At 29.2% G+C, this 72,089-nt stretch overlaps 7 protein-coding genes across 8 annotated transcripts in view; 4 read left to right on the forward strand and 3 right to left on the reverse strand.

Moving 5' to 3' along the window:
• The first annotated feature begins 12,964 nt into the window (after window positions 1-12,964).
• On the forward strand, window positions 12,965-17,737 carry LOC113872254 (uridylate kinase). Of its 2 annotated transcripts, none has more exons than XM_027509666.1 (7): window positions 12,965-13,885; window positions 14,983-15,127; window positions 15,296-15,349; window positions 15,442-15,533; window positions 16,406-16,641; window positions 16,789-16,959; window positions 17,298-17,737. In XM_027509666.1, the coding sequence occupies exons 1-7, from the start codon at window positions 13,230-13,232 to the stop codon at window positions 17,393-17,395; spliced, it is 1,452 nt and encodes a 483-aa protein (XP_027365467.1). In that variant the 5' UTR covers window positions 12,965-13,229; the 3' UTR covers window positions 17,396-17,737. The 2 variants fall into 2 exon arrangements, with proteins under 2 accessions (XP_027365467.1, XP_027365468.1); XM_027509667.1 differs by having other exon boundaries at window positions 12,991-13,885; window positions 16,886-16,959; window positions 17,298-17,713.
• An 873-nt stretch (window positions 17,738-18,610) lies between these two features.
• Window positions 18,611-21,205, reverse strand: LOC113872253 (leucine-rich repeat receptor-like protein kinase PXC1). Its single transcript, XM_027509665.1, has 2 exons — window positions 19,835-21,205; window positions 18,611-19,287 (listed from the first exon to the last, which is right to left on the reverse strand). Exons 1-2 carry the CDS (start codon window positions 21,183-21,185, stop codon window positions 18,611-18,613), a joined length of 2,028 nt encoding a protein of 675 aa, XP_027365466.1. The 5' UTR covers window positions 21,186-21,205.
• An 11,939-nt stretch (window positions 21,206-33,144) lies between these two features.
• On the forward strand, window positions 33,145-33,531 carry LOC113870875 (auxin-responsive protein SAUR50-like). The gene has a single exon (XM_027507397.1). It carries the CDS (start codon window positions 33,145-33,147, stop codon window positions 33,529-33,531), a length of 387 nt encoding a protein of 128 aa, XP_027363198.1.
• Window positions 33,532-35,226: 1,695 nt separating this feature from the next.
• On the reverse strand, window positions 35,227-39,730 carry LOC113872255 (probable 3-deoxy-D-manno-octulosonic acid transferase, mitochondrial). Its single transcript, XM_027509668.1, has 11 exons — window positions 39,420-39,730; window positions 39,190-39,232; window positions 38,217-38,339; window positions 37,821-37,940; window positions 37,663-37,741; window positions 37,330-37,446; window positions 36,706-36,803; window positions 36,140-36,230; window positions 35,830-35,949; window positions 35,683-35,753; window positions 35,227-35,597 (listed from the first exon to the last, which is right to left on the reverse strand). The coding sequence occupies exons 1-11, from the start codon at window positions 39,722-39,724 to the stop codon at window positions 35,406-35,408; spliced, it is 1,359 nt and encodes a 452-aa protein (XP_027365469.1). The 5' UTR covers window positions 39,725-39,730; the 3' UTR covers window positions 35,227-35,405.
• A 1,381-nt stretch (window positions 39,731-41,111) lies between these two features.
• LOC113870876 lies at window positions 41,112-42,515 on the reverse strand. The gene has a single exon (XM_027507398.1). The coding sequence runs from the start codon at window positions 42,513-42,515 to the stop codon at window positions 41,112-41,114; it is 1,404 nt and encodes a 467-aa protein (XP_027363199.1).
• Window positions 42,516-56,748: 14,233 nt separating this feature from the next.
• LOC113870884 (AT-hook motif nuclear-localized protein 7-like) lies at window positions 56,749-60,435 on the forward strand. Its single transcript, XM_027507410.1, has 6 exons — window positions 56,749-57,172; window positions 57,755-57,822; window positions 57,967-58,098; window positions 59,076-59,237; window positions 59,692-60,018; window positions 60,285-60,435. Exons 1-5 carry the CDS (start codon window positions 56,749-56,751, stop codon window positions 60,013-60,015), a joined length of 1,110 nt encoding a protein of 369 aa, XP_027363211.1. The 3' UTR covers window positions 60,016-60,018; window positions 60,285-60,435.
• An 11,616-nt stretch (window positions 60,436-72,051) lies between these two features.
• The window catches only part of LOC113871257 (glucomannan 4-beta-mannosyltransferase 9-like), a 5,519-nt gene continuing 5,481 nt past the window's right edge, over window positions 72,052-72,089 (forward strand). Inside the window, exon 1 of the mRNA XM_027508232.1 lies at window positions 72,052-72,089. This exon is cut by the window's right edge and continues 268 nt beyond it. The gene's annotated coding sequence lies outside the window, so the exon portion shown is untranslated.

Below are 72,089 nucleotides of genomic sequence, written 5' to 3' on the forward strand. Positions count from 1 at the left end.
ATTTAAGAAATTTTTTATTGAAAGACTTGCCTTATCTTGAGAAGTCAATTATATTGTTTCTATGACCTCTACTTTAAATGTGTTTACATTATTTTAAAGTATGTTTGGAAGGAAAATTTTAGAGAGAAAAAGAGGAAAATACATATTTTTTATTTTAAATTTAAAATATTATATATCATTTATTATAATAAATATATAATTAATATATTAATTTATATTTATATTTTAAAAAGTATTAATTTTAAATATATTTATTTAAAATTAAAATTTTATCTTTTCCTCTTCTCTTTTCCAAACATCTCCTTAAAAGCAAGAAGTTGACGTTATTGCCATGTTGAAATTGGCATGTCAAACACTTAAAATTAAACATGCAATAAAAGACAAAGAAAAACAAGCATTAGTGACGGCATGATAAGAAAAGTAAGGGACGAAGCTATCTAACAGAAGAAAAGGATAAGTTATGAAAAAGATGCATGCATCGGCGGTGAGTTATTACCAAAGAGAAGGAAAAGCTTTAGTATTACGTTTTTGTGAGTAATGGATTTGAATAGTATGTCCAATAATTTAAGTAATTTTTGTTGGGTGATCGCAAGTTAAATATAAACTTAATTAGATAAAAAAAAGTCTACAATTCAAAGTATTTTGATCTATTTTTTATCCAATGATAAATTTAAGTATAATAAAAATCAGAACTTATTATTTACTTTTAGTTGATAGTCATGAATTTAGTTAATGTCTCACCGATTGAATTAATGATCCCTTGACCTAATGGTTGAACCGAGTAGATTAGCTAGTTGAGTTCAATAACTACTGTGGTAAATAATAATGAAGGATAATAGTGACATAGAATATCAAATATAATACTGAGGCTAACAAGTGGTGTGAACTTAGGGGTTAAGAAAGTGGGGCATGTATAGATTCTACAAGTAAGAATGAGAAAGGAATTAGATGAAACGAAAATGAGCAGGGAAAAGCAAAGTATGATGGCCAAAAAGGTTGCAAAATCCCGGCATAAACAATAAATGCCAGCAAAATGGTTTCTTCAAGTGAAAACCTGCGATTACACTGCATGGCACCCCTCAAACAAGGGTTTTGCCAAAAGTGAGCCACCAGTGTTTAAATGATGACACTTATTAGTGAGAGACAAAGACACCAAGTATATGCAGTTGTAGAAGCACCGATAGTTAATAAAAAAGTTTAGTCATTCATCTAAATGTGGCCCATTTCTAAGAGAGTAAGATCCGTGAACGCGTTCAACTTTTATATTTTTAATAATTTTGTCAATTAATCTAATCTTTTAGTTATTTTATATTGTTTAAATATTTATATATTATTTACTTCTATTTTGAAAATATATTACATATTAAAAAAATTAAATAATATAAATGTCTAAATTTAACGTTAATATTGATGTATCTGATTGATGTAAATAATTTGTTTTTAATGAATCAGGGTTGACATTTCTTGAAACATTCCCTCACATTCACGTTCTCAAGGATTTCACCAAGTTCATCGAACATGTCTTATATTTTACATTTCGTCAGTGCAATTTAAATCCATTTACAATTCTTGTATCTTAATCTGTTTAGAACTTCAATTTTTTTCCACTTTAAATCCCTGCTTCTTTTTTATTTTGTGTATCTTACTTTTCTTTAGATTTATCGATTCTTGCCATTTAGTTTCTTGTCCTTCTTAATATCAAAGCATTTCGTCTTTCTTGCAAATTTATTTTCCACCACTTTTTATGTTCCTTGCATTTTACTATTTTTACGCATTTAACCGCTTTCTGTTTAATTTTTTTCAAATTCATTTAATTCTTGTAATTTATGTTTGATACACTTTAATTTCTTATGAAACTTGTACATTTCTATCAACTTACATTTTCGTGTTTTAAACCTTATCATTAACTTATGTGTAGGAATGTGGTTCAAGAATAACACATCAAGCTAATAGATATATTGTATGAAGTAGCACCAATAAAACAGTACGTTGTGCAGGTAAAAATTGTGTACCACTTTATTAAAAAAAGGAAAAATTCCTTAAGAAGATAAAACTTGCATCAAATAATGGTCAACTTGTGAGAGGTAGCAAGTAACCCACTAGAAGAGCCTTGCTGCATGTGGCATTAAACACCACGTATAGGAAGGTTCAAAATATAGCAGGAAAAATCAAACCACGCAGAAGAGATAAGGAATGACCTGATCATCACCTAAGACATCTCTATCATGCAATTAATATAATATATAGTAAAAGGAAAGGGGGCATTGTCAAGAGTAAAAGAAGAAAGAAAGGGAAAAAAAAAGAGAAGAAAGACATGCTAAATAAACATCGAAATGTTGCAATGATTGCACGTGTTTTGAGGAACAAGAAACTATCTCTTTGCACCATTTAATTCTAGTTAGTGTGAGCAAGAAGAGTAAGTTGTTCCGAAACAGAACGAGAACCTCACTAAGTTTACGAACCCTATAACTTAGTTACGAAAGAAGAGAGCATAAGTGTGGTTTTGAAATAATTGGCGACTCCACTAGGAAGTGTGTTATGCTAAACATTGACGGAGCAACAACATTCACTAGTTTTAGCAACCAAAATCATGGTCAAGTTGATGTTTGTCCTACAGTTCACAAAAACTATTCATAGTGCAAATTAAAATTTGAAACCCTACATAACTATAATGATTACTGTTGAGGTATCAATGCAATGTGGAAGACTGGATCGAATTTAATTGGAAATAAAAAGAAGGAAGAGAATAATGGAGACAAGATTTTAACGTGGGAAAAACTCCAAATCGGAGAAAAAACTCACGGACGACGACGAGCAAAGTTATTCCACTATGTAAAATGGAGAGTACAATAAGTCCTCTAAAATTATGAGGACAAAGAGTAATAAATCTCTCTATTTTTCTCTCAATAAATATTCTCTCAAAATGGAATAAGAGTTACAAAATAACACTCACAATTTTCTCTCAGTAATTTTTTCACTGATCCATGAACGATGTGCACCTAAACCTCCATTGCTTCATTGCCTTTTATAGGCAAAATTTGCTACAGTGATTTGTTAATTTTTCAATGTTGTTACAGTAACTTACTATAACAAATTTTGACAATTCGATGCAATTTTGGATGGTGCTTACATGAATTAAATGCCTGCCAGTGCCAATTGAAAAACTGAGCCACAAATTAGCGGTGCCTACAAATTTTGACTAACACCATCCAATTTTGACTAACAATCTCCACCTTGGATCAGTTTTGATAAATTGCTCGACGTCGTTTAAACCCCGAAACGCGTTCAAGTGCTGGAAAGACCAACCAAGTCCAAGCAATGTTGGAACTTGGCCTTTGAAAGAGGCTTAGTAAGCATATCAGCTGGATTCTCAGATGTATGAATCTTCTGAACCACGACTTCACCCTTAGCAACAATTTCTCGGATAAAATGATGTCTCACATCAATATGTTTTGTCCTGTCATGGTAGCGGTTATTCTTGGTCAAGTAAATAGCACTCTGACTATACCAAAACATAGTAAGAACATCCTGTGTAAGACCAAGTTCATTAATCAGACCTTTAAGCCAAAGAGCCTCTTTCACACCCTCTGTTGCTGCAACATATTCAGCTTCAGTCGTAGACAATGATGGAAGAGATTGAAGCTGAGCTTTCCAACTAATAGCACAATTACAGAGAGTAAATATGTAACTAGAAAGAGATCTTCTTTTGTCAAGATCGTCACCATTATCCGAATCAACAAAACCTGTAACTTCAGTTGTTGCATGATTTCTACCAAATACCAAGCCAATATCAGAAGTACCTTTGAGATACCGAAAAATCCATTTTACAGCACTCCAATGATCCTTTCCAGGATTATGCGTATATCGACTCACCATGCTAACAGCATATGCTAAATCAGGTCTAGTGCATACCATAGCATACATAAGACTGCCAACAACACTAGCATAAGGAACGCGTGACATACGCTCCATGTCTTCCTTTGTCTCAGGGCAAAGGTCAAATGATAACTTGAAATATGCAGCAAGTGGAGTAGAAACAGATTTGCAATTAGACATATTAAACCTGTCAAGCACTTTCTCAACGTATTTTTGTTGAGATAGAAACAATTTACCAGCTTGACGATCCCTACAAATCTCCATACCAAGAATCTTCTTAGCTGCACTCAATTCTTTCATTTCAAACTCATTATTGAGTTGAGTTTTCAATTTCCTGATCAAAGACTTGTCACGATGCAATCAACATATCATCAACATATAGTAACAAGTATATGTAAGATTCATCAGGAAGTTTTTGAAAATAAATACAGTCATCGTGTTGACTTCTGCAATAACCTTGCCCAATCATAAAGGAATCAAACATTTTGTACCATTGTCTTGGAGCTTGTTTGAGTCCATATAAAGATTTCTTCAATCAGCAGACAAGATGCTCCTTACCAGGAACAATTCCTCCAGCTCTCCATGCAGAAAAGCTGTCTTAACATCAAGTTGCTCCAATTCCAAGGCAAATAAAGCAACAAAAGCAAGCAAAACACGTATGGAGGTATGACGAACAACAGGTGAGAAAATCTCATTAAAGTCAATACCTTCCTTTTGGCTGAAGCCTTTAACAACCAATCGTGCCTTGCATATAGGATCTTCAACTCCGGGAATGTCGTCTTTCTTCTTATAGACCCATTTGCATTTCAAAGGTCGTTTGCCTTTAGGAAGCTCTGTTAAACTCCAAGTACCATTCTTATGAAGACTTTCAATTTCTTCATTCATAGCCACTAGCCATTTTAAAGAATCAGCACAAGAAACAGTCTCAATATAACTGGTTGGTTCAAAGTCATCATTTATTTCTTGTGCAACAGATAATGCATATGCAATTAAATTATCATCACAAGCATAATTTGCATATCTAGCTGGCTTAGTAATCGTCCTTCTTGGTCTGTTTTGGGCAATGGAATACTCCTCTTCCTGCGGCTGAATTAGATAAGTGGTAATCTCATCAACATCATCATCACCACAAATATCAGTACTAGACTCATTGATAGAAGAAGATGGAACATCAACATTAGGAGTTGTAGATTTCAACTCCAACTCCACCTTCTCGCTAGTACCCTGCAGATTATTAGTACCAGTAGAAGAAATCACAGAAGATTATTTTCCAGAAGATAATAAAGCATCCTCGTTAAAAGTCACATCTCTATTAAGAATTAATTTTTGTAACTTAGGATTCCATAAACGATATCCTTTAGATTTATATGCATAACCAAGAAATATGCACTTAATAGATCTTGGAGCTAATTTGCCATCATTGACATGTGCATAAGCAGGACATCCAAAGATTCTCAAATTGGAATAATTAACAGGATTACCTGACCAAATTTTTTCTGAAATTTTGAAATTAAGTGATGAGTGTGGAGAACGATTAACCAAGTAATAAGCAGTTGATACTGCTTTGGCCCAAAATTCACGTCGATGCCATAACTCAGCATTTGAGAGCATACAATGAGCTCTCTCAAGTAGAGTCCTGTTCATTCGTTCTGCAACACCATTTTGCTGAGGTGTTCTTGGAATGGTTTTATGTTTAGCAATTCCATGATTTGCGCAGAACTCGATAAATTCACGGTCACAGAACTTCAATCCATTATCCATTCTGAGCTTCTTGACTTTTCTCCCTGTCTAGGTTTCAACAAGAGTTTTCCACTTTTTAAAAGTGGGGAAGGTCTCATTTTTATACCTGAGAAAATAAACCCAAACTTTGCGAGAAAAATCATCAATAATAGTTATCATATAACGGCGTCCTCCATAAGTGGGAACTTTAGAAGGCCCCCAGAGGTTAGAATGAATATAATCAAGAATACCCTTTGTACAGTGAGTTGCAGTAAAGAAACTTACTTTTTTTCTGTTTCCCAAAGACACAATGTTCACAAAACTCCAACTTACTGATACCTTGATTACCAAGAAGATCTTGCTTGCTCAAAAGATGCATGCCTTTTTCACTCATATGGCCCAGGCGCATGTGCCATAATTTGGTGACATCATTATCAAGCATAGAAAAAGATACAACTGCTGAACCTGTCACAACAGAACCTTGCAAGAAATATAAAGTATCAACTCAGTTACCTTTCAACAAAACAAGGGCACCTTTTGATACCTTTAGAACTCCACCTTCAGATGAATACTTGCACCCAAGAGATTGAAGGGTGCCAAGAGATATGAGATTCTGCTTTAATTCAGGAATAAAGAGAACATTAGTCAGAGTCCTAACAACACCATCATGAGCCTTGATCTGAATAGTACCTATTCCTTCAACTTTGCATTGGGTATCATTAGCCATCAAGACAATACCACCATTAACTGGTTCAAAAGTGGTAAGTAAATCTCTATAAGCACACATGTGGTATGTGCATGCAGAGTCAAGAAGCCACTTATTTTTGCTTCTCTTGTCAGAAGAGACAACAAATGTCATAACATCTCCATCAGAATCAGTCTCAATATTAGCAGCTTCAACATGTTGTTTACCTTTTCCTTTCTTTTGTTTATTTTCTTCTTTTTTCTTTAAAATAAAACAATCAGAAATGTCATGCCCATATTTTTTGCAATAACGACAGGTAGTATTAGATTTTTGTTCCCTAGATTTAGATCTACTCTTTTTGTGACTAGTACTCCCTTTTAGTTGAGTTCTACCTCTAACACTTAGACCCTCACCCTTATCTTCAGAATGGATTTCAAGATCAAATTTTTCTTTGGACAATAAATTAGATTTAACATCTTCAAAGGATAAGGTGCCATTATTACCATACAACATAATTTCTTTGAAGTGTTTGTAGGTAGAAGGTAAAAAGACAATCAACAAAATAACTTTATCTTCATCATCGATTTTAATATTGATATTTTGCAGATTCATAATAATAGAATTAAACTCATCAAGATGAGATTGAATGGGAGTACCTTCTATCATACGGAACGTATATAATCGCTCCTTGAGACGAAGCTTGTTAGCAAGGCTTTTAGTCATATACAAAGTTTCCAACTTTAACCACAATTCCGCAACAGTAGTTACGTCGGCCACTTCACGTAAAACCTCCTTGGACAAGCAAAGTTGGATTGCTGAAAGCGCCTTTTCATCCAACTCATCCCATTGCTCATCGGTCATGGAAGCTGGTTTTTTCAACTTTCTATCTAAAGCTTTCTTTAATCTGTTCTGAATGAGAACGACTCTCATTTGGACTTTTCAAATAGAAAAGCTAATCTTGCCATCAAACTTTTCAATGTCAAATTTTGTAACGGTAGACATTTCCAATTAAATAACAGCTCTGATACCACTTGTTGAGGTATCAATGCAATGCGGAAGACTGGATCGAATTTAATTAGAAATAAAGAGAAGGAAGAGAATAATGGAGACAAGATTTTAACGTGAAAAAAACTCTAAATTGGAGAAAAAACCCACGGACGACGACGAGCAAAGTTATTCCACTATGTAAAAGGGAGAGTACAAGAAGTCCTCTAAAATTATGAGGACAAAGAGTAATAAATCTCTCTATTTTTCTCTCAATAAATACTCTCTCAAAATGGAATAAGAGTTACAAAATAACACTCACAATTTTCTCTCAGTAATTTTTCACTGATCCATGAACGATGTGCACCTAAACCTCCATTGCTTCATTACCTTTTATAGGAAAAATTTGCTACAGTGATTTGTTGATTTTTCAATGTTGCTACAGTAACTTACTGTAACAAATTTTGACAATTCAATGCAATTTTGGACGGTGCTTACATGAATTAAATGCCTGCCAGTGTCAATTGAAAAACTGAGCCACAAATTAGCGATGCCTACAAATTGTGCCTACAAATTTTGACTAACACCATCCAATTTTGACTAACAATTACTACTAAAGGTACGTTCAAAACATATAATGCCGTTCTCAAGGAGTATACCAGCAATGTCAAAGTGGTTTGCAAGGTGAGTATAGTAGAGAGCAACGGAGTTTTGTTGGTTATACACATTTATACTCATGCTTGACTCTAGCAAGTGCGCTCCAGTTTGCCACCTTCAATACACCATCATTTAGGGAGTGTCTTTAGATGAATTAGCAACATGTAATCCAAGAGATATTATTGAATGTGTCCAAAGAAACACTGAATAATACATAGAAACTAGCAAAAGTCAATCAACCACCATAGTACAACTATATAGCAGTCTGCATACTATTCCAAATCTTAGGACAATAAATGTGGCTATCTTTCTCCTATTCTGAGAGTGGAAACGTGCAATTAAAAAAGAGAAAATTCAAAGAGGAAAAAAGAAGTAAAGAGCTAGTAGCAATGGGCTCTAGAGACCAAGGAAAACTAAGTTGCTTTGAATGCTTAAACAACATAGCGAACATTCATCTTTCTATCTTATCTTTTCTTCTTTTATCATTTATTCATTGTTGTCTCAAAGAATACCCTGGAGTCATTGTTCACTTCACTAAGCTTATGAATTCATGAATCTCATTTATCGTAATAGATTGTTGAACTATTTTGTAAAAATTAGTTCTAAAACAATGATGCACTTGAAAAGAACGTCTTTGATAAGACTCTCTTCAAGTGCAAGGGGACAATTGTTCGGAAGTGTGGTTCAAGAACAACACCCTGATTTAACAAATACATTGTATGAAGTAGCACCAATAAAATAGCATGCTCCGTTGGAAAAGACATGCATCACTTTATTGAAAAAGTAGAGGCAAAATTTCCTAAGACTGAACTTGCATCAAATAATGGCCAACTTGGAAGATAGCAAGCAGCCTGGTGGAAGAGCCTAGCTATATTTGGCATTCAACACCATGTATAGGAAGGTGCAAAATAAATAATATAATATAATAGAAAAAAAATCAAACCACACAAAAGAGATACAAAATGATCTCATCGCCTAAGTCTTTTCTATTAGGCAATTAATATAATATAATAGAAAGGGAAATGGGGTATTATGGAGAGTAAAAAAAGAAAGAAAAGGAAGGCATGCTAAAATAGACATCAAAATGTTTATATTGATTGCACATGTTTTGAGGAACAAGAAACTATCTTTTTGCAGCATTTAATCCTAATTCGTGTGAGCAAGAAGGGCAAGTTGTTCAGAAACAGAACGAGCACCTCACTAAATTTATGAATCATATAACTTAATTATGAAAGAAAAGAGCGGAAGAGAGAGGTTTCAAAACAAGTTTCCATACCATTTATTCAAGTTTCGGACAATTGGTTTCCTTTGAATCTATTTTTCTTGTTAAAAGTTTCACTTTTATTAGTTATATTTTCTCTGTCAACCCTTCTATCTATCATTTCTTTGTCCTGTTTTTCTTCTTGCATTTTCACTATATCACCGTACATCCTTAGGACTTCATTTTTTTATGTTGAGACATATCTAAAACTTAAGATTTTATTTCAGAGTTTAGAGTATTTTAAGTTTTTTTTTTTTGAAATTTGAAGTATTCTGTATTAACTCACTTTCTTTCTCTCTCTCCTTCCTTATCCTTCAAATACTTTCTTTTTTCTTTCCTCTAAACTCTCAATTAAAACCTAAAAAAAGATAATAAAAAAAAAAGTGAACTTCAATGCACATTATATTTTTATGCATGTGCTAAAGATGTCTTAATTATTAGAAACTAAATTCTTTATGACAATTATATTACTGAAATAAATAAAATATATTTCATTGTCTATAAATAAACAATTTAGCTATCTATTAATTGTATTGATTTTGTAAATATATATAATTAATTATATTACTAAATTATATAATTTAAAAAAAATATTGTGGGAGGAGGCTGAAACTCATCCTTGCTCCTTCTTGAATTTGTCCATACTTGACAACAAAAATGTAGAATGACAAAAAGAAAAGACCATAAACACCTATATTGCCATTTTCATTTCAGTTTCCAATGGTTTCATAACCACAACATAATTGCATCACGTTTAAATTTTAGTAAAGCTCTAATGGCTACAAAGTGTGTAGTTTATTGACCAATAACTCAAAATGTTGGATTGATGTGAGTCTTAAGTTCCATCATTTTCAACCAACTTGACTTGGGAAAATATTATACTTGAAGGAAGAGAGAAGGATATGAAAGTCAAAGTTCTCCAACAAGAATCAGTGTATAGGAGGATATACTCCTCGTTCAAACATGATCCAGCATTTTTGAGGATACAATTGTGGGTTGATTAAAAGAAATAAATTTTTGTTAAGGATAGAGTAATGATAAGTCTGTAATTAGGTCCTCTTTTATATACCATATATTTATATTTGACCTTTATTTTATTTAGATTTTACACTAATTTATATATTAATTGTGCAGTTTGGTATAAAGAGGTCGCAAGTGGATTTTAGGTGCATTTTGGGCCCAAATTGATGAAAGATTAGAGTTTCACAACAGTCAGCATGTCCAGACCCATTCAATAAGCACGGGAGTGCTTCGAGCCCATGCACCGCCGTGCTCATCTGCGGGAAGCCCAATTATGAAGAGTTTTTAAAGTTTTCAAATCCTATAAAAGGGAAGATCTTAGACATCGTAAAGGAACCGTTTTTATCTTGACTTTGACTCTAGAATACATTTGATCTCATCTCTCTTGCACAGGATCCTTGGCATATGCTTGGCGAGACTTGGAGTTTCAAGCGATTGTACTTGAAGATCAGGAACACATCTCATACTCTAGTTTGCTATTTCTTTTGATTATGGCTTTATTTATGATTGTTTTAATTCTTTTATTTAGCATGAGTAACTAAGTCCATAGCTAGTACTATGAAAACTATTGTTCATGAATTTATAAAATTTTAATGTTTGAATCTAAATTTGATTTCTGTTTTGTGATTAGTTTTTATCCTTTTGCGCTTCTTTCTTAATCCTAATTAATTATATCGTCAGGCGACCGTACATCGATTAATTAATAGATCTATAGGGTAAAACGAGACAAAAGATTAGGTGGACCAAACCAATCTTTCTCTTCTAATCGTTATTAAATTAACAAGTTCGTAGGCTCCTAAAACTTTCTTAAATTAATGTCTTGCATGACCATTAGGGATGTTAATTTAGAGAAAAGAATATTAATATTGTATGACCATTGGGTATTAATAGTATTTGTATGAATGATTGGTAATCACAAGGAAATCGAATTTAGAGTTAAACAGAAGAATAACATAAAGGATTGAATGAGAAAATCCATATGCCCTAGGTTCCTCTCCGATAAGTTTAATCAAGACATGCATTATATTCCTTACTCGTAATTTTATAATTGATTTTATAAATTCTTATTTTTAATTAATCTCGTATCTTTAAAGGTTAAACAATTGAATTAGGAAATTCTTAGTAATTGAAAATCAATCCTTGTGGGACGATATTTTAGAAACTTAATTTAAGAACCCTTTATTACTTTTTGATGAATACACTTGTCTTCCGAACAAGTAATTTATAAGATAGGAAAATATATATTTTCACTAAAATCTCTAAGTCATTAAATTGTATAGTTCAAAAGTGAAAATCTCAAAGTCATTAAATTGTATAGTTCAAAAGTTAACATGCACTTGGTTCTACAAACTAGCTCTTCAAAGAAAATTCCAAGAAAGTCATTGTGACATATATAAATAATTAAGATGAAGGTGGAATAATTAAAGCTAGAGTACACTTGGAAACAAAATATTATTTGAATGTTTTTTTTTTAAAAGCTCAAATATTTTTGCCTTTATGAAAATACGCATCCTTTAACTTGAACACGCAAACAAATTATGACATGCCCAATTGGTATGAAAAAATAACAATAAAAAGAAAAACAAAGTAAAAATAGATGAAACATCTTCCAGTTATATAAACTATAGTATATTACAAAAAGCAATCAACTTAAGAATTAACATTGTTCACGATCAAAGCTCTGCATGCAGCTGAAAATAGTATCTTACGGTGGACACTCTTATATTACAGTGACTATTTTGTATAGGAAGTTGGGGATGATTCGATTATAGAATTGAAAGAGGTATTCATAAAAGAAACATTCTAACTCTCAGACTTGGACGACGATATTTGTGGTAGAAAATTATTTAATATATATTATTTACGAAATTTTATTTAATTAAACTGTATATATGATAATTGAGGGTTAAACACATGATTTATACAAATTTTACTATCACTTATTAATTTGCATCATTATTGCTTATGACGCATGGTTTGATACGAAATCTTTGATAAAATAACCACGATTAATTTTATAAAGTTAGATCAATTGTCCTTCATGTTGTTGATGAGCAACCGTGCACTGCAGACTGCAGTTGTACAACAATCAGTTGTATAACGCTGGATCAACTTTTATCAAAATATACATCAATGACAAGGAGCGATAATGTTGATATCACACAATATTGTGTAATATAATTAAAGAAAAATATAAAATAATTTAAGTTAATGTTATTATTCATTTTTCATAATATTTAATATATTTAAATTAAAGAGAAACATTTTCCATTATTTTTTATTCGTTTTAACTTTCTTAAATAGAATATTTTATCATAAAAATAAAATATAATTTGTTACATCTATAATATGTTACATGTATTTTTTTTATTTTTTTTTATTGTCTCAAAATGTAAATAAAAATATTTAAAATTGTAAACGATAATGAAAGACGTAAAATAGTTCATAGAACTTATTTACTGTTTGTTTTTAGAAATATAATATTGGAGATGGAATTTATTTAAATTTTATAAAGTAAAAAATAATAATAAGACTAATAAAAAAAAGTATAAAATACTAACTTAAGTAGTTTCCTCTTAACAAATAAAAACAGTAACATTTAACATCACAAAAGCTTAGAAAAAATTTAAATAAATGTGTGAAATAGTTGAATCTTTAAGTAATGAAAAAGAATTAAAAAAATTACAAAGATAATATAATTTTATTATTTTAAAAAAAATTGATTGCTTCGTTTTAATACCAAACTCAAGAAACATTGGCCCAAACAAATATGTTGAAGTTAGATGAGCAATGCAATGGCCCGTCACTGGCGGGTCCAAGTCTCTCCCACCACCCACTTCAGGATTAGCGAAAGAGCGTATAATGCACTCGCTCTTGTCACTTAACGGGACCGTCACCACGCGTGACGGCAGATACCAGACCAACTCACGGAAGGCACGCTCCGTCAAACCCTCTCACACACACCTTCCCTCCACGCCCCACTCTCTTTCCCTAACGTCCCCGACGACGCCGTAACGCCATCACCTTATGGCCTCTTGCGACGACGACGACGATTTCTCACTTCTCCGTGACGACAACCACCCCCTCCACCACCAACCTTACGCGCCTCACCACCACTTCTCCCCCTCCGCCGTCGCCGTCGCCTCCGTCCCGCCGAAACCCGTCGCTAACGACGCCGAAGACTACGGAAATCCTTTCGACGACGACGGCGGGAGCGAGAAGAGGAAGGAGTGCGAGGAGATCGGCGACGGAACGACGTCGTACGGCTTCAACAAGAGATCGAAGGCGCCTCCGAGCAGTACCGCTGGCGCTGAGTACCGGAAGGACAGGGAAGAGTGGAGCGACACGGCGATTGTGTGCCTCCTCGAAGCTTACACGGAGAAGTTCACACAGCTGAATCGGGGGAACCTGAGGGGAAGGGATTGGGAAGATGTTGCGGCGGTGGTGAGCGAGCGATGCGAGAACCAATCGAAAAGCGTAGAGCAGTGTAAGAACAAGGTGGATAACCTGAAGAAGAGGTACAAATTAGAGAGACATAGGATGAGTAGTGGCTGCATTTCCACCAGTCCCTGGCCTTGGTTCAAGCAACTGGAACAAATCGTGGGAAATTCTTTGCCGGCGAAGTTCGCCGATGAGGATAAAGCGGTTGTTTCAGCCGGAACTTCACCCAGGCAATCGAAGAGGTATTAAACTCCGTAATTTTCAACATCCTTATGAAGTTTCATGGTTGTGTTGTTGAATTCAAGTGCTAGTGCTAGTACTCACTTGACATCTTGTTGATGTTTTTTAATCATTTTTGCGCTAATATATTTAGAGGATTTGTTCATTTGGTTTCTCACTTTTCCGATTTTGGCATATTCTTCTAAATGCTTAGTTTACTCAGATGCTTGAAGATTGGAATGTTGAGAAACTCGATAACATTACTTTGTAGTACAACTGCGAGCATGTTATGGTTAGTGGAGTGTTTGCTTTAACGTGATATATGCTTTTTTGTCATGTTATTCGTGGATAAGTTTGGAGTTCAAATTGGTTCTTGGAATAAGTAGGGGTCTACGGTTTTGACTGAATCTGAAAACTTATTTTCGTTGGAGGTATTGCTGCATTTTAATAGGTGTCATGCTGTCTTCACTGGCACACTTCTGGTTTACATATCAAGTGGGAACTTCATTTGGTTCTGGTGTTACTTTAATTATTAATTGTAGTGTGTTATTGTCTTGGTGCAGTGTCCATTGGTAAATTAATTCTTTTGTGTATTGTTATATTCCATTGTGCTTTGTATCAAGAGGATTTGTTCATTTTTGTTTCTGATCTGAGTACCTTGCTTATCTTTGTACTTAATTTATGTAGATGCTTACAACATGGAATGATGAAAAGCTCTACTACATTTTAGTACAGGTGTGCAGCATGTTATAGTTTGTAGAATCTTAGGGTTACATGACATAGGCTTTTTGTCATGTTATTTATGCATAAGTTTAGAATGTAGAACAGGATTGTGGAATAAATATGGGTTTAACTGATACTGAAAATTTTGAAGTTCTCCTTGGTGATGCTGCAAAAAAGCTAATGCTATCTTCATTGGCACATTTCTGGCTCACAAATTACATGAGAACTTAGGATGACAATTCCAATTTGTAATGCCAGGTGGTGTTACTATGATGAAGCAGCAAATTGATTGTGTTGTCACTATTTGGAGGGTTTTACAAATTGTTTTTCTTTTTCCTTTTCCTTGTTCTATAATGTTGATTTGTGAATGTTGAGCATTCCCCTGCTTTACATATAGATATGGAGTGGCAACACCCAGCAGTGGAGGTCAAGCAAATAACATGAAGTCCAAAGCATTGTCAAACCTTAGATGGCGGAGGGTAGTCCTCAAGATTAGTGGAGCGGCACTTACTGCATCTGATACCTGCAATATTGACCCTAAGGTTTGTGGTTTTGATGTATCCGAAAAGGAAAACAGTTGTGGTATGGTTATACATGTGGAGGAAGTTTGATAATATGAACTATTTAGTCTTTAACTAGTAGAGGTCTTATTATTATCTGGAATGTTGTGATGACACTTGTTCCATTTATTTGTTTAAATTAATTGTCAGGTGGCCATGTTAGTTTCAAGAGAAGTTGCCAAAGCTTCCCGCCTTGGTGTGGAGGTATCAGTTCTCCTGATTGTCCTCTGGAATATGTTATTCTGCTATCCTTTTCAGTTTAGCTGAAGCAGGCTTCTTTCCTTTTGATATTTCAGGTGGCAATTGTTGTTGGAGGTCGCAATTTCTTCTGTGGAGATGCATGGGTAACTGCAACAGGTTTAGAAAGATGTACTGCATACCAAGTTGGGTAAGGTTAATCACTAAAATTTCTAAGCAAGCTCTATTATGCCATCATAATTTTACAAGAGATCAATCATCCATTTCTTATTACAAAATGGATAATCCAAGGAAAACCAAAATATATTAAAGTCATGAAACGGGATAGAGAGTACCTTGGTGATAGTGCCAGAGAAGGCCACAGCTGAGGAGTGAACTTTGAATCCTATGGGATAGTGGGATACTGGTAGTGGAATTGTAGAGCATTTACCTTGTCTGGGTCATTGGAATGCAAAGAAGACAAAGATTCTCCACATTTTAAAAAAGTAAATTGGAAATCTGATATTTGAATGTCTGGGTGGGGCAGTAAAATGGGGTTGGGGTCACCCGGAGGATTACTTTGTCCTGTGTTTTTATCTATGTTTATTATCTCTTCTGACTGGATGTGCCTCTGCTTATGATTTACATAAACTTATTCTTCCCCTTCCTAGAGTTGCACTTCTGACCTTCTCATTTAATTGCATATTCAATTTTGGGAAGTTTTGATTTATGATGAATAAATTTATACTGAAATATGTATAACAGTTATTTCTTTTGTAACACTTTAAGCTACGAATTTGTGCTATTTTTTTCCCTTGATTTCTCTGTTTCTTTTTCTCCGAAAACATAAATTTCATTTGGTACTTCAACTTTGTAGGGTTCCTATTGTGCTCAGGCATGGCATGTATTTTCTTGATGCCCTGCACATGGGTAATATCGGGGCTGGTGCTTTCATGGCCTTAAAAGTCCATAAGATCATTTTAATCTTTCTGGTTAATACTACCTTCTAAAGTGAATTACTTTTGTTTTCACTTTACTTTAACATGTTAACCTGAATGAGTCATGGCTTCTTGAATATGCCAGTATGATGGCAACTGTGATGAATTCAATATTGCTCCAATCAACTCTAGAGAAGATGGGTGTCCAGACTCGCGTACAAACCTCAGTTGCCATGCAGGAGTTTGCTGAACCATACAATAGGCAGCGGGCCATCAGACATCTCGAGAAAGGAAGAGTTGTTATATTTGGTGGCATTGGTTTTGGCACTGGCAATCCACTTTTCTCCACTGACATAGCTGCAGCTCTTCGTGCTTCAGAGCGTATGCTGCTGTCCTTTTTTAAAAAATAAATTTCAAATACCTCTTTTCTGCACATCATCCATCATTTATACAGATAGGCAATGCATGTATCTTTGTTTATGATTTTAATTTTGCCAGCATCAGCATTCTTCTCCTTTTGCTTTGCAGTTAATGCTGAGGCAGTCCTCAAGGGTACTAACGTAGATGGTGTATATGACCGCAACTCACGAGATAACAATTTCACTTTTGAACATATATCCTTCAGGGAGCTGGGGTCAAGAGGCGTCACTGCTATGGATGTGTCAGCACTGACATTCTGTGAGGAAAATGCTATTCCTGGTTAGTAAGTTGTTGTATTTGGTCTTTTTCATGGGTGTGTTTCAGGTTTTAGTGCTTTAGGTTTTCATGCTTAGACAATACAAATCTACTGCCATTACGGTCTGTGCCTTACAGTAGGTCCCAAATAGGACCTATTGCATACTTAAATCGGTAGGCACTGTCTATGCAAGAAAATTCCTGGTGCTTTGTCCTGGTTTTCCTAGAGTCATAATATTTTGGCTTTTATGTTGAAGCTTGCGGATTTTGTAAACTGATCATAGTTATTGAAGTGACCGACAAAGTGAACATTTTATTACATATTTTATTTGATTAATTTCTTTTTCCATTTACTTGTACAGTGGTGGTTTTTAATCTACTGGAGCCTGGGAACATCTCAAAAGCTCTGTGTGGAGAACAAGTTGGCACTCTAATTGACCAAACTGGAGCAATAAGCTAACAGCTAATTCAACCAATTCAATTATTATTAGACAAACTGAAGCCATTAGGCTGAGTGGGATACCTACCCCACTGAGATGCTCGGTGAAGAAAATATCAAATCTGGACATATGCAGTTATGTGGCGAAGTTAGTGGACATTGTACTGCGGAGCTGAAATCACAATTTCCCTTTCACTATGTTTTTAGGTGGAGGTTGTACTTCTAATATCTTCTGTAAACAGAAAAAGAAAAGAATGCTTATGTATATTATTCCAGATGAATTGTAGCGTAGTATTGTATTAGCGTTAACCATCCTTGGTAAGTAAATGCAAACAGATACGGAATAAACTTCACTTATTATTGCAAGCGTACTACTTCATTTCCCCTTATTTCAAGAGATGAAAAATAAGGGGCTAGAAAAGCTCATGAAAAAAATGTTGTGGGTTATAAAATTTGAATCCACGCACTTACATAGCATGTCTTATAGCTCTAATATGTGAACTAATTTTAATTTCGAATGGAAGTAATTTTTTTGCGAAATAGTTCAAGGCTTTCTTGCCTTAAATATTATCTCTCATCTCGATATGGGATGTGTAATATTTTATCTTAGGGTTTAGAATTCCCAAATGTACTCATTATTTACATAAAGAAAAGAGGTACTCATTAGCTGTAACCCGTAAGCCATTTCTGGCATGCGCGCGGTAAATTCATTATGAACTCCATAGAAATAATAAGTCGCGTGCCGAACTTTTGAAAGCAATTTGGAGCACATTGATGCACCTACTAACAAGATTCCATGATTTCAGATTAAGTGTGTTAAGAAATTTAAGTAGTTAATCAATTTTCAATTATGAAGTGTTAAATAAAAAACAATAACTCATGATTGCGAATTCACAGTGCTTTATGACCATGCCATTGAATTGGATCAATTATGTCTCAAGACCGTCCACTGATGCAAACTTGAAAGTTAAAATGTTACATTATACAATTCAACTAGACAATGGTTTTCTAAGCTCAAGATCCTCATTCAGATTTGGGCTACATTCAACAATGAAATTCCACAAAATCTCACAAATTTTAAAAGAACACTTAAACACGATTGAAGAGCTACTAATATGCAGCGAGACAATGCAACTAGAAGAGAAGCTAGCGAAGACAGTTACTTCACTGGAACTAGAATATATATGACATAAAATAATCTTATTATTATATATCATTTAACAATAATCAATACTCCTAAGCTAGACCATCTTCAGTGGTGGGAATTGAAGGTGAAAGTGAATTGCGGGATTCGTCATAGTCCTCACCAAGAGGAGATTGCTCCACCCTAATATCCTCAATCATCTTCACAACTTGTGCCATAGTTGGCCTATTCTCTGGCTGTGCCGCCACACAAGCCAAGCCAACATGCAGCATTGACACAAGCTCTTCCTCAATGTTCTTGTAGCGCAAGAGTTCTTGGTCAAACACCTCTCCAGTCCACTCTTCCTTCACAACTGAGCGAACCCATTTGGGAAGATCAACGCTTTGTTCTTCTTCATCCATTCTTGGACGAGCTGGTGAAGGGTACTGTGATGAAGGAGCTTTTCCTGTGAGAACTTCCAACAGCAACACCCCAAAACTGTACACGTCAGCTTGCTGAGACAGCCTCTTCTGTTGTTCTTGTTCGGGTGCTTTGTACCCTCCCAATCTTGCAATGGCGTGAACGGGGTTCAAGAGAAGTGATAGTCCAAAGTCAGAGATGCAAGCAACGCCGTTCTTGTCAAGAAGCACGTTTGAAGATTTCACGTTCCCATGAGGCACTTTAGCTGAGCTGTACTCTGCATGGATCTTTGCAAGGCCTCTTGCTGCCCCCAATACCAAGCTTATTCTAGTAGTCCAATCCAATGGAATTCTTCCCGGACCGCGGTTCCCTATTCATATCCAACAAACCCAAAATTTAAAATAATAATAATAAAATTAAATTCAAAATAATAATACATATTTTTTGTTTTTTTTAAATTCTTTTTAAAAATGGAAACAAACATACTAGTCTCAAAAATATATCTCTCTCTACATAAATATAATATCTACATTTTTGTCTCACGCTTAACAATTTTTTATATTTAACTCATATAGAAAAAATACTATAATATCATTATAATGTCAATAAAAGGAGTAAATTAAATAGCAAAAATAAAATGAGTGAATTAATTTGTATATTTTTTCTACATAAAATCTAAAATATAATTTTTTATACATAATAATTAAATGAAAAAATAATGTAAAATGTAAGGAATAAATTTTTAATTTAACCTCAACTAAATCAGCAAAGTTTAAGATAGCTGTATAACTTGTTTCTATTTCAAAATTTGAATATTATTTAGAATAGTGTTCTGCGTAAAAAGATAACAAATTTAGAGAATGAGACATATCAAAAGTTAAATGAAAAGTAGCAAAATGGAGAGAAGAGAGACTAACCATGAAGAAGAGCATGCAAGCTTCCATTAGAGAGATAATCATAGACAAGAAGCTTTTCTTCCTTGGCATAGTAATAAGCCTTGAGTCTAACAATGTTAGGATGATTGAGCTTACCAATAACATCCATATACTGTTCAAACTCATGCCTAGCACAAGGGTTAGCATCCTTAAGCCTCTTCACAGCCACAGTGCACCCATCATCAAGCACAGCCCTATAAACAGTTCCCAAACTACCCTTTCCAAGCATCTCTGCAGAAGCACGCAACAAATCCTCCAACTCAAACTCACTCCTCCTATCGAAAAACACAAGCCTACTCCTATCACTCCCATCACTCTCTCCTCCACCACTTGCATACACCTTCTTCTCACTCCCATAACTCTTCCTCTTCCCACTCTCACTACTCTCCACTATAGAACTCGACCCTCTTCCTCTTGCACAACAATGAGCCACTATAAACGAAGTAACCACAAGCAATGCTACACAGTTTGCAACCACAATGGCCACAATTGCACCAGGACTTAACCCTTTATGTGGTTTTTTACTACCCGGTCTAGCAATCACGCTTGTTTCTGGGAATGAACTTGGGTTTGAAGGAACCGTTTGATTTGGTTCATTGTTGTTGTCGTTATCGTTATCAGAAGAAGAAGGAGGGGTTGTCGTGAAGGAACAAACGGGTAATGGAGTTGCACCACATAGAGCTTCGTTTCCGGAGAAGCTTGAAGCTCCGAACTTGTTGAGCATGGTGTTAGGTAAGTGACCGAAGAACTCGTTATTTGTCATGTTGAGTTCTTTGAGATTGTGCATGGAGGAAGAGAGATCGGGTATTTGGCCTGTGAGAAGGTTGTTTTGGAGTCTTAGGGTTACGAGGTTAGTCAAATTAGAGAGAAAGTCAACGTTTCCGTGAATGTTGTTGTCGGAGAGGTCGAGGCGGATGAGGCCTTTTGGGGAGGGTGTTTCCGGCGGGATTTCGCCGGAAAAATCGTTGCCAGCGAGATAGAGGAGTTTTAGGTTAGTGCAGTTGGAGAAAAGAGACAAAACGGTGCCGTTTAAGCGGTTGTCGTGAAGGTCGAGGAGGCGGAGATGGGTGAGAGGAGTGAGAGCGTCAACGGGGCCTCGGAGGTTGAGAGAAGAGAGGGAGAGTGAGGTGACGCGCCCATTCGAGGAGCACCACACGCCCCGCCACGCGCCGGTGCATGCGTCGGGGCCGGTCCAGTTTTGGAGGAGGTAGGCGTGTGAGTCGGTGGTGCGGCGGAAGAGGGTGAGCGCGCGTGTGTCATTGTGGTGGAGAGTTAGTGTTACAAATGGGAAGAGAAATAGAAAGAAGAGGAAGAGGAGGTGGTGATGGTTCATAATTCTTTGTTTGTCCTTTGTTGTCTCAGGCTGAGGCGGGAAGTGGAAACAATGTTTGTGTTTTAAAAATTGGAATGAGTGGAAATGAAGGTGAAATTGGAAGGATTTTCATTTGGTATGATTAGAGTGATTGGAGAGAGTGAGTGAGAAAGGATTGGTGTTATTGTTATTGTTATTATTATTATTATTATTATATGTTGGGGTGATTAGGACTTAGGGAATATATATGATGATGAATGGTGGTTGTGTGAATGATTGCTGCTGTCCACTCCTCTAAAGAAAAAGAGACATAACATAAACAAACAGATTTATTTTCATGCTTTTTCTTTTTCTTGGTCTGTTCTGATAAAGGTAAAAGAAAAAGAAGGGAAATGTTATGCCTCTTGATGCTTGTGTTCTGAAAATATTGTCCTAGACCCTTCTAGTACTATAGAATAAAAATAAATAATGATCCTACGATTAATTAGTGGTTGTATGAATTTACCATTCAAATGTTTATGAATCCATATTTATTTTAACATTTATGATTGTATGTTTCCGAGCGCAACACTCTGTTCGACAAGTGTGCAAACTCAAACCAGGTTCTGTAAGACGACAAAATTTTATTGAAAACGGAGTTTATACAAGTTACGATGCAAGTTTTGTCCAAGGTAAACAAATTTGAATGAGGAGATAATGGAGCTAGAGTGTATATACAAAGAGGCGCCATTAGTCTGCTCCAGTGTTATAGGACGAATTTAGTAACAGAATTGAAAGATATCATTGGAATAAACAATGATTTATACTATGAATGAGTATTATATACTTTATTACCTAGTTGATTATTTTAATGAGCCATCAGTGCTTTAGTTGTATAAAAATAATGATATGCTGTTGCTGGATTATTGTGGCTCACGAGTTCAAGTGTACAAATTTGAAAATGATTTTAAGGATATTCAGGTTTTCCTCAAAGGGAGGCTACTACTCTGTTCTATCCGACAGCATACGTGTGAACTTTCACCTATGTTTAGAGATCTAAAACCATATTTTTCCACTTTGACTTTTAAATTAAATATATCAATGAGGCAATGGCATGCGCAGAATAAATTTAAATTAGATTGGTATGGACGAATTATAGCTATGAAAAGTACAATGGCTGCACATTATTATATCAATTTAATTATTATACAGTAAGATTACAATTTATATACACCACTTGGTGTTGAAGGACTTTTGAATTTGAACGAACATTGAAGAAGCTCATCATCCATTATAAAACAATCAATTAAATGACAATTAGAGGAGTTTGGTTTTACAATACAACAACAATACCAATGTAGTTACTCATCTTCTCCCAAGCTAATTGACTGTAATATGCAGTGTCCTTTTGAAACTCATGTTCAATATGAAAAGTAAATGTTTCACTTACATACACACATTATCTAATTGTAATTGCAGTGATGGTTTTGATAAGGTTTTAATAAATATGAACATATCAACTCTTGGTGCCTAAAGGTCAAATTTGTGTGTTATTATACAAGAGTAAAGGAGATTGACTGTTGACAATCACTCCTATTTTGATAAGAAAACTGAAAATTGAATTTGGGTGCATGCAGCATTCTTGTGGGTATGGATCTCTTGTTATCATCTTTGTCTGCAAGCTGTGAATTTAATTTTTGAAATCTTCTGGTGGAGAGAAAAAGAAGCATTTGAAATTCAATCCACGATTATATCTACCCTTTGTGTTTGAGCTGTGGACCACTGAGGCATTAACTGTGTCGAAGTAATTCATTAGTGTAACTTTCACTGCTCATATATTTCAACCCCTAATGAAAATGATATATTTTATTAGACAAACTTTTGAGGCTTTCAACAAAGGAGAGTGATTCATTATTTGATTTGCATGCTGCTCCTCTTTTCTATGTCGTGGAAGCAAAAATAGTTCTCCATTTTAAGTCAAGAACAAGCAAACTTTTTCCCATTCCATATTATATAAAAAAAAAATTAAAAATCTATTTACACAATAGCAGAAAATTGGAATATGGTCACTTCTAGACTGAATATACTACAGTAGTAACAATTTGTTAAGCCACTTTTACCTTTCCTTTTCTGCTCTTCTTGTTCTTGGATAAATCATTTGGATATATAGCAATTGTAATATAAAATAACTAAACCCGCTGAAACATATAATTTAAATTTTTTAACTTTTGTTATGAATTAATTTTAATTTTTTTACTCGATTCATCCAAATATCAATTCAAACTGAATTTATGAAACGGGTCTTTTGATGGAACAGATAGAAGTTAAAATTTGGCTAACCTAAAATTATTATTATTATTATTATTTTTTATTGGTGAGGACAATGGGTGTAATAGTTACAGTAATATACCACATGGTAAGCTGTCCCAAAAAGTGAAGAGTTGTTTCAGCTTTTTTTTTCTTTATTGTTAGTTGTTGCATTACAATGACACCATGCTTTGGCCCAATGAACATGCAAAAGCAAAAGAAAAATAAAGCAGCAGAGATTGAAGGCGAAATTGGCGTTACAAATCTAAAATTTAGCCAGTCAGTCTGAGTCAGCAAGACTTGAAAAAGCACCATGATACTGCTTGCAGTTGCAGTAGGGAATCAAAGTCTTTGTTTCTTTCTTTCATTTGCTTTTTTCATATTGGAAAATGGGCAAAGAACATAGATTTATTTTAAGAACATTCTGCTTAGATAAAAGCTAAAGCTGAAGATTTTAATCTCCAAACTGTCTATTTGGCTACATTAGGGGTATCAAGCATGCATAAATATATATCTATATATATGTGACAAACAAAGTGTCACAATAACTCTATCGGATCCAAGAAATATGCTTCATGTCCGGACAAAGAATCATCAAATAGAAACAAAAAAACAATGTCAGATCACAGAGACTGTCACTAATTTTCACTTGCATTTGCATCCCTCAGTGCTGAGTATGGTTGGGAAAAGAACAAAAGAAGCATTGTAATTTGTGACAACCTGCAACAGATAGGTTTGATGCAAAGGGAGAGGAAATGGATTTTCCTTAGCGTAAGAACCTTTGTCTGGTTAAGATGAACACAAGTAAAAAGAAAATATACGAAAAAAGTAGAAAAGAGAGAGGGAAAAAAAATGCAAAATCCATTCAAATGAGAGAAGGAGAAATCGGGAAAGAGAGAAAGCTTTTTCTAAGATAACAAATTTCTTTTCTACTTACCTTCTCATTGTTAAATAAAAGAAAAATAATATTTTTACAAAAGATGGTGTAAAACAGCTCGTAAAAAACATTAAAAATAAAACAAATCGTAACTTCTAACATGTGTTTTATTTAAATAATGAAATCAATAATAATATAGTTTGTCTTTTCGTACGTTTATATGAATTATTGTAAAAAAAATTGTGAAACTATCATGTCTCTATATAAAAAGAATATTGAAATTATATATCATAATTATACTTTTTCTCTTCTCACTTTTTCTTTTCAATTTTTTTTTCAGTACTTTTCTTCTCCATTAAACAAGAAGAAAGAAAAAGAATCATTTTCTTACTTTTTCTTTTCCCTTCATCTAAATAATAAAGAAAAATTAACTTTTGTTCTTTTCTTTTATTTTAATTATTTATACTTTCATTTTCTCTTCTCCTATCTAGTTTCAGATTTAAACATAGTACATTTTTTAAAAATAAAATCAAAGTATACTTAAGAGACTAGCTATTATATTCACCCTTGTTATGCAATCAACAAAGCATGTCCTATCAATCTTTTTTATTTAATATCTTAAATATATTACACTTCTTTTTTTGGATATTTAAATTACAGTTCCCGCTTTATAATTAATTATAAAGATTACTCTAGTATGTGAATATATGCGTTAATTTGGTTCATTTTAATGTCAACAATGTTTGCGGATTTAGTTTATCTCATTATTAATTTTTGATATCATTGAGAACTAATTTTAAATATAAAATATTAAAATTTGAATTTAAAAAATAAAATAAAGATTTTAGATGAAGTTTTTGAAACCTAGCCAAAGGGTGTTTAAAATTTAGTTTCCTTTACAAAAGTCCTAAAATTAATAATAGGATATTCAAATGATCAGCAATCTAAAAATTATCTGTTTAGATTTTTTGATAAGGTAAAAGTGTTTTTAGTCTTTTAATTTTTTTTTCATCTTTTTGCTATTTTAATATTTAATACAAGAGAAGAAAAAAATACTTTCATCTTTTTTCAAACGAATATAACTTTATTTTCTTAATAATAGTTTGCTTTTGTAGTCAATTACTTAAATCAATGCTTTGATACTCTCAATACTTGAACATATTATTATTTCTTTAGAATAATATCTTCTTTCATGGATTCTTTAAATAAGTTGTCTTGCAGAGGATAAAACATTATATCTTACACACAAAGTTTTTCAATTGTGAAAATCTAAACACAGGTTTCAGTTTTTAACAAGTAATTTCAGAAACACTTGGCGAAGAGGGTGTGAATGTGATGAGCTATGATCTCCGACTACAAATGCACGGAGTACCCAATTTGATTTTTTATTGATTATTATTAATTTAGGCCTTCATCATTTAGATCTAGAATAACTATTTATTCATTAATTTGTTTGAATATTAAATTTAGAATAATTAAAATAGACGTATCCAACCAAATTAACCTGAACTCACTCAACAAAATATAAAGTTTAAATTTTAAAATTGAATTAAATTTATACTCTTTTAACTCAATTCAATTAAGTAAATGAAATAAGTCCACAAATATATGTAAAATGCTGATAAAATAAAGTATTGTCAATCTTGGACATCATTTTTAGAAGTCTAAATTGGATTTAAGCTCTTTTGTACCAACTTGTTAAAGTTTACGCTTGCAACGGATCAGTTTAAAAAAATCAAATAACCTATTTTATCAATTCTAATTAAATTTAAAAAATAAAATAATGAATTTTTTTAAAGTAAAATAACAGATTTTAAATAACACCTAAAATGAAAGTATTCTCTTATCACAGCTTCGCTGTAAACTCTCGCATCTCAAAACTATCTCTATTGTCAGAATTTACAAATTCTTTATAATTAAAAATATTATATTGAAATTTCAAAATTTTAAATATCTTTACAAATTATAAATGATCAAAATTCAATTACTTTATTTTAAAAAATTTAAATACAAAACTTAAATCAATTTATCAAAATAAATATTTTATAAATAACAGGAATTTGATTAAAGCAATTAAATTTTCATACCGTTCAAATTTTTCATAATTTTTTACCCTCTATCCATAGTAAATTTAATCTCTAATTTTATAAACTTTTATTTAATATTTTTTTTTAATCTTTAATAAAAAAGAAAGTGTAACAAAAAGGCAAGAGATATTTTATTCAGTTTGAAACTAAAGTAATTAAAAATTTATTAAGTTAAGAATCAAGAGCATAATTTTTTTTGAGATAATAAACATATATTATCAATTACTTTAAATAACTTTAAACATTAAATATTTAAAAGTAAAATAATATGTTATAATAGGTTTAAAAATTATAATATTTATAATTTATTTTTTAATAAATTTTGCAAGTTTTATAAATATTAAATATTTAAAATAGGTTCTTTAAAAGTATTTTTTTAAAAGCAAATATCTTTTAAAAGTATAATTGTAACGTATGCAAATGTAAGGTTTTTTTTTTTCATTTATATCAAATTTTATCGTATTCTTTTAAATTCACTCTCTTTCGTTTCTGTTTTTAAAATTAGTTCAAGCATTTCAATTGTATTTTAGTGGTTGAAATTTAAGTGATAAAAATGTAAAATAAATATTTAAAACAAAAAATCAAATTGAATTAAATATTTTTTATTTAAAATAGTATCATAAAAATTTTGTTCAATTTCTTCTTATTATTTTCTCTTAAATAGCATGCAAATATGTTTTTCAAATCTAACAACCTAAATAATTTTACTTTCTTTACATTATCATACTTTAAATTATGATATTTATAAATAGAACTAATTAAATTTATAAACATCATGTACTCATCTCAATTTTCTTAAAAAAAATAACTTAGATAAATCATAATAATAATAATGATTAAAAAAATATAGCTGAATGCTAAAAAATATAGAAAAATCATTCTTTATAGTTTTCACTTAAGTTATACTATATTTATTTAAACTAATTTTATACAATAATGAACATACAAATTTTCGTTAATATTTACTTAACATATTATTTTAATTTAAGTGAAGTCAATTTTGTTTGAGTTATAATAATTTGACTTAAGCGAAAATATGATACTCAATATTTGCTTAAGTCAAACTTTATTCACTTAAACAAATATTAGTATGTCCTGCGTGACTTAAGTAAATTAATGAATGCGATATTTATACAATGAGGTAGTTTTGTTTTTTTTTTTTTTTGTAACTTTTGCATAAATGAAGAAAATATAATTTAAGCAAAATTTATAAAAATTATACAAAGCATATGCAACCAGTGTATAAGAGGACATGGAGGAAATCTAAAATGACATTGAATAATTTATCAATATAAAAGTTTATTTTTATAATGAATTGAAACTATGAAAGTAAATGTAAAAATTTTAAATCTAAAAATTATAAATTTTGTATATAGAGTTTGCAAAAAATTCTAAAAATTTAAAATGACATTCAATGTTATATTAATTTAAAAATTATTTTTAATTAAAAATTGAAACTACATCAGTGTATATCAATGCAAACTTTCTTAAAGTCACCACTTAAATATGAGATACATATAAGATTTATTTTAAAAAAAATAACTATCAATACAATTATATAAAAATATAAAATAGAAGGATTAAAGAGTAATTATATAAATTTTTATAAAAAATAAATTATAAATAAATAAAAACTGTTATTATTAAATTACATATCAAATATTTAAATTATTTATTTTTTAAAAATATATCTAACAATTTAACAAGTTGAATCGGTCATACATACAAGTTAATTTACTAAGTCATGTTAGCCTTGAGCTTTCTTTAAAGGAGGAGATTGGAAAAACATAAAGTGCCAAATCCATGTGAAGTCTTCATGCAATGCCTAGATGAGGGAAGAGACCAAGAAGAGTTATCGCTATCCCTTGATGTCATTAATATGCTGCACATGTTTATTTGCCATTTGCATGTTAAGGGAGACATGGGAAAATGAATCTTCTTCGGCCCCAAGTTCCAAAGTTTTTGTTATTAGAATAGTTTCCATTAATTTAGTATAATAATAATAAATACATTGGAGAAAATCCAACAAAAATTAGGACGAGAAAAAGAAAACACATATGTGGCAAGTGCTTTTGGTAGCATGTGCCTGAGTTTTTCAATTGGCTCGTGCTTGTTATTGTTGATGAGCAAAATAGCAAAAACTTATCATGTAACAATGAACTTAACACAAATCAACTCGCTATTGTCATCGTTCTAGATCGACATGTCCGTCGTCACCACGCCAATTCCGACCACCTTTTTATCAATATATTTATAACATCAATCCATCTTGGAAAGTGTTACTGTTTATTTCAGTGCTTAAATACGAGGATAAATAATTAAAAATAATAATTTTCTATTATGAATGACATAAAAATTATTTTTTTATACTAAACTTAATTTTAATGATTGAGGTTACTAAAATTTCTTATACTAAATAATTAATTAAAAGTATATTGTAGGATTATTTTAAATTTATTAATAATTAATATTGTATCATATTAAATAAATTAAATAAAGAGATGACTTTATTAAATTAAAAAAAATTAATGTAAAAAAACTTGGTATAATGAGAAAGATAATTAATTTTTGAAAATGTTTGTATTTGAAAAAGTTCATAAAAACACCTTCCTTTAAAAAATAGCTCCCATAAATTATATATAAAAATTAATGATTAATAAATCATCAATTATAAATAATTACTATATCAGAGTAATTTGATATACTTAATTTTTTTTAATATTCTACTGGGTTTACAGATAGATAATTCGTTATAGGTTATATTATTTATATAAATGTCACTTAAGAGGCCCCTACTGATGTATGATATAGCATCACTGCTTGTTCCAATAGACAAGACTTGTTCGTGTATTATTAATATGACCCTTTTTGTATTGGGTATGTAATTTCCAATCCTACTTCTCTTATTGATATATCCATCTACATTCTAAATTTCTTTCAATCAAGAGTTCTGCCCTGCCCCCCGCAGGTGCCACGTATCACTTTCCAGCTTTGAAGGTCTAGTTCTGAATTCTGAAGGTGTATATAGAGCAAGTATTCAGATCTACCACAATGCACTAATTTATCCTTCTTATTTTGTTAACACTGTTAAGTATCGTAGTGTTTCTTTCGTTTTTAATAACCAATGCTGTGACCTACCCAAAACGCTTTTTGGTATATATCTAATCTGCATCAATGAAGACAGTGAAGAAGGTTGATAAATTTTTCAAATGGTAATTGCTCCCAATACGGCTAAAAGAGCGCTGCCACTACTCGTCACAATTCATAGGAACAAATAATCTTGTTCAAGATTTTCCCCTTTAAAACATTTATACCTTTATATCAAAATGTTGAGTAACACAATTTCCTTCTTTAATATTATTGTATGAATAAAAGTAAAGTAAACATATTCTAAAAGATAATATTTTTCTGTAGTTGGTCTAGTTAACATTTCAAATTTATGTTTACCAAGTGACCCTTTTAATTTCTATTTTGTAGGTTTCTCTGTAAAGGACAAAGGGATCTTGATTGCATGTCTGGCTACTAAAGTAATCCACCTAGTAAAGTACCCACTTGCACCACAAATAAATTCCACAAATCACAAAGAATGGGATCAAATTCAAAGTCATAAGAAAATTCATCATTAGTGATTCTTACTGAACATGAGGCGGTGTTAGATTGTCGGTCTTATATTAGTAGAATTCACATTAACATGTGAGGACACATGAGAAACAGAGAAAGAGGCACACAAACTCTGAACTAACACACACTAAGGGTACGTTTTTCTGGAATCGTGCTGTTTCCGTATAAGTTCTACCATATTTTGGGCAAATGTTTGTGACTAAACAGTGTCTTAAGATATATTTTATGCTAATTTGTGAAAAGATTGTCATTACTACTCAAAATGTGATATTTGCATATCACATTTCATGTTTACATGGTTACTACGAGTCGGCAGAATCATGTACTCCAAAAAACACAATGGCTTTACTGTACTTTTCATTGTTTTGTTAAATTGAGTTATGCACAATTTTATTTTATTTTTACTTTTTAATACTAATTAAGTTTTTCTAAATTTTATCTTTTCTACCTAAAGTAATTATATTCTTAATTTTTTATTAAAAATATTCACAAATTTAATTGCTTTAATGACTTTAAGCCATCTGTTAATAAGATCTCACTAGTCAGATATCAAATTTTAAGTAGTATGATTTTTTTAAAAATAAAATCTTCTTCAAAACCTGCGGTATCATATTTTATTAAATCTTTTAAATCTAATCATACTTTAACCGGTTTTTTTATTTCTAAGAATTTAAAATTATTTTGTATTCTAAATTTATTGTAAACCTTCTAAATATTTGAAAAAAATTATAATGTAATTATTTTAAATAAAAAAATTAATTGAGGGACCCAAATTACTTATTTAAAAAAAAAGAAAAATACATAATACAAAAAATAGTTGGCATGATAAAAAAAAATAAACCTTTAAATATATATTTTTTTGTTTGAAATTATTCTTAGAAATGCTCTTATTTAAGAATGAATAATCACAAATTATATATAAAAATTGATAAATATAAATTAAGTTCATCATTAAACACGTAAATCAATTAAAAGGATTATTCAAGTTTGAATCACAATTAATAAATACTTGAGAAATTTTTTTATCGTTTATAAAGGTCCAATACAACCTCGATAAGATTGTCTTTAATAAATTTTATATATATATATATATATATATATATATATATATATATATATATATATATATATATATATATCCTATTGTTGAAGTAAGTTATAGACATCAAATGAATAATTCAACCTCAATCGGTGTTATTTTTCTATTAGGTGAAAAATAACAAATAAATTTCCAAAAATATTAAATTTTGGCACAAATGATACTTAAAACAAAATCACAAGAAATTAAGAAAAAAAACTAGAATCCAATAGTTATAAAAAAAAATATCCAATAATGATTAATTTAATTCTGTTATTGCCCTAACAAAAATTTATTTTGTTGATCATCTCCAACTTATGCACAAAAAGAAAGATACTCTTTTCCCTCACCACTTTTACAACCAAGTATTTTCTAAATTAAAAATTTTATAAAAAAAAATATTTTAGGAAAAATATAATTTAAAAAAAGTGATAATAAATACACAGGTGTAATAATAAATATCTTCTTTTTATATATTTTCCATGCGAATTATATTCTTCAATACTTTTCTTGTGCTTCTTACGTAATCAATCATGTGTATAATAATAAGCAAGATTATTTTCCAATAAGTAATAACTATTAAAAACTAAAGCAATTTCTCATCCATTAATTACATCTCACGAAGATTAATATTAAAGTCAAGCAACATTATAATATATAGGCCTGATTTGAATTATCTTTTAATTTGTGAGAACTTTTAAATTAAGATAAATATTTTATTAATCTCAGATTAAAAAAAACTTATAAGTATTTGTGAATAATTAAGGAACTTTTGAAGAAAAAAACATATAAATTTAATTTATTTGATATGTTTAATGTATTTTTACTTTTCAAATTTATTTTAGTATATTTTCATATAACTATTTGTTAAAAAAAATTCTAAAATACTTGTTGTTTGGCTATGATGAAAAGCTGGTGATGATGTTGGGCTATTCAAATTCTTTAAATTGCAAATGAAGTTTGACACAAATATCTGTTTTTGTAACATTAAAAGCTCCATCAAGTCTATGCACTTAAAATATAAACTAGATTCTACCCTTAGGGAAGTTACGTATTCATATTAAAATGATGTAGTACAGCTTTTAGAGAAGAGGAAAGAAAACTGTTTATACCTAAGCAGCACATAGACAGACCTGTTCCAACACATTAAAGGCAACCACATCCTTCTCTTTGTTTTACAAATGACAAGTTAGGGATACCGCTAATTAAAAATATCATGCACAAACATTTTTAAATTAGTAACGTATCTATGTTGTACTTGTAGTGAATATTTAGAACATGTTTAAATTACTGCTTATGTCAAAAACACGTCTTAATAAGATTTTTTTAAAAAGAACAACTACATGTAGCTTAAATTTAATCATGAAATTTACAAAATAAATTAAAAATAACTTATTTTGATAAAATATATTAAGAAACTCATTAAAATAAACTTAAAATAATTAATGAAAGTCACAATTTATTTTTTATAAATTATTCATAGTTCTTCTAAATCAGCCCTTGGAACATATTTGAATTTACGTTTTGACTCCTAGGAGCATTTATAGTCGATTTTATCTCAAATTATAGATGACTGAAATTTTACTTTTACAAAAAACAAACTATGTTGAACGGCTTCGATAATTTTTCAATTCAGCAAATTTGATTTCAGTAGTTCCACAAGCAATCTCCTAATACACGTTTTGTATGACTGTCTCAATATTAAAATTTAGGGTTTATTAACACACTTACCTGTGAACATGATTAATAATAATAATAATAAATAATAACGTGAATGCAGCGGTGGGACAAGAAAGGCTGCATCAAACTACCATACCGAACCATTGTCTAAACATTACGAGTTGTTTAAATCGTTTCCCAAAGCACACACATGTGTTGTCAAGATGGAAAATAAAAGCATAATATATGAGGCTATAGGTAGTCTCAAATAGCACAAATGCACACACATATGTAACATTACATAATCCACCACAACAAAGCACCAAACACTAAGCAGCCACAACCTCAACACTAACACAGTGAAAACAAGACATGTCATGCATGTGGCGCAAGAATGGGTGTGGTGGCAGTGAGAAGAAACCACCTGCGGATGTGCCACGCGGGCACTTGGCTGTGACAGTGGGAGAAGCAAAGAGAAGGTTTGTGATAAGAGCTGATTACCTTAACCATCCATTGCTTCAACAATTGCTGGAGCAAGCATCATATGAAGGCTACGGCTTCAACAAGAGTGGTCCTTTGGCTATACCCTGTGATGAGTTCCTTTTTGAAAATATTATTCAGTCCCTTCAACGTCAACCTCACGCGCGCCGATCCTCCTCTACCCACGTGCCTCTCAAGAACCTACACCATAGCTTCTCCAAGGACTCTCTACCTCTACTTCATCATGGTTTTGATAGTAAAAGCAGGAGCAGCAACTAAAATGCTTTCATTAAGCATATTCCAGTTATGTACGTTGTTCTAGCAGCTTATGGAGAATAACTCTCTTTCACTTTCCTCATTCGTTTAGAATTGTCCAAGATTAGTTCTTAACAACCATGTTAGATTTCGATCTTCTCAGTTTGAGTAAGTTTATAATTAGATAAATTTCTATATAAGAAACAAATTTATATAAAAACTTTTTTTTAGGTAAAAGCAATTTATATTTCATAAATTTTAGAAAAATCAAATAAGAGAGTTTATAAAAAAAAATAGAGAAGTATAGATTAATTTTATTTGATTCATTTTATTATTTAGTTTTTGACTTTTACAAATTGATAAGTTTACTATATAACTTAATTAACTATTTATTTAATATTTTTAAATAATAATTTATATTATTAAATTTATGAAAATAAACTAAAATAAAATTATAAAAGTTGTAAGTTGTATGTAGACTCTTTCAAATATTATCTCATAACATGTTATGATGCACATGTTTTTCTTTTCTTTCTCTCTTTTTTTTATCATTTTTTAACAATACGACATGTAAGATCTTTGACGATACATAAATTCAACTAAGTTATGTTTTAATACAGTAGAAAATTAATAAAGTCTTTAAGCTGAAAAAGGAACCGACAGTATTTGAAACATGAAAAGTCAGTAAGGACCAAAAAGATGTTTTGGGACCATAATCATAAACTAATCAATAGTTGACTCCATACTTTATTCTCTTCTCTACGGTACAATTGAAGCACAATTTGCTAGCGTGCCATCATTCGATGTACGAACTCCGTATCTATATGGTACCCGTATCAAAACTTAAGGAAATAACCACTTGAAAAGGAATTAATAATAATTTTAAAATTGGGATTTATTAGTATCATACCTAATTTTCATACCTGTACAACATAATGGGACAGAGTAATCCTATCTACCCAAGGGTTCAATTTATTTTTTTTTTCAATCAAAGGAAGATATTTGACCCAAAACAATCAAAGGAAGATGCAACCACATACGATATCGTGACCTCTGAAGCACTTTGAGGGACAAAGCAAGCAAAATCACACGGTAACTAACAAAATTACAATACAGCATTTTGTTCGGTCAATTGTTTCATGATCTATGCACAAGACAAGTAATTTTGAGGGAAAACAGGGGCAAAAGGATAAAAGTGGAAGGCTAAATAAAGAAGATAAAAAGGACTACAGTAGAAAAGAATAAAAAGGTATATATTTTAACTTTTGGATGGTATTATACATGAATCTAAAAGTTATTTCGTCTTTTACTAAGTAATAATCGTTAAGACGGGTTCTCAACGCTATTTGTTTTGTTTGTGTAGAATAATTATTACTTAAATCAAACAATACATAAATTTTATGTTATCCAGTCAACCACAGAGAAATATTATAGTCTGATCGATTATGCCAATAGCAATTATCTAGTGTGAGTCACAAAATGCAAAGCCACGTACATACCGATAAGAGCCAATCAAATAGCTGGAAACCACTGTTAAAACAGATAGCAGGCATCGGGTACAACTCTGAAAAGTTATGAGAACACCCTCACATTTTTCTACTTAATTGCCCATGTAGATATGATTGTTCTTCACGAGCTCATAAAATGAGAGTTTTGAAGCACAAATCTATCAAAGTTGATTGATGTTAGGCAATACTGGGCAACATTATAAAGCAAAAGCTTGATGAGACTTGATCTTTTCTAGCAATTGTTACTGTGAAACAAACAACTATTACAGTGAAACGGGATTGCAATTTGAGTGTGCTTCTATCGCACAGGCTAAATGAATCCAACAAATGGGGCGAGTGTCTGAATGAAAATTTGTTGTGACAATATGACATTTCATTTCTCGTACAATCTTAGACCCTATGAGTTTCCTCTGCAGATAATCTACTAAAAATATGAAAATTTAGCAAACTCCAAATATTCTCAACAATCCCACAGGATAAACGACAAAATGCTTCCTTAGCAGCTCTACGGCGTGCTTCCAGAAGTGTTGCATTTGTGAATAGTTCAAAGAGCGCTTTTTCAAGCTCCAGTTTATCAGAAACCTACGAGGCAGTGACAATTGAGAACAATTAAAGAATAATTTACTCTGAAGAACAATTTTGATTAGCAATTGAGTTGTTGTCCCACCTGAAGGACTGACAAAGGATTTGATCGTTGCATTTCCAATACCATGTGGGAGAAATGCCCAACGTGACAACCTGAAATCATTTGAGTTCCAATACAACCATTAAAATAATATGTTGAGATTTGAGAACTGCAGTATTCAACTTGCACCTGTCAAAACCGCACAGCCAGCTGCAGCAGCTTCTGAGATATTATGGCCAGATAAACCAGGGAGTAAGGAACCTCCAATCACAGCTATTGGTGTTAATGTGTACAAGTGTCTTAATTCACCTGACAAAGAAGATGGATGATAGTAAATGTCCTGGATGACAAGTGGAAAAGATGGAGAATTATGGCGAAGAATGAGGTGCAAACTCAGCATCTACAGCTCTAGAAATCCCACGGTCTCAATTCTCAGCACCAGTGGATTTTCATGTACAAGAGCATTTCATGACTGTTAGTGAAAAGAAAGAATTTGTACCCAAAGTGTCCACCACATAAATATTTGTTCCTGGCTTAAACTTCTCAAAATGAGACCTTAAAATCACATTTTGTCCTTCTTTCTCCAATTTCTGCACTATATCAAATAGAAGCATAATGAATTTCAGAGATGATAGGGGAAAAAAACTATTAAGAAATAAGAACAGTAAATTTTGCATGAGCATTGTTTCTGTTGTATGCAAAAATGACTCTAGAGGATAAGTAGAAATTAATTGTCATCTAGGCAGCATTTAACTTAACTTTCTTTTAAGCTTCTTTTCTTCTTAAAAAGGATAAGTCAAGCCAAACAGAATTTTAGAAAATCTCTTAAAAATAAAGTAACTTTTTTTAGTGAACAAAAGCCCAAAAAACACTTAACAGAAGTTTGATCTAGTAGAGGGGATTAGTTTTTTACAAAGTAGTGAACCACAGTTAGAATCCCCATTGAGAGAAGCACCAACATTTAGTGTCAGAACCATGCCTTAGGCAAGAATTTATTTCTAAGGCAGATATCTATGAGTAACAAAAAAACATGTTTTGAAAGAGGATATGGCATAAAAAGCTTACTTTGGCCATCTCTCGTCCTTGATGTGGATGCCGAGGGACAATAATAGTCATTATATTAGGTTGCTGCTGCATAAGGGCAATGTGAACTCCTAATATTACTGCAGAGAAAGCAATCAAATTTAAACATATTAAAAGATAGAGAACATAATGATTAAGTATCAAAATAAGGAGGGAAGCAAACTAAATCCAGCTAATTGTAACATAGTCTCAAAACTAATAAGTAGGACAATCTGTAAAAGATGGAAGAAACATTCATTCCAACACTAAAAAAGTTAAAAAAATATATCAATTCATATCTGTAAAAGAGAGCATGTTTCTTTTTAGTGTTTATTTACGGAAAAGAAAACAAAAATAGAATTTGCTGCATTACAGAAAGATTTTAACTCAAAACCAGAGTTCATAAAACATAACAAAAATGGGTACAAACAGTTCAAATGTCAACATCTTTACTGAATGCAAAGCAAATCTCAGAACAATCAAACCATCTATATTATGTCAGTTTTTCCATATTATTGGCATTCCTCTCACTTTCTTATGTTAAGCAAATCAATCAGGTGTTTAAATAGACCAAGGAACAAACAAGTATTTGCAGCATAATGTCAGAGGATAGAAGATGGAACTGACTTTCTTCTTCTCCCCTATGAATGGAAGAAGCCATCCAAACCTGCTTTTGAGTAAGCTCTAGTCTCAGATTGTCTAAATAATTTCTTTCTCTTTCTTCAACTACCAAATCTTCAATTACTGAATGAAAAGAGTGATAAGATAAGATTAGTAAAGGTCGCTCTATCACTTCAAAAAATCGAAAATCCAAGCAAAAAAAAAGTTCTGTTTTACAATTGTAACCATAACAGCAACAACAAGGAAGTAAATGATGTATATCAGAATGGACTGCTATCAATTTTTCATGTTCAATTTCATATACATTGAATTAAAAAAATAAAGAAATCAATGACATACCATATTTAAGATCACCAGAAAAGTTTATGATACAAGGAGGAGCTTGCAGTAGCTGAAACCGGATGCCCTGCTCTGTACTCTGACATTCAAAATGTTCAATGATGGCATAACAAGGGATGTTAATTACTGTTAAGGTAAAAAGACCTAGAAGCACGTACCAGTGGGGCAATCAATGAAAACTTGGATAGCATCAATGAAATTAAAGGTAGAAGCATTGGCTGTGACCAAACTTTGAAGGATTTTTCAGACATCCGAGCATTTAACAGTGCCAGTGTTATCTGATGAGAGTAAATGGGTTATCATATGTAAGAATCAGCATGAGTAATTGACCTGATGCACATGCAAAAACACAAATGAAGCAGTTCTATGAGCAAATAAATTAATCGGTCTGTCATTTTAAATTAAAAGGTTAGCCTCAACTACTGTTTACTAACATTTATGCTTAGGTTATCTAGTTCCAATTCTAGATGCATGGATTAAAAATTTGACTATTTTTCTCTCCTATACGTGCTCTATGGATGTAGTCCACAAACTAATGAGAAAGAATGACTTACACCATTTCTGGAAGCACCCATGATAAGATTTGGCCATAGTTCACTTTCCATTAGCACAATGGCGTTTGGTTTCCAGTAATCAAGGAAAGAATGGATGGAAGTAGGGGTGTCGAGTGGTGAAAACTGCCAAATTTGAAAGTTTCAGCAAACCAAAACATGTTAAGCCTGATCGGAAAATTCCAAAGCTGAAGACTAAATGATAACTTCTAGAATATTTTAAAATCGGCTAAACTGATAAAGAAATAGTAAGCCAAAACACAAAAGTAAGCCTAGGAATTCCTTTTCAATGGCCTGTTTGGCCTTCATCCTGAAGCCAGGAGGCCCAGGACTACATCCATAAGACCATTGAAATCAATTAAAAACATGACAATAATTGAGTTAACAACTTTTGCAGAAATAAATTTCTTTAAGAAACATAGCACATTTCTCCTTTTCGCTTATCATAAATAAATTTGTTCTGGAAAATTGCTTGATTATTCCTAATCCACGTTTTAAAAAATTAAGAAATGACAGTCCAGCAACCAGCATCCTAGAATCCTAATCAACAGGTGAAAAGTGAGTAATGTAGCATTATAGAAAACAAGAACATATCATCCTTTCAACAGCAAGTTTCGCTTATGCGAATGATCAGATTCAGCATAGTCAACAGTTGTCTACAATAGTTTCCCTGCCTGAACCCACCATTAAATTGGCCAAGGCATAATAAACTTACATGAGGCACACCCCTCTAATACACTATTTTCAACATAATTTTGGCAACTAACTTCAATTTATTATAACACGAAAAATCATTCAGGTCTCGTTCCTTATTTAACAAGTCTAGCACATGATTTAGTGAGTCCCAATAAAATTCAGTCAGTAGTCAAAAGTGTACAAGAAATTGTGTTGTTTTCACTTCTCAACTTAATATGAGAAAAGATGCATGTGGATGAAGAGATTACTCAGTCCATGTTAGCATTCCCCAACAACGTACCTGTAAAATGATTTCACTGGGAAGCGATATGCTTAATACTTCACTGCATTACAAAAACACAAACATATAAATAAATGTATTTCTTCTCAAAATTTCTAATGAAAGAGTCTCAAAAGCTTAAAATTACATTTTCTAATGTAAAAAAATTTTGAAGCAAGGAAATACGGTTAAAATGCAAAGGAAGTGGAAAGTGAAGTGATGGAAATGGAATGAGAGTGTGAGAGGGTTACAAAGCAGACACGGTGGTGATGGTCATGAGCACGTTTAAGTGAGGCATCTTCCGAATGCAGTGTTTGATGACGGGAATGGCGATCATTCCTTCGCCTAAGGAAACGGCGTGGAACCATAGGAGTGGTCCCGGCCGTCGAGGCTGAGATGGGAGACCGAGGCGCTCCGGCCACCGCCGCGAGTGCTCGAGGCCGCGGAATCTGCGCCACTGCAGGTGAAGGCGGATTAACGGCGAAAGACCGTAGCTTAAGGCTCTGTATATGTTGTACACCACCAACCCCTTCTTCATCCTTCTCGTCCACGCCATTCTTCTTCTTCTTCTTCTTCTACTCCGTCAGAACAGAGTCCAAGCAAGAGCCCGAAGACACACCGCATCATAATGGGCCTGTCGTCTCCCCAATAACAAACCAAGTGGGCCTTTTTTCGAATGGGCCATTATATTTTAAGATTTTAAAAAAGTTATATGTTCGTGTTTTGTTTATAATTTTAAATATTTTTTCTATTTTGTTACATTCTTATATTATTTCCTTAATCAACCTCTAATATGGAATTTGTGAGAGTGAATTCTTAAACAAGAGGGTTTATGGAGCTTTTTTAAACAAAAATACTTTTAAAAATTAATTCTTTTTTATTATATCAAGTAATTTTCACATAAAATGTTTTATTTTCATTTTTTAAATTTAAATGTTATATTTTATTTAATTTTATTCAATAATTATAATATTTAATTTTTTAAATTAATAAAATTAATTAAATTTTAAAATAATCATATGATACAATTTAAATTATTTAATTAAAATTTTATTTAAATTTGTTAATAGTTGTTTGCAACATTACTAACTATGTATTTAGTTTTGTGTCAAATTTACTTAAACATTAATATATTTCAACATTATAGATTGTATTTTTATATTAAAACATAACTTTATTAATAATGTGTCTGCATCTACATCAAATTTACTCAAAACGTGATTACTTTCCAATCCTGTAAGTTATAACTTTTAGGTTAAAACATGATTTTATTAGTCATGCACTAACATAAGAATACTTCTTCAAACTAGTAAATTTTTATAAAGTATTGCTCTTGTGCTTCAAACATTAGATACACTTGAAAACAGCTCTAATTATAAAAGGGGACCAAACCAAACTGATTACAAAGTTGGAATACCTAAACCTCATTTCTTTGTTTGGACAAAAAAATAACTCATTTCCATGACACTTATCGTTTGCAAATCGATTCCAATCACATAAATCTATGTTTGGGAGTAAAGTTGCTCCCCAATTACAACAATGAATATTTTACCGTGGGTAGCAGTTATCTTGATTTATCCAGTGTAGGTGTGGGTTAAGGAAAAGAAGAAAACCACAATTGAAACAATTATTACACACACAAAAAAAAAAAAAGGAAAGCTTCCTTTGGTTTAGTTTCAAGTTGGGATTTATCACTATTTTCTCACAACTTAATTTTGTATAGGAAAATACATTATATATTTTGAACAGAATTATCTAATCACAACCTCAAACAAAATTGACAAACCCAAGTGTAACTTAAGCTCGTGATTCCCAGCGTATTAATATTAAAAACAGTAAACTACAATTTAGAAAAACCTTCCATTAGAAAATGAAACTGTACATCAACAATTGATGACATTCAGGCCCAGAACACTAGCAATGTTCATACATCCTATAAATATTTATTGCAACAGCTCATTCTTTCGCAAATGAACACCATTGAAAGATCTAGACCCTGCATCTCTAATGTGAGCTTCTCTATCAATCTTGCACACATAGTGTAGACCAACAAGGAGTTCAACCATTGCAGCTTCTGTTTTTGCTTGGTTCGCAAAGTAAAGAGTCTGGACAAGCAAAACACTAGCTTTCAAAGCAGTGTGCTCCTTCTCAAAACTCCTCTCAGAATGCCACCTTATCATGTTGTGTGCCAGTGGTGCCAACCATTCCAATATTTGGGTGAGTACCATACTCCATTCCACTGCAAGGCTAGCTGCATGAATCATGGAATGTTTGCTCTTAGCATACCACTTGAGCTTACCCCTCAGAGAGGTTCTTATAGTGGTTGGTAACATATTGTAAAGATTGTGCCTTGTTTCAAGATCAATGTGGTGAGTTCCTGAAACTATCTTCTCTATTAGTACAATCACATTAGCATAATGGAGAGCGAAAGCTGCATCACCAAGTGTAGATAAAGCTGGCTTTAACCGACCCTTCATAGATAGTTTAAAATAAATTCTACTTCTGTGAACGGGAGAAAATTTTAATTTATCCACTGTTTTCATGTTATCAATGTTCTTCACATGACAATCAACCAACCTCATAGAACCACCATTAGTTGGCATACAGATAGGAGAGTCATTTCCAACAGACATACATCCTTTGAATGGTCCAAAGTGTTTGAACTGCTTGCTTTCTGAATGAAGAAGCACTTGCTGCTCTTTGTTCTTTCTCTTGCTCTTTTTCTTGTCAACTAGCTCAGAAGGATGAATTGAAGAATGCATTGGAGCAGAAAAGGAACGCGTGCGTGTGAGATGATTCTTAGTTTTACTTAAAGGGGGAGAATCATCTTGTTTCTTTTCAATTGGTAGATGACTATTTCCAAAGACAAGAATGATTCTCTCCAAAATTGTGAACAATGATCTTGCCAATAACCGGACAATATAGTCATAACTTCTGTTCCATGGAGTCATGTCCCTTAGAGTTTTCACTTGCTGGCGCTGCCACGCGACCTTGCTGTGAAACTCGAGCAATTTCACCCTATGAAACTTGGGATTCTCCTTCGTTGTACTGAAAGTTTGTTCTCTCTCTGCTAGTACCTCAATTTCTTGAGACAACAGTGACATAGCAGCAACAAATCTTTCCATTTTCTTCACCTTCCTCTCCATCTTTTTCCATGCATATTCCCACCCAGACCATTTGAGATAATTTTGAGTTGGGTTGTCAACAAAATGTTCATAACCATGATACACTGGATCCTTGCACTTCTTACCCAACCTTGCCACAGACCGTGCTAGAGATTCAAAGTTATCAAGTATCTCATCCAATGCGAGTTCCATCAAGAAATAGTCATCATCAGACACTAGCATTTTGACCCCAACAGAATTCACTATCCATTCCCTCATATTCATTACTTCCCTTTCGCTCAAAGAATGCCATAAATTAACCACCTTAGACATCAAGCCCGCAACATCAAAAGCCAAAATTCCAATCTCTTCCTTGTCATCTGAAGCACTCTTGCGTGAAACTGGCCACAAAGCACTAAGCCATGTCCCATTCACTGTGTCACCTCCCATTGATATGCCAAATCAGCAATGTCAGCAGATACCAACTATCCTGTATAAACGTTATCAAACACAAAATACAAACTCAAAAGCCTAACCCAAAAAAAAAAATTAGAAAACGCAGAGCATAGTGAAAGATGTAACTAGCGGCATTATGAAAATGAAAGCTTCGTCTTCAATATGAAGAAAAATTAGCCTCAAAAGAGCAGTTTTGGAACACTTTGGAGCTTCAAGGATCCTAACCCGCTTTTCAAAATTTAAAATTTCTTCCTACCCTTTCTGTCATTAACCCATGTTTCTCACTAGAGAAGCATAGCAGCTCCCAAAACCACTACTCAAAACACACACACAGAGAAAGAGAGAGATCAGAAGCATACTCTTCACCTATCTGAATCAGCATTGAGCTGAATGAGAAGAAACTAAACCTCTGAGAGAGAAAGAAGAAGTAAACAGTGGAACATACTCATGCTGAGTTTATGGGATGTGAGTGATATGAGAAGAAGATAAGGAATAGAGAATGAACTAAGTGAGAGAAAGACAGAGAGTAAGACAGAGAGAGAAAGAGAAAGAGAGGGTACAAAATTTGGTGAGACCGAGGAAAGAGAATATGGGTCTCCATGTTGGGTTTATGCTTTTGGGGAACGTGGATTTCACTGTGACAGTTCAGTGTTTGATTGCGTTTGGCAATTGCAAGCAGAAGAGTGTGTCTGTGTGATGCGGAGATACCACTGTCGTGTGACCATTGAGTTTGCATTAGGCTGTTTTTCATTTTTGGTGTCTAGTGAATTACTTCGTGAATATTAAGAATTGAGCTTCACCATATTTCATACACACCTTCTTAATAATTATCTTATAAAATATGTATTAAACAAGAAAGTATAAATATTTATGAAAAATCACGTAATATTACTAATTTTAATGTATTAATAATATTAGTTATTATAATTTTCAATAAAAAAAATGTATTATTTATTAATTTTTATCATGTCTTTAAATATATGTTAAAAAATTATCTTAAGAATGATAGTTGGACGCGGCTGGTTGTGTTTGCTGTTGGGTACATTTTGTTGTCTTCTTTGCATTGTACATGGGACAGTTGGGGAATTTTGAGGAGTATATACCAAATATACTGCCATGGAACACTGAATGATTTGAAATCTGAACTAGAACTCTTTTTGTTGGTATATGCCTTAATGCCTCTTATTGGAAATGTGTTTTGGATTTAATGTTTGCAACTTTGCGAGGGATTCGCAACACAACAATCTTATTTGGTACACCAAAATTTTCACATTTCTCGTACAACTCCCCCACATGCTATAAGTAGGCTCTCTCTGTTTTATATTAAAAGCACAATGACCCTCTTTGTGCGTCATTGCTGCAAATAATAAGGAAGTATTCTAAAAATAAAGCTTATAAATTAGTGTAATTTTGATGAATAATTATTTATACCAATCCATAAGCCCATAAACAAAATTAATAATAGCCTCGTCTAATCATCACATAGTGCATTCCGTCAAGTTAGAACGTAAAACCCAAATGGATGAAGAGCACAAATAAAATAATCACAACTTGAGAGTGATTATCACTATCACTCAACCAGCTCCAGAGTATGTTGCAAAATAATGTTTTATATAATTTTAAAACACAAAGAAGAATTCTAACAATAAATTTCAAATAGTGACATAAAAATTCTAAAATCGTCCAAACAAACAATCACGATCTAATGATCGAGTCCCGTGCTCTTTATTTTCTTCTCTCTGTCACGAGTAGTTTTGCTATAATTCCTATTTATCTTCCTAACAATTCTCTTATTTTATTCATAAAGTAAGCGTTAAATGAAAAAGTGCGTATATTTATCATCTTAGAAGTATAAAAATATTCAATACTTTTTTATTTAATAACTAAAATATTTATAAGATTAACTATCTTTCTATTACTTTATTACATAAATATTAAACAAAAAGAAATATGTATTAATAGCAAAAAAGAAAAAGAAATATGCATTTATTATCTTGAAATTTTTGCTCAAGAAAGGGATTCGAGTTAAAATATCACAAGCATCCTTCAACCTCCATTTTGTGTGTATAAGTGAGAGAGTTTTGCCAAATTTTTGGTAGTGTATATATATGGGTCTTCTTCAACCCTGAGCGAGTCAACCCAGAAAAAACGGGTCGGGTAGCTAATATGTGATTTTGTAGCCCAATTCAGTATCAGCCCAGCCCGCATTAAAGCAAAGCAAACATTTATGGCCCACCCCCACCCAAAAATAATAATAAAATCATTCTATTCTAAGTTTCTAACTATTGGCCGAAGTGTTGACTAAAATAATAATAACTATTGGCCAAAGTTAAACAGGGACGTCCACTCGAACAGATGATTACAAAAATGCAGGGGCTAATTATTGAGATAAATTAGATAAATAAATGGGGTTTGGTAACGTCATCACACTGCACATAATCAAATCGACATATTCATTGAATGCTAGACATAAACTTGTGTATATGCTTGCAAATTCCAGAAGTTACCCCTGAAATATTTGAACATTGCATCCATACAATCAATATATAAGATGGTGTATCATTGAAAAATAAAATGTAAAGTACTTGACCATTAAAAATCGACTTTAGCTTTTCAAATTGATGCGTGTGGTGATACATTAAAATACATAGATTTACCTGTGATAGGAACCAAAACTATAAATTTCAAAAAGAATAAGGCTATTATTAAAGATATATGAATAATTTCATATTATAATTCTTGCAATGTTTTGTCTTGCTGTGGTGGCTGGGAGTCATTTTCAAGTTCTACCGCATACTTTGGGTGTGAGATTAATTAATTCTTGATTTGAGCGTCGGATGACATTGCTTTAAATGTTTCCAATAGTGTATCTAATCTTCACGTAGACAATTCTAAAATGCTTTTCGGGTTATAAAATCTAAGACTTAATTATACTATTTTAAATGTCTTTAAAAAAACTCTAAACGATTTTAATTTCTTAAATGTGATTAGTTAATTTATTTGTGATGATTTCTAATTTACCTAAAATTTCTCATTTTTTGCCCCAAATATTCAAAAATTACGATAGATTTTAAATCTAAAATAATGTTAAAATTTTATAAATCACTAGTTATGGATGAATATGATAAAATTTAAATATTTTTACAGTGTAAAATTAATATATTTTTTTACCTTGAGTAAAATTTGAGATTTTGTTTAGTTAGCTTTGAGTAAAGGTAAGTTTAAAACAATTTAATTGTTTTAATTTACGAGATTGTCAGTAAATGTTGATGATTTTAGATATAGAAAGTTGATGAATGATTTTTTTTTTTATTTTAAAACTAAAATGACATTATTTAACTGACAAAATTCAAAAACTATAATTAACCATAGTTTATTTTGACAATGGACTAAATTATACCAATATAAACTACATTAATTTTTACACTATCAACAACTTTATATAAAATATATTTTTATGAATTTAATCATATAATTATAACTATATATTACCTTAATCGTGTGTTAATTTTTGTTAAAATTGTTCAATTATAAAAAAAATTATTCTCATATATTTTAAAAGTATATATTACTTTAATTTTGATACATATAATAATATATAAAATAATTTTAAATTAAACAGAATTTATATAATAAAAATAATTAATCTAAAAATTGATTTTGAAAAAAAAATATAATAAATATTAAATAGTATAAAAGTAGGGGGTGAAATTTATTCTATTATAATTTGAGCCTCTTCATTTATACTAAAAGAATATAATTAAATCGAGATCTAGTAATTAGTGTTTTTTTTCCTTGGTTTCAACGTGTAGATGTTATTCGAGAGAGATAACAGAATGTGGTGGGCCGTGAAAGGCAAACGGTGAACCGGGATTGTTAAAATTCCATACAAGTTTGTTGATGGATTAATTAGGTTAAAGCTTAGGGTGTAACTTATAAACAGCATATAGCAGAAGAATTTCACATGGACTAGTAACTTTTTCAACTTTATTTGTATTAATAAGTATAAACCAAGTTACATTTCCCTCTAACTCGTGGTCCCCAAATACTCACGCTTCTCAACATTAGGTCACGACAAGGTTCCCATTTTTCTCTAATTTTTTCTCCTAGTTGGGACTCTTGAAAAGAATTTATATTTAGCCATGCATTTGAGTTTGAGAACAATTGAACAAAGTTGTAGATTTTCAAAATAATTTACGGTAACCCACTTTGATATGTTCTATGAAAGTAAAGATTATACAATCCCATAATTAATTAAAAAAAAAGCTAACCTTGAAAGTTTGAAATTTCATATCTCCCACATGATTATTACTTGGGAATCTCACTTTCATGAATTGCTTTTCCCTTATTTTTAAAAAATAGATTTGTGGTTAAAAGAGTTTCGTTTTCCATACGCGTGCTTGGTAAAGGAAAAGAGATATCCTGTAAGAGCCTTTTTTTTGGGGTTCTTCTACTTGATTGCGGTAGAGAAATTCAATTCTTTTTTGGGTCACTATAAATTAAGAGGCTTATTTATGGAAATAAAGCTTCAATGTTAAGAGTTATGAGAGTTTCATATAATAATTTTGTAATTTGATTATGGGCACATACACTGCTTCACGGACAAAGCAAGGGCCAACGCCCATGCCCCACCCACCCTAATATACTTCTTATATATGTCAAACTACTATTATTCTTTATAACATTGGGATATGTTATCAACTCAGAACAAAGCATACAAATAAAAAATATCTTCCATAAAACGTTTCTCATCAAATTTATACCTTTTTATTTACTCTTTTGGTTTTAAATACATTTATACTCCTTCAATTCGTATGTCATTTTTTTCTTCTTCGTTTTTTTAATTATAATTTTAAAAAAGTCATAATATTTAAACAGATTATACGTGTAAAAAGTGATATAAAATAAATGACAGAGTAAATAAAAAAACTATATATGGGAAAAATTAAAAAATTACAAAACTCTTTGACATTTAAATATAAAAGATCAAATAAAAATTTAAGATCATTAAAAATACTTAAATCCACCGTGAGAATTTAATCCCTTAAAGTATTAAAGTGAGGATATATATGTAATTTTCACATAATGACTCAAAACACTCAAGTCACACAACTGTAATAAATATATGTTGCCCAAACCATTTTACTTCTATTTGCCTATCTTAGATCGAGGTCTCTTCTAAAACAGAATTTTAGTTTTAAATTTTAGATAAATGCTAACACCCAGGGATTAGGATATTAGGTTGTAATTAAAAAAAATATTCAATGAAATTCGTTAATCTAATCTTACCGTAACTTTTAATATGTTTCGAACGTAACTTTTATTAAAAACTATTTTTTATTTTCTTATATTTCACTAATGTGTTGTTTTTAATTATTTGAAAAACACTTTTTAAAAATGCCGAACAATAAACGTCGCCATGGAAATATTCAGAACAAAAAAAAATTAAATTACATTTCTCTCCTTTAAAACATGCATATATTACGTCGCTGCCCTTTCTATTTTAAAATATAACGGTCTCCATCCTTAAAAATTTAATATGTATCAGAATTTTATCTATTTTATGTTTTTTTTAATAAAACACCATTAAACATTGTTTGACTTCTTTTATCAATTTTTTTAAATAAATTTTACAAATTTTTATCAAATTTTCGTGAAGCTTAATAAATTCAATATATTTTTCATGAAACAGTAAGTATTTGTTATAACAGTTTCAAAAGTTTATTTTAATATCACATATTAAAAATATTACTATAATAAAAAAATATACAAAATACAAATGACTTTCGCTTGAAGCTTTAAACACATTAAAAAATTATAGTGTGAAAAAATTAGAAAATTAGAATGTAAAAAATTTGGAATATATATATATATATATATATATATATATATAAATTTAACAGTATAATATAATCTGATTTCAATTCTTAATTTAAAAAGGTAATTTTTCATTTTTTAATTTGTTTGGGGTTAATTTAACGATTTAAAACTATTTGAGTAATATTGAATGGCCCCAAAGGCACATTGCATGTTTGGAAAGATCTGTGAATGGTGGGTCGTATCAATTCGAGGAAGCCAGTCCACCACGAAATCAGTCCTCCTAGCTTCGTAAACAGTAACCCTTGAATCATAATTATTAGTTATGAATTATTAAAATTATAAAAATATGTGAGCTTAAATATTTAATAACTTTTAATCTTAATTAAATTTTGGTCTCTTGAGTTTAAGTTATATATAATTTTAATTATGTGAGCTAATTAAGTTTTCATATTTTAAAAAATGTATAAATTTAGTTTTTTTATGTTTAAATCTCCTCTATATTTTATTTTATTCTTTACTTAAAATTTTAAACGAATTCTATTGATTAAAATATTTTTTTTTTAAATTAGTTAACCAAAATATCAAATTGCACTCAAAATACAATTTTATCTCTTAAAATTAGAATATCTTCACATGTTGTAAAATTATTTAAATTTGATCAAAAATATTTTGTTTTCTAAATTTGAAGAAGATTTGATGTTCCAATCTCATGACAAACTCTTAAAAAATTTGAACAAAAAAAAAAAATAGAGTGTTTTGAATAAAAAAAAACAATGAAAATTACATTTACACAATTTTAAAAATGAAAGGACTTTAATTAACTAAAAAACTAGAAGACCAAAATTGGATATAATCTAAACTAAAGAAACCAAAATTATAATTAAGCTTGACTTTAAAATAAAAAATAACTAATAATTAAGAGTATAATAAAGAATCTATTTTTAGCACCCCTCTTATTAAAATATTATATAATATTACATAACGTTATTTAAATTTTATTAATTAAAATTCTTCAAATATTAGTTACAAAATTTTAAAAAATAGAAGTCACATTAACAATTTCAATATAAATAATTTTTAATATTTTTAATAAAAAAATATTTTGATCAGTACTTTAAAGATACTTATTAATATTTTTTTATTATTTATAAAGTATTAATCATTGTCTATTAAACTGATTTCAAGTAAATAACAAGAATAATAACAACAATAGTGTATTAAAAATATTTATTATGTTTTTAATATAATATTACATTCAAAATTTTTAATTTTAAATATTTAAAATTTATTACTCAAAATAAGAGCTTTGTCACTCAACGTCACTAGCCTAAATAGAATTATTTTTGGTGAAAAAACTTTATATTTAAAAAAATTAAATTTTAAAAAATAGAATTAATAATTTATTGATTCACACGTAATAAGATAAAAATTAATATAAATGCAACAATTTTTTTTTTATATTTCACTCCAATGAAGGAAACTATAATTAAAAAACCAAAAAAAAACTTGTAATGTTTTTTAAAGCATATGTTAAAAGGTTATTTTGTAAATTAAAAATAAAAATATTTATTATCTTATTTTTTAAAAAATCAATATATATTTTATGATATTTTAAATTATTTGATAAAATGTATTTATAGTGTATTTAGCGAGACAGTTCAGTTAGGTAAATTTATTTTATTAACTGAAATACTTATTTTAATAAAAATATTATTATTTGATAAAATAGTTCAAAATACAGTTGTCATTAGTTTTTCTTTTAACTATATTTATGTTAACAATTTATATTTTCACCTATTAACCGAAAATAGTTTCACCATTGTGTCTTGATTATCTTTAAGTAATTTATTTTTAACTATTTAATTTTAAAAATTGACTTTATTTACTTTTGTTTCATTCAATACTTCAACAGTGATACTCTTTTTTAAATTATTATTTTAATATGAATTTTTTAATATTAATTAATAATTGATTATTTAAATTTTTATTATGTCTATACTTAATATCGGTAATAAAACGGACTATAAAGCAAAAATAATTTTTTATATAAATTTTATTATAAAAACGTTTAAAAATGATGAAATAAATTTTACTCAATTAAATTGATTTCATTTTATTTTAAAAATGTATGTTGTAAACAACATAAAAGAAATGAACATCACAAAATTTTTTATTTTTAAAAATAAATTGTCAACATTTTGAAAATTATTGAACAAAATTATTAAATGTATTTGTTTATAATAAAACAATTTATAAATGAGAGTAAAATTAAAAATTTGCTATCTAAATTTAAAGACAACAAGTAATTTTAATAGATTGAAATATAAAGATTACGTTTTAAATGTTTAAATTTTGACTAACTTTATCATTTTATATTTGTTAACTCATCTAATATCTAATTTTATGAAACACTTTTAATTCAATTTTTAATTTTTAGCTTTCAATAAAAAATTTCAAATTTCCTTCATACAGAAAATTGTAAATTTTTTTTTAAAGAAAAACTAAAAAATTATAAATTAAACATATCCTTTTTTCGTATTAGAACTTTTTTTTTATCTAGATTATTATTTTTAAAAATAAAAACTTATTTCTGTATTGCTTTATTTCTTATATGCTCTATTGAATAACCTTCCGTAAACATGTAATATAAAATATTTAAACGATTTAGAAAATACGTATAAATGGTTTCACATTTTTATTAAAATATATTATTTAATAAAAAATATATTTGTATATTATCATATATGTAATAACATTTTGATTAACTTCAACCATTAAAATTAATTTTTAAAATATATACTACATTAGATTTTTTTAATATAATAATTATAATTTAACAAATTGTATAAACACTTGACTTCGATTCTGATATTTTTGATGAAATAAAAAAACACTTTCTTACCTAATAAAGCAACTCATAAGGAAAATTAAAAAAAAAAATACTAACAAAGATAAAGGCAAACTTGAAAAGGGGGAAAAAATCCTATTGGGTAGGCATTAATTATAAAATTTTGTCATGATTTGATTATTAATTTAATTTAAATAGATTGTAATGGATTGCGTGTTGTGTCAGGGGCGTCAACGGTCTTACCGACAGCTTTTATTTTTCTGTTGCTTTTTCAGACCTAAAAATGGATTTATCTGTATTCTTTTTCTTTTGTTTTTTATTTCTAATTTATACCATTACTAGTATTAAAGCTAATTGATTCGAGCACCCATTTTATTAAAGCTTCAACTTCCATCAGTTTCATTATCGAAATTCAAAACCAAAGGCACGAAATCTGGCTAAAGTAAATACACTCGCATGTTCCACGCTTGTCATTATTGGGAATTCACAACGTAAACGCTTATTTCGAAAACTGAAAATTAAACAATTGAGTACCAGTGATCGCGTTTCGTTTAAGTTTTTTTTTTTTTTTTTTCAAGAACAGCCGTTTGAATTATTTTCAAATATACGAAAATAACAAAGTTTGTTAATAATACAAGAACTTATTTTACATCTCGCTTTGGATATTATTACAGTATTTCTTGTTTTTTTTTCAATTAATTATTATTATTATCTATATTATATTTATCATTTATAAGAGGTAATATTATATGGGTTATAGACATTCACATTACGGTGAAGGTAGTTTTTTTTAATAATAATGTTTTTGTAATACATAAAATTCAAATTCAGTATGAGAATATCAATCTTAAATTACTTAAACCAACCTTTGTTAATAGTTAATTATTAATCTAAAATACTAAAAGTATTATTTTTATTTTACTCTTATTTATTCAAAATATTTTTTAATAATCAATAATTAAAATAACTCTAATATTAATTTAATGATAAAAATGCTTTATATAAAGTAATTAAGTGAAAATAATTAACATGATAATTACTAAAATTTATTACTTTAAGACATGTGAGAAGTACATTAAAAATATATTTTAATAAATATTTATTATATGTATTCTAAAAATAGTATTAAGACTAATGTTAATATTTTTGTTTAATTTTTTAATTTTGTATTGAATAAATTCAGTTACACTACTTTGTAAATAAATCAATTGACGTAAAAATATTGAGTTTGAGTTAGTTATAATTATATTAAATTTTGTTAAATTCAGTCCTTGAGATGAGTTTAAGAATATATAAATAAATTTTTTTTTATAAAAAAATATACAGTTATTGTATTAAAATTATAAAAATATAATAAATATTTTTATTTTTAATAAATATTATTATTAATTATTTATTCTCAGTCTTTAAAATTAAAATTAATAAAACTCTTATATTAAATATTTAAAATAATTTTTTATTATTTATATTTATTTTTATCTAATTTAAAAAAATAAAAAATTTAACTATTAACAAAATTAAAATATTATATAAAAATTAACAATAAACTTTATATTAAAGTGTGTATATAACATAACCAATAAATTCTAAACATAAAATAAGCAACTTTTGAATTGTCAACCTTCTCTCACTCATCTTAATTTTTTTATTACACTGTGTTTTAATATATTTTTAATTTTTTTTAACAACGTGAGTTTTAATATTTTTATATTTTTTAATAACTACTTTAAAAACAAAAATCATTAAGACCCATACTTTTATTTCAAAATATGATAGTTTATATGTTTTTTTAATTTTTTTCTAAATATGAACATAAATTAGTGGCATTTATTCTAAGAACAGTGGACGAAATTTCCACATATGTTATTCATTAAATTTTTAAATAGCACGACTGTAATGTAGGATTTTACAACTATGAACAGCTAATACAGTAACGTTTTAGGCAAATACACATTTATTGAGCCACGTAAACCTGAAACATTTTATAAATAATGTCACCGAGAAGGTAATTTTAAATATATTCTATTAAATACTTAAAAATAAATATTAAATATTTGTCTATAAAATTGAAATAATAAAAATTTAATTTTAAAGTTCTTAGCATGTGTCCTAAAATATACATGTAAAAAATATATTAATTTATTAGATAAAAATAAAAGAAAATTGGCATTTGGGATTTCCTGAGACATAAGTAACTTTTTTTTATATATAAATCAGATAAAAATTTGGTTAATTTATCTTTAATTTTTAAAATTTAGTAATTTAATTTTAAAAATAAAACGATTACCACATTAAAAATAGAAATATCATAAATATATTTTAAATAAACTTTTTGAAAAACAGAAATTGAAATGAATTTATTGAGTTAAACAGGGAGAAAAGGTGTGTGAAGAAAATCGTATAGTGTGCAAGAAAAGGTGGAATATGAAATGTTTATAATATTATTATAAAAAACGTAAAGGTGCTCATATCATATATCACCATTCACCAAACTTTTGGAATTATTATAGAAACAACAATTTATAATCTGGATTCCAATTTATGTAAGTTCGGAAACGTAAGATTGGGGCACGGACTTTTTATTTTGCTCAGATCAAAATTAATCAAAAAGCTATTAATTTATGACTTTAACAGAAGAGCACCAGTTTGACTGCATTTTTTAAATATCACCACTCACCAGGTTTCGTCTCCAACAATTCCCCAAATTCTCTTTCATTACATTTACTGCTTTTTCTTTATTTTAATCAAAGACAGCTGCACACCTGCACAATTACTCTATTACCCTTCTCCGCACCCCATATATTATATAAAATTCACTCACTTTTTTTTTATATATATATTTTTTAAATACTCTTTATTTGTTAAAACTCATTAGAATTTAAAACTATGCATCAAGCCATGTGCTTAGCTGTAATACTAATTATGATTTAATTCAGTTCATCTTTTCTAAAAATTTAAACTTGTCCTACTAGCACAACTTTTTATTTCAGTTAAATCTATTCACACAGGAGTAGTGTTGTTAATTTACTTTGGAAGTGAAAAATTAACTTTTTACTCGTTTTTTTTTCTCTTTCACTGTTTTATAGTAATTATTTAAAGTAATATTATTTGAAAACAACGGTGCTCGGATTAACAATGATTATAAAATGTTTAGAAATTATTTTTTACAGAAAAGTGAAATCACTTTTATTAACTCGTTATTGTTTTACAAATATATATTTTTGGCTAATGTATGTATATGAAAAAAGTGAAAGATAATAATATAATGATAAATTAATTAAGTATATTAAGACATTTTAAATATTTAATTCTTTGGCATCTATCTGAAAAATACTTTCATATTCTCTTCAAGACATGTGAAAAATGGAACAAAAAAAAACGTGGGAGAATATCATTACTTTCATTATTCTTGTCATCAGGATTTTGATTTGACGTCCGTTCAATTGCTAAATATTTCGTCGACTCCCATCAAACTCCATTTTCTGTAATTCTGCTTAAATATTTCTATTCTGATTTTTTAAAATGGTAAAATATGAAAATATAAAATAATTTTAATATATTTTTAATCTACTTGTTTTTATAAAATTTTAATTTTAATATCATTTTTAATATAATTTATTATTTTTAACATCTCTTAAAAAACCAAAAAAATTACAGGTGATGACTTATAAGTCTGTGAGATAATCGTTTAAGAGTCATTAAAAATTAAAACTGTTAAATTTATAAAAATTTAGGAACCAAAAACGATTTAAAAAAAATAAATTAAGTAAACATTTTACAGAAAAATTAAGATAACAAAATATTTAAACTAATATAAAATTATTTAACAACTTAATAATTAAATTACTATTATATATAAAAGCAACTAATAATTCTAAACAAAAAGATATTAGATACGATATTTCATCTCCTTGCTCGCCGCTTTTCAAATTATCCCTTAATATCGATTTGAGATTCTCAAAAACACTTTAGTTGGAACAAGACAATTTAAAAAGACACAAAACAAAGGAGAAAAAGAGTGAGTGAGAGAATAAGGCGATTTATTAAAGCAATAGATTTATCCATCTAGTAAATTATCTAACATGAAATTTTTTAAAACAAAGGCATTTTTATTTAATTATAGTTTTTCACTTCTCAATTATTTTTAATTAAGTAAAAGGAAATATTTTTTTTATCTTATTCAGACTGTTAAAAATAAAATCAAGGACTTATATTTTCAATTTTTTTAAATTTATTTTCACAAAAATGTTTATTTTAATAGATTTTAAAATCATATATTAAAACAAATAATATATAATGTATCAAGTTGTAAGTTCAAAGTTTCAAGCATTTCTTTAGGATCTGTGTAATAATGAGACTTCAAAAGAAAAAACAATAAGAGAACGATAAATTTTTAAATAAATATATTTTAATTTAATAATGATTTAGAAGAAATGATATAAAACAATAAATTAACAAAAAATAATATATTAATCATGTTTTTATTATAATAAAATGATGAATAATTTTTTAATTTTAAATTGTTATTTTTTCTTAAAAAAATTATCCTCTCAGGTAATTTCTTAAAATATATTTGTAGGTTGAATTTTGAAAGAGAAGAAAACTCTAATTTTAAAATTTTAAATGCATATATTTATAAAAATAAATACAAATATAATACATTAACTCTGTATTAATTTATTATTTTATATTTACAATTTTAAAAAATATATTAAAAGTTTGCTTTCTCCTTTTTGTGATAATCCATCTCCCATTAGTACAGGTAACTGTAAATTCTTTATAATTTTTTTTACATTTAGAGACCTTTTCTGTCTTAAACTGTGGTATCAGTTTTTCTAGAATGTCCTTAAAAAATAGATATAATATGCTTTCACTTAAGTAAATAATAATAATTATTTTATCTGCTCTACATTAGCCTTCACATGAAAAGAAAGTTAAGGGGAAGGTCTTGGGGCGGTTACAGGGGATAATTTGGGCATAGAACAATAAGGTGTGGTTGCTATCCTCATGGATTAGAAGAGACCCTTCACATTATTTTTATATTTAAACATTACTTTATACAAATTAAAATAATAATGCACAGTAGAGTCCCGACAACAAAATAGCAGTTTCCCATCCCAGCCTCATTCTCCTCCATTAATGCCAATACACAGAGAGTAAGTTTTCATAATTTCTTTCTACTACTCTCACTTCAAACATTAAAAAGAAACAAAGAAAAATAAAAGCCTTACACTCTCCCTATTCCTTCCATTTCTGGCGCCATTTGCAGACTCAAAACTCCACCCTTTCTCTCCTTCCCTTTCTAGAAACACACAAAAACACCTCTCTCTTTCTCTTTCCTCTTCATCCTTCATGGAACCATCACTGAACAACACTGTTTCTTCAGGGTCATCCCCTCCTCCGGTGACAAACTCTTTGCCTCAAGTAATGAACATGAACATGAGCATGAACATGAACGTGGGTAGCTCCGAAACAACACCAACACCAACACCAGCATCAGTAACAGCACCAGCACCACCTCCAACAACAACTGTTCCTGCAGTGCCTACAACAACAACACCGGGAAGCACCGGAGGACAAGGGAGCTTCGATTTGTTTGGTAAAAAGAAGAGAGGGAGGCCAAGAAAATATGATGCAGATGGGAACCTGAGGTTGAGTGCAACACAACCACCCGCACCACCGGGCTTCACCTTGTCCACATCTTCTGAGTTTTCTTCCAAAAGGGGTCGTGGCAAACACGCTGCGTTTGCCAACTATCAACTCTTTTCTTCTTTTGGTGAATACTATTACTACAACTTTGTTTGTCTCAGGTGTTGTTGTGATGTGCTGACCTCACTAAAATGTACTGTTTTGTTGTTATGTTGACTTACCCGCCAACAATAAAACCCTGTTCCTGTGTAGGCTGTGAACCTTTTTTTAACATAAATCATGGCATCTCAAATTCTAGTACTTGTCGTTCATGATGTCTGAAGGCTCACTTTCTGGGTTGAGTTTTTTTATTTTTGGTTCATTGGGTTGAGATCGAGATTTAAGCTCAAATCTAATGGCAGGAAATGAAAAAAAAAAGTTGCATTTGTTAAAGGGTGTCTTGATACGATATATTTTCCTTTTTATTTCTGATAACGGTCAAGCAATGAGTTAGGGCTCATGATCGGTGAAAAAGATACGAACTTTCCTTTCTGTTTTTAATAATCTAAGGTTGGTATATACATTATATGGCTAGAAAGGTGTGTTCTTTTCTGAATTTATACACCTCGCTGCTTCTAACTTTGACTGTGTAAATTAGTTAAAGCGATATGTGCTGCTTTCCATTATATCGCAAATGTATTGAATATTTCTGGGTCTGGAATGCTTGAAGGTGAGGTGTTTGCAAGCACTGCTGCTGGGGATTTTACACCGCATGTGGTGACTGTTTATACTGGAGAGGTAATGCAGATACCAGGGTACATTTTTAGCTTTTTGCAGATTTATATAACAGTTTTAACAGTTGTTTCTTGGTTAGTTTTAATAGATCTTTTGCATTTGATGATTTAGATGAAGTTCTTAGTATCTTACTTTATTACTTTGCAGGATGTTGCTGGAAAGATCATGTCATTTGCCCAGAAGGGTCCAAGAGGAATATGCATTCTCTCTGCTAACGGAGCTATCTCAAATGTCACCATACGCCAACCTGGTTCTTCTGGTGGCATACTGACTTACGAGGTATGGTCTCTTAGATCTAAATGCCCTTTAAGTGAAAAATTATTTTATCCATTTTTTCCCTTTAAATGTTGATGTTTAAATTGTATTTTCAATTCCATGATATGAGGACCTTTATGATTAAGTCATCCCTGGAATAATCTCATGGGGTAGCCTATTTATTGTGTCTTCTGTCAAAGTATAGATGCTATACAGGACAACACTTGTTGTACATTTATGTCAGATGATCTCTGTTTGTCTTTTCCTGCGGGGTTGGTCACAAAGTTTCTTCCTTATCTACATCCCTATTGGATATATGCTCAAATTTTGGTTTATCCCATCATTGCATCAGCTTCATTGTCAGATCTAACACTGGGAAATGGGAAATAAGTTAATTTGTAGGATGCGAAAATAAAGTTCCACTTGCTAGAGAAGTTACAATTACCAAACTCTTGGTAAAACACACTTCTAGGGATTTCCACTTCAGTGAAGCTAACTTTTACTGAGGTGTCATACTCATTTTCAATCTAATGAGACCTTACAACTAATGTCAAATCATAATTCTGTTGGCTATCTTAATCTTGCTTCAGAAATAGAGTTTCAGTTATTGGAGTAGATAGATATAAATTTCTAAAATTCTGTCATGGACTGTTGAAGTAGCTGTTTTGTTTATATCCTCAAGTGTTACAGTGTGATAAGTGACAACTAAAAGGTTAAAGACTTCTTCAAGTGGAGCTTTCCATGTCTTGCAACAGATAAATGCATAAAGACATTGCATAGATTTGATGATGTGAATCATTTATTTGGTTCCTTATTAATCTGCACATACAAAACTTTATATAAAAAAATTGAAGATTGGTGGCGTGTCCGAGGTCAATGTCACCTGTCCTTTTCTGTTTAGCATTTTCTCCTGTTAGTGGCATAACTCTTTTTATTTGCATGCAATTGTGGCAAGTGATTCTTGAATTTCTTCAATAATTTAGTCCACTATTTACTTTCAGGGCCGATTTGAGATTTTATCTTTGTCTGGATCATTCACGGTTTGTGACAATAATGGCATGAAAGGTCGAAGTGGTGGATTGAGTGTCTCACTGGCTGGCCCTGATGGTCGGGTCATAGGAGGTGGTGTTGCTGGTCTATTAACCGCTGCCGGCCCCATCCAAGTATGATATTTTCTTTGCTGCTTTGAAGATTTACATACAAGTTTAGGTTTAGTATGATGTGAAACATTCATGGATTATTTTTCAATACAACTTTACTAATAAAACAGACTCATGGATTTTTAACCGTATTTTTTTTAGTGTGATTGAAATTAGAACTAGCATAAGTTATCTCAAAAAATTGAGAACAAATTCGAACATTGCATCTATGGAACTGTTAATTGAGGCTTATCTCCTAGGTTGCATGACCAAGATCTTTGAACATGTACTGTTTTCATTTGAATGGTTGACATGAATATGGAAGTAATTAGATTGATAGTCTTACTGACACATTTTGGTCCTCTATTTTTCTCAAAGGAGAGTTTTCAGTTTCACTTTTCAGCATTATGAAGAGTGCATCATGGTTTTATGATCCATTAAGCTACTTGTATTGGAAATTTATTTGCAATGGTTTCAGATTGTAGTAGGAAGTTTCATGCAAAATGGTTACAAGACACATAAAAGGAAGTATCAACGCGAACATACAGTGGCCTCCCCTACTTCAGTTGGTCCAGAGGCAGTGACAGCAGCAAGACCTATCTCACAAGCAAATGCTGATGGTGAAAACTTTATGATACCAATGTCTCAGTTACCGGATCAAAACCAGAGAGAATCTGTCAGTGTTACAAGTGATAAACAGAATGTAGATGCCACACCTGATGCTGCTACTTGGAATGGTTCTGAAGAATTTTCAGATCAGAGGACATCCCCAGATATCAATATATCTTTGCCTGATGAATAGAAGGTTATGGTACTGTTTTATCTTATGATGTGATATAGGATGCGGTTAGATACATATAGTTTAATTAAACTTTTATTCAATAAATTTTTTTTATATGATCGTTTACTATGGAATTTGTTGGGATAAGCTTAATACAATTTAGTTTGACAAGTAATACAAATAAGATTATTGCAATAAGCGCTTCTAAACAGGCCATAATGTTACTCCTTCAGGTCAATAATCTTATGGACATTTCATCATTTTGTAACTATTTTCCTTTGGTTTTTCAGGTGATGCAGAGGCTGACATGGTAACTGAATGAAACTAACACCAGGACTTTGTCATGACAACTAGGTTATTTGGCATAATGTACAGTTGTCAGAAATTAGAAAGGATTATTAAGGCCTCATTATTTTTTCATCTTACAGTTTCTGTTGAACAATTAACAAGTTTTCTCTCATTTCTTCATGAGTTTGGAGCTAGGTAGATGGAATGATCAAAGACATTGTAAGCTATTCTGTATTGTTTTGGTAAAATTACTTGTATTTTTTTCCTTCAATCTTGCATATTTGGGACACTTTTCATACGGACTTCACATTATCACAGATCCAGAAAAACAATATACATAAAAGTTCCTTCTGATACGTTGCTTAAAACTGACATAAAGGTAACATTTATATTTTTATGTTTTGGGCGTGTTGCCGGTGGATAGGCTTTTAATCACAATTGAACCGGTCTAAATTGATGTGCTTGCAGCTTTTTTTTTGGTACTAAAGATCATATCATGGTAATCATTCCGACCAAAAAAGTAAAAAAAATTGTGAATAAATAAGAATGATTTGAGTGTAAAAGGGATAAAGCCCAAAGGCTAGTATTGTCCTACACTAGGGTCCTAGTATATATTTTTAATCTTTCATTGAATTTGTAAGAGGCAATGAGGCACGATTGAAAAAATAATTCTAGAATCGAAAAAATACTCTTGAAGATTTAATTAAATAAAAGAAATTCCTAGAAAATGCGATTAAATGCATCACCATTACTAGAATGCCTATACATGATATATGTAGTTCTACTAATCATATCAATTTTTTAAATTAAGATTTGAAATAATTAAGTTAGAAACAAGAAGAAAAGAAAGACCTCAAATCAAATACCAAATACCTATACACTCTTATAATAAAGATAGTTTTAAGGCATAAGGAAGTTGATGCTAGGCCGAGAGAATCATCATATTTTTCTCCTGATTTTACTTAGGTTATGTTTGGATGTTATATTTAGAAGAAAAATGGAAGGATTACTAGAGTTTAAACCTGTTTCAAAGTTAACTAATTAAAAGGAGAAGAGTTATGAAATTTTTCTAAATTTTTTAGCACTTTTCTAATGTTAATTTTTTTAGTCTTGAATCTTTCAATTTAGAATATTTTTCTCTATTCTACTCTATCATACTCTTTCATAATTATAATTTTTTTTTAAATATATTAATTTTTAAAGTGATAATTTTTAAAAAAAATTATTAATTTTAGAGAAAAAATTAATCTTGTATATTTTTTTTAAAAATAAAATATATGAATAAAAAATATAAATGATAATAATGATTATATTTCTATTACTCTTGCGTCTTAATATTAAATATCTAAACAAGAGAATAAGTTAACCTCCACTTTATTTCTTTTCCCTTCAAACTTTTTTTTTTTAAAAAAAAAACCTAAACAAAATAGAGTTTACCAAATATTTGGACTTTTTTTTTGTCAGCTCCCAATCTTTGGGCTAGCTATCTGTTGATAACTATTGGGCCAGTTACCACCCATACTGTCAGATGAGGCCCATCCTTTTTACACTTTTTTTTTTAAATTTTGTTAACTTTTGTTCCAAATCGAAAATTTCAGTATTTGGATTCCACTGAGCACCCAGGGGAGTGAGATTTGCTCTCTCTTATTTCAGTATTTCTCACCTTTTTATTTTGTTTTCAAATTTTAATATCAGCATTTTAAAATATTTAATTATGATTCCTTATTTCATTTTGATGTTATTGTTCAAAAATTTTTGTTAATCTGTGTAGAACTTAACATTCATTGTTCTGGGTACTGTGCACAATGTAATGGATGGAGAAAATTGGTGCTACTTAGCTTGCAAATGCAGTAGAGTTGTGTGTCTTCATTCAAAAATATATCTTTGTGAAAACTGTAGCCGACATTTGGGATTTATTTCCATTATTTCACCAGGTATTTGTTTATCATTTCTATTTAAATTATTTGTTAAGTTATTGTGTTTTTACTACCAATAGCATGTGAGATATTAAAATTAAGGTAATCAGATCAAGGTTCTGGTAATAGATGACACAAGTTCTGCCACATTTGGGAATTATTTTTTATTGTGATGCAACCTTTCTGATGAATAAAAGTTGTGCTGACATGATACAATATCTAGACAAGGTTACGCCTTTTTAGTTTTAGGCAAGACAAATAAATTAATGAATATATTATCTTAATTTTTTTTAAATCTATATTTTTATTTACTAATTGTGTGCTGCACTTTTTCCATATCAATCAGGATTCGAATCTTCCTGTGAAGATTTCTGCTTAATTGACAAATCATTTTTGTTTAATGTTAGGATTAAGACTATTGTTAAATAACGACAAGGATGTAAAGTTTATAATCTCTATTATAAATTATTGATTCTCTCGAATTTTTATTGTTTCAGATGGGTTGAGTTCCTTTTTCTAAAAAAAATAAAAATGAAGTATGATAAAACTGCTTATTAGAATTGATGAGTACATGTAAGATTTGTTTAAGAGGGTTTGTAGTGTCAATTAACCTGTGTATTCATTAAAAATATTTTTAGAAAATAATATTAATCTATAATTTATAATAAACATACATTTAACATGCATTAAACTTTCTATGAATAATATCGAGCTCTAAGTCTAAGTTGCGTGGAGGAGAATGTGCGAAAGAGAAGGAAGGTGGGGTGTCTTGTCTAAAGTTAGAATCGCACTTCACATTGATATATGTGAAAAATGAGCTTATGCCACTGCCACCTCTCTGTTTCCCATACTTGTATACTTCTTAGCTCTCAACTTTTGATTTTGTTGAGAGTTCATTCATCTAAATCGATTCAATTAAATTATCAAAAAGAGAAAGAAAATTTCACCAACTTGTTCTCAAAACTGTCGATTTAATAAGTTCGTTCAATTCATCAGGTGCTTGTTAACTTAATCAAGCAAAAATTTGGATCACAATGGAAAATTTTATCTGTCACAGTAAGTTATTAACAAGTTTTTTAAATTTGCTTTTATAATCCTTAAGAAATTAAAAAAAAAATAGTGTTTAGTCACTATGCAACACTTTTTTGGCAAAAAAATTAAATAGTCTCGGTCACTCATATATTATGCAGATGAATTTTATAATTTAAAAAATTTATATATTTTGACGTAAATAGTTAGAATGTTAAGTTTATAATATTTAAATATGAGTAGGGGACACATAGTTTCATAGAAAAAATAAAAAATAAAATTATAATATTAAATATGTGACTCTCCTAATATTAATTTTAGTTTATACAGTACATGCTTTACTTGTCTTAAATAATATAATGTATTAAAGAAGTTATTAAAGTATTTAATTTGACCATGCTGTAAATGTTCATCACTCAAAAAAACTTGTCTCTCCTAAATTTTATATTTATATATATATCTAATGATTGGACCACTGATTTTATTAATGATTCCATTTAAAAGAATTGATAGACTGTGGTTAGAGAAGTGGGAATCTATCTTAACCTGCCTTCGAAAACGAAAGTTAAAGACACTACCTTCAACCTAACAGTTGTTGAATGACCCTTTAATTAGAAAGTTAAACCAAAATACGCATGCATGTGTTTTCAATCGTAGCCAATACAAATACCGACCCTTTCATTGGCTGTTAAGACAAAGACATGAAACTAAAATGATGATAAAGTGAATAATAGCAAGTAAAAGTCAAGTCATTCACTCATTAAACTTTTTGAGTTTATAATAATTTTTATTATTACTACTAATGATTGTGAAATGCATTTTGAATTTGAATACTCCCTTTCCCCAAAACCAAGCGTATTCCATACAAACTATACATTACATAGCTTACAAATGTTTTAAAAAATTACAAATACACATTGATGTAACAACATCATCATAATGTATCACTATATCCATTGAATGAAGCAAATTTGAAGTTAATTCAAACCACTTAGAGGATTATTGGGCAAATTTCGCTTCTCCTTGACAGAATCTACTCCTAAGCTAATATAATATCAACGATTAATGTTGACACCATATATGTTATTATATATAAATTATCCTTTGTTTGCTTGCACGATAAAGACATAAATCTAATAGATAATGGTGAGGGGTATAAAGTCTAAGTCTGTAATGAATAACAATCATGTGTAAGTGGAGATTATTCACTATTTGAAATTAAAGTTAAAGTTAACAATTAGTATTTAACACTCTAATTAAGAGTTCTATTTATATACTATTTGACTAAGGCTTGATTATTAGGTGACGATTTAGAAAGATTTGTGACTATTGATAACGATTATTCATTCTGATCTTCTTATTCTTATTATCGTGTATTCATTATTACACAAGGTACATTCCATATTTACTTGGCACAAACTTGCAACATACTACTACTACTCCAAGATTTAACCAAAAAACAATAAAGCGTGTTGACGTAACATTTATTAATAGTTAATATGATTGAATTGAAGAAAAACAGATAATCAATAAATAAATAAAAAATAGAAAGAAAATTTTGAAATGTTTCAAAAATGAAAAGGTATTTTGAAGTCTGAGTTGCAGGCAACGCACCCCTCATCATGGTTTCACGACTTCAAACACTGATTTATTTGCACCAGAAAAGAATCTAAAGCATTCTTGTTTACTTTTAATTTTGAAATAATTGTAAAAAAGAAAAATAAAAACTTTATGTTAAAAAACGAAGTAATGACCATCCAGAATTTATTTTAAGGAACAATTATTATCTATGGCAAGATGGACACCCCTAGAATTTTCATTAATCACGTGGCATAATTACAGTTCCATTTTACTTTGTTTACTAAAAATATCACAAAAAAAAAGGGTATCATTTTATTAATGAATTGAAATTTTTTCTAACGTTAAAATTGATTATATAATAAAATTATATTATTAATATAAATATTATAAGTATGTACTAATAATAATGTATATTATACTAATATTTGATATATTAATAATATATATATTCCTTTTATATTAATAAAATAATTTTTTAATATGATGTACCTTATTATTAATATAGACTTATAATGTTTAAATTAACAATTTAATTTTGTATGATAAATTGATGTTATATTGACGAAAATTAATCTAACATTAAATTATTAATCCATAACATTTTTTGTAATGTAAATTTACATTTATGGTTTTTTTTCGTCACAGATAATTGATGTATTAGAAGCTTGTATAGACCTACATTCTTGCAGAATACTTTAATTGGCATGTTTATAATTTTATTATTTATTTGTTTATTTTAAACAAAATTTAGTTCCATGACTAATTCGGCCCGGCCACCACCGCAAGCACCAGTATTTAATTTTTTTATGAGTTTAGAAAAACAGTTTAAATATTTATTTAATAAATTTTAAAAATAATAATTGATGTAATATATATATATATATATATATTTAGAAATCTTAAAATAAGTTTTAAAAAAACTTATAAAAAGTATAAATTATTTTCATAAATAATGAATAAACTATTCTAAGCAAGTCCTTTGTAAACAAAACAATAAACTTTTTTGTTTCTAGCTTTAGAAAATTTATAGGAAGGTTGTTTTTTTACAAAGTTAACAGTTATGACATTCAAATTAAACATTATTAGCGCTAAGAAATGAAAATTATATACACACGAGCACTTTAAAGATAAAATTGTTTATTTTATTTTATTATTATTATTTTTAGAATATTAAATTTCATTATTTTAATTGTTAGATTGATAATTTTATTAAATAATTTTTTTTAATTTTAAATAATTTAAAAATTAAATAATATTCATTTTAATGTATAAGTATATTTTAAAAATATAAATAGATATTGTAATGATATTACGAGGCTATAAATGTTGATTTTTCAAATTAGCCATACTACTATTGAGTTATATATCCCTAAAATTATTCTTATTACTTAAAATTTGGTATACTATCATTTTTTCAACGATGCACATCATCAGATGGAATAATCCTTTTATTTTTCTTGCAATCAGGAAACACCGTTTCATTGTTTAGTTGAGATCTAGTACATCGAATTAATACATGGTATGATGCTGAGGGGATACCAATAGACAGAAGCTTAATTTTTATTTTAAAAAAATAAATCTGACTTTCTTTATTTTTTTTTATATAAAACTTATTACATTTTATACTACTAATCAATTAAAATAATAATATACATACCTTTTATAAATATTTATTATAAAAATAATAAATTTATTTAATTATTGTTGAACGTGTTGATAAATAACTTATATGATTTCAAGTTTAAATTTCAGTAATACTTATTTTAAATACTTGAAGGTTAGATACTTAAAGGAGAAATTTGTTTTAAGTTTACTTTGTTTCAATTAATATATATTTAAAAAATATTTTTATGTGTCATGTTAAAAAAAATTTAAAATATTTATTATTTTTCTATGATATTCTCATTTTTATAAATATTTTTATTAGTTTTCACATTTACCATAAGATAATTGATTAACTATTACGAAGTCTAAAAATTAATGAAATCGAAACACATATTTTTCTGGTAATTTATGTGTACATCAATCTATAAAAATATGCTTTATTTTCAATATTGAAAGTTAATGCATAAAAAATAAAAAAAAATAATTAGAGAACTTTATAATTAAAAAATAGATGATAAATTTTATATAAAATATGGTATTAATTTATTTATAAAAAATATGCAAAATAACTTTAATCCAGAAGTAGCAGTATCATTCACAGCATTTTAATCCAGTCAATAACAGCCTTGGGTTGAGGTATCATTTTCTTATGCCCAATTCCATCTGATGTGATACATCAACAATAAAAGTATCTTGTCTTTGTACCCCATAAGAAAAGCATTTTGTCTCAAACTATTTGACTGTCATTATAAATCAACTTGGATTTTAATTAGAATTGTACAGTATCATGTAGCCAAAAAGATAGCGACTTTAAAAATTGCATTTTGATTTTAAGGAAATATGGAGCTTTTATCAAATTTTTATTTATTTCTATAAAGACAGAATATTACAAAAACTTCTTAAGAACCTTATGTTCAGAAATTAATTACAAAATTCTATTTGCTCGTTCGAATGAACCGCATTTCACGATTAAATAGTATAAAATAATTTTAAATCTTAACTCTAGATATTTATTTTATTTTTTATAATATTTAAAAATGTGTTTCAAATATAAATTGTTATTATCATAGACAAAAATAAGATTTGAAATCTCAAAAGAATTCTTAATCTCAAACTATATTTTATTTTTAAAGTAAAAGAATTTTGAAAAAGGAATTTTTTTATTTTTTATTTGAAAGTTAAAAAAAACTTAATAACTTAAAAACAGATTTTTATATTTTAAAAAATGTATATTTTATTTTAGAAAAACAAGAGTTAACTACCTAAAAATATTTATTTATTTATTTATTATTATTATATATTTCATTTTCTTAAAAGAATTTAAGATTTAAAAAACATATAAAAAGACTATTTTGAAAATGACTTGACATTTTAAAAGTTTTTTTTTTTTGAAAGATTTAACAACCTAAAAAAATTAAAAGAATCAATTTTTTTTTATTTTTAGGAAAAATATTTTTTATTGTTGATGAATTTAAAAAACAAATTTTTATTTATTTTTTAAAAAAAGTTTAAATTAAAATGTTTTAATTAAAAAACTGTTTTTTTTATTTTTTTAGTACAATGAGTAATGCTTGAGGAAGAAGAAACACAAGAAAAAAGAGTAAGGGAATATAAAGTTAAAAGAAAAGGAAGAGAAAGAGAAAATTACATACAAAAAGCATTAAAAATAAAGGGATAAAAAAAAGTAAAATAATGAACGAAATAAAAAATAAAAAAATTGTTGTATAATAATTATTACTTACAATAAAAGACAAATAACATAAGAGAGAGTAATTAAAATTCGTACCTCTTTCTTGCAGTATTTAACTATTTTCATGTTTTTGTATAAAAAATTTGTGTAAAAAATTCTCTCTGTAAAAAATTTTCTTGTGAAAGAAATCTCTCCAAAAGTTTTCTGTGCAAGAAATCCATGTCCTTCTGTGTAAGTTGGTTACTATTTATAATATAATTAGTATCTAATAAAAGAAAGTTAAATATTTTTTTTACACTTTTATTATTTTTATTTTATTCTATATATTCCTAAATTAACAAAAATTAAAAATAAAAATAATTATTATTATTTACATAATATCCTTATAATTTTTATTAAATATTTTTTTTAATTACTCTTTTTATTTTTTTAAATTTATCATTTGTTATTTAATAAAATATGTGATTCAAACAAAAATAAGTGTTTACATATAGAAAAATATAATTTTTTTAGTTTTAAACTAGATAAATTTTTTTTTTTTATACCTCTGATATTTTAGAGAACTTTAAAATTTTATTTAAATATATCTACTATACTTTGTATCATTAATTAAAATGAATTAAAGCTCCCACAGTAATAGACAAGTCTTGCTGTTTTCTAATGAATAATCATTCCCATTATTTCATCAATTTTATTAAATTTTAATTAATAAATAAAACATTAAAAATAATATGTTACAAAATATTTTTAACTTCAGACACTGTATTTTTTTATTTTGTAAATATAAATATAACATGGTTATTTTTTTTTCCTATCAATTAGAATTTGAATATAGAAATTAAACGATAAGAGATGACAAATTTAAGCATGTACAAGTTAAATAACTCAAACACATTACTTAACCTTTTTTCTTTTTCAAACTTAACGATATAAATAATTTTTTTATTAAAATAAAAATATTTATTATCTTAAATTTCTAAAATATTTAATACATATTTTATAAAAATTTAAAATTTTTAATAGAGTATTTTGAACACTTCTTAACATGTATATTTAAATATATTTTTCAAAAATTATAATATAAATATAATAGTAATTATATAAAAATGTTAATATCAACTTCAAGTAGTTAAAATGATAAACTCTTACCATCAAACACACGTTTTAATTGATAGATAATTGTTTCAGCTTAAACTATATTTTTACTATAAGATACTTTTAAGTTTAGAAAATAAAAAGTAATTTTTTATTATACAAATTGTTTATTACATTTTATAATTTTAATATAATAATTTCATATAAAAATAATAATTTAAATGTTTTAATTCCATCCAAATGCTGAAGTTAATAAAACACGTTATATAATTGTGCTCAAGTGCTTCATTAATCGTTATAATCCCTCCCATTAATAATCCTATGTTAGATGAAACCGCGGAAAGGAAACACTTTCATTATTAAGCTATCGATAATATCAATTGCCAACATTGATTAGGAGAGACGCGCGGACAAGAATGCTATCAACACAATTTCGAAGATTTTAAGATACTTTTTCAACATAATCTTCATCGAAAGATTACTTAAGCAAAAGGTATAAATTATATATTGAAATTCACATATTTTTACTTAATTATTGAAAATATAAATAAATTGAATGATTTGTAAATTATTTAAATTTGACTCATTAAATATTTAATTAAGTTTGATTCTTTTATTAAAAAAATTACTACAAATTTTAGACTTAATTATATAAATGAATCAAATTTAAAATTTAAAATATAAACTTCACAAATTTGTGAATAGCTTTTATACGTTTATATAAAATGACAAATAATACTAATTTCATATAAAAGATATATTTAGTAAATTATAATATTCTCTTAAAAATTATCATTGTATAATTTTTATGTTTACAATTTTTATATATGTATTTTTTGTCTATTCTTATTTTCATCTCATATTCTAAAACCAAGATGTCTGTTAAATATTAAAATAAAAAAAATAAAAAATACTGTTAAACTTCGATTTTTTATAACTTACATTTTTTACATTGACCCATTCAAATATTTAAGCACAAATTTAAACACCATATTTTTTACACGAGACCAGCTAAAGAATTAAATGTTTAGATTATCACTCCTGTTAGTAATAAATTTATATAATAATTTTTATTAAAAATATAAATATTATAAAATTTAATATAATAATAAATTTAAATATTATAATATATATATTACTTATATCTTTAAACGCACATTAATGTTAGAAAATGTGTCTCAACGTTCTACTTCGGGGGCAAACGGGATTTACTTGTTTTGCCTTTAATTTCTATATTTTGTTGACATTCGATTCTATTGTACCTTTTCCGAATCATTAACTTAATAACATTACACGTCTTTTATATAATATTCTTTGTTTCTTTATTGAAAATAATATGTTTTATTAGTCAATTATTAAAAATATTTGATAAACATGTTTTTTACCCCTTCAATAATTTTTCTAAACAACTTTTTAAACATTTTTGTTTGTTTTTGATATAAGACTTTGTATAAAGTTTTTGAAATATATTTTACTTTTTTTTTTCATATTTATTCTTTATTATTAAACATTTTTAACTTCTTAGTAACTAATGTAACAATAAAGTTTAATTTTAAATTAAGGTAAATTTAGAATATTATATATATATATATATATATATATATATATATATATAATCAAATTGCACCTTATTAAATTACACTCATTTTTTATACCATATAATAATTTTTCATCAGATAATTTATTCTTAAAACGAACTATTAAATTACAAATTTTAACCAAATAAATTATGTATATAAATTTTAAGATTGATTCAAATTATTTGATACATTGTTCTATACATCAAAATTAATATAATGTATATTATTAAAATTTATGAAAATAATGACTTTTTGCTAACAATATTATAAATATTTTATTTTGATACAAATAATTTAAATAATATACGATTATAATTCAACAATTCAATTGATTAAAATTATTTTATATATTAAATTATTAATGATGTAAGAGTGAACATAACTTACACAAATGTTATTTGATTTTTCTCATATATATATATATATATATGTATATATTATTTTTAACATCAAATTTGAAAACTTATATTGATTAATAATTTTTTATAAAATGTAAAATTGATAAATTAAGTCATTAAATTATTTTATATTATTTTTATATAAGTATATCAAATTTTATATACTTTAAATATTTATAAATATAATATTCAAACAAAATAGCATAGTGAAGTATTTATTAATTTTATTTTTTATAAAATTTTTTAAACTAATAGTTAATTAGTTAATTTTATAAAATATTATTAAATAATATAAATTTTGAAATTTTACACAGTAGTATCTTATGAACATATATATGTATAATTTGAAGGTTAGTAATATACTTTCTAATACATTTTTTAAATATATTTTATTATATATTAAAATTTTAAAAATTATGAAAATAAAGTATTAATTTATAAGTAAAAAAAATAAAATTTACCAGAATTTTTTTAATTTTTAATAAATTTTAATTAATAATAAAAAATGTGTTAAAAAATAAACTTACATTACTCGTGTAATTTAATTCACAGATTGTCCGGAGAAATATCGGAAAGAAATGTAGTAAAATACAAAACTTATTGAATACCTATTAATTAAAGTATTTAAATAAGTTCATTTAATGCAGTAATGACACTTATTAAATGCTCATTAAGAAATTTCATACTAATATTTTTAAAATAAAAGTTTCAGTTCATAAATATGAAAGCCTCTGCGCTTTGATATTTGACCTTATGTGAGCTTCACGCTGACACTTGTGGCTACAAGAGTGAGGGGTTTTGATGCATTGTGAGTGCAAAACCCATTATAAAAAGGCAACAACAGAGAGAGAAAGGCAGAGAGAGAAAGGCAGAGCATAGCATCCTCACAGAGAGGCCACTGCTCTTACAAAAT

This window comes from Abrus precatorius, unplaced genomic scaffold, assembly GCF_003935025.1.
Source record: "Abrus precatorius isolate BTA unplaced genomic scaffold, Abrus_2018 Scaffold7, whole genome shotgun sequence".
Lineage (NCBI taxonomy): Eukaryota > Viridiplantae > Streptophyta > Magnoliopsida > Fabales > Fabaceae > Abrus > Abrus precatorius.

What these genes read in the sequence shown, in the direction of transcription:
- LOC113870875 (XM_027507397.1), top strand. Translation starts at nt 33,145, where the DNA reads ATGTCATGCATGTGGCGCAAGAATGGGTGTGGTGGCAGTGAGAAGAAA.
- LOC113872254 (XM_027509666.1), top strand. Translation starts at nt 13,230, where the DNA reads ATGGCCTCTTGCGACGACGACGACGATTTCTCACTTCTCCGTGACGAC. An exon ending in CTTCCCGCCTTGGTGTGGAG is followed by an intron (nt 15,350 to 15,441) that starts GTATCAGTTCTC and finishes TTGATATTTCAG; the next exon opens with GTGGCAATTGTTGTTGGAGG. An exon ending in TGAGGAAAATGCTATTCCTG is followed by an intron (nt 16,960 to 17,297) that starts GTTAGTAAGTTG and finishes TTACTTGTACAG; the next exon opens with TGGTGGTTTTTAATCTACTG.
- LOC113870884 (XM_027507410.1), top strand. Translation starts at nt 56,749, where the DNA reads ATGGAACCATCACTGAACAACACTGTTTCTTCAGGGTCATCCCCTCCT. An exon ending in TCAACTCTTTTCTTCTTTTG is followed by an intron (nt 57,173 to 57,754) that starts GTGAATACTATT and finishes GAATGCTTGAAG; the next exon opens with GTGAGGTGTTTGCAAGCACT. An exon ending in TGACTGTTTATACTGGAGAG is followed by an intron (nt 57,823 to 57,966) that starts GTAATGCAGATA and finishes ATTACTTTGCAG; the next exon opens with GATGTTGCTGGAAAGATCAT.
- LOC113870876 (XM_027507398.1), bottom strand. Translation starts at nt 42,515, where the DNA reads ATGCTAGTGTCTGATGATGACTATTTCTTGATGGAACTCGCATTGGAT.
- LOC113872255 (XM_027509668.1), bottom strand. Translation starts at nt 39,724, where the DNA reads ATGGCGTGGACGAGAAGGATGAAGAAGGGGTTGGTGGTGTACAACATA. An exon ending in TCATAGGGGAGAAGAAGAAA is followed by an intron (nt 36,804 to 37,329) that starts GTCAGTTCCATC and finishes CTTTCTCTGCAG; the next exon opens with TAATATTAGGAGTTCACATT. An exon ending in TTATGTGGTGGACACTTTGG is followed by an intron (nt 35,950 to 36,139) that starts GTACAAATTCTT and finishes CTTCTTTGTCAG; the next exon opens with GTGAATTAAGACACTTGTAC.
- LOC113872253 (XM_027509665.1), bottom strand. Translation starts at nt 21,185, where the DNA reads ATGAACCATCACCACCTCCTCTTCCTCTTCTTTCTATTTCTCTTCCCA. An exon ending in CTTGCATGCTCTTCTTCATG is followed by an intron (nt 19,288 to 19,834) that starts GTTAGTCTCTCT and finishes GGATATGAATAG; the next exon opens with GGAACCGCGGTCCGGGAAGA.